The following is a 72,089-nucleotide window of genomic DNA, read 5'->3' on the forward strand; positions in this document are numbered from 1 at the left end:
CTCACTCTCTTATGCTATCTTGACGATCTTCTTGTATACGCTCCAAATGAAGAAGCGGCCATTGAGTGGCTTGAGCTGGTGTTTTCTAGGCTCAGTGCGCATGGACTGAAGTTGGCGCCAAAGAAGTGCCATTTTCTTCGAAGAAGTGTGAAATTTCTAGGGCATGTCATTGACGGCACTGGAGTGGCAACAGATCCAGACAAGGTTAGCGCCATCTCTGCCATATCTGTATCTGATCTGATGATGCCGGATGGAGTGACTCCTTCACAGAAGAAGATAAAGTCCTTTTTGGGTATGGTGTTATATTATCAAAACTTCATTCAGAACTGCTCCAGTATCGCAAAGCCACTGTTTGCTTTGACTGCTGCACCTAGAGGGAAGAAGACCCCTGTGAGAGGCATTGCATCATTCAAAAGACTGAACCCCGATGATTGGAAGCAAGAGCACAGTGTGGCATTCGAAAAGCTAAAGACAGCCCTGTTAGAATCTGTTGTGCTGGCTCACCCCGATTTCAGCCGACCATTCGTTCTATGTACTGATGCGTCTATGGATGGGTTAGGAGCTGTACTGTCACAGGTCCCGGAAGGAGAGATTAAGGCACGTCCCATCGCCTTCGCCAGTAAAGCTCTAACTCGTGCACAAGCCAAATACCCTGCTCATCGTCTAGAGTTTTTGGCTCTGAAGTGGTCCGTCTGTGACAAGTTTAGTCACTGGTTGAAGGGGCACGACTTTACTGTCTGGACGGACAACAATCCTTTAACATACATTATGACGAAGCCAAAGCTTGATGCATGCGAGCAGAGGTGGGTGTCCAAGCTGGCCCCTTATAGCTTTAGCATCCAATACATACCCGGCAGTAGAAATGTAGTCGCAGACGCCTTGAGTAGGCAGCCCTTCATCCGTGGGTGTGTCAGTAAGAGGCTGATGTCTGAGCCATACAGTGTGCTGTTGGAAAAAGCAGAGCAAGTCCGAGAGAACTCCATACAAGATGTTTTCAGGTTGAGTGCAAACACCTGTAATGTTAAACATTACCCCTGTGCAGATTCAGAATCATGTTCACTCACCAGTGTTGAAGTGTCGGCAGTCCTTGATGTTCACACAGAGTGGGAAGTAGGTGCGAGGGATAGAGCGGTCCAGTGGCTCACTCAGGATACCCACCAGTTGTTGTCTCCAGGTCCTAGTCCCCTGCCAGTTTTCTCATTGAGGGATTTACAGGAAAAGCAGCAGGACGATGCAACCCTGTCAAGAGTCTTGTTCTATGTAAGAAGAGGAAGAAAACCATCTAGACGTGAGAGAACTGGAGAAACTCACAAGGTAATTAAAACACTTAAACAGTGGGAGAAGTTCAAAATGCTTGACGGCACACTATACCGAGTGTGCAAGGATGTCCTGATGCGAAAAAGGAGATTGCAATATGTTGTTCCAAGTTCGCTGGTGAAGCAGATTCTTCAAGGCATTCATGATGAGGCTGGGCATCAAGGCCAGGGTAGGACTTTATCCCTTGCGAGACAGAGATTCTTCTGGGTCAGTTTGGAAAAGGATGTGCGTGAACATGTTAAATGTTGCAAGCGCTGTGTAATGAGTAAAACTCCCGAACCTGAAGGAAGAGCTCCTCTTGAAAGCATCAAAATATCTAGCCCCCTGGAATTGGTCTGCATAGATTTTTGGTCCGCGGAGAATTCCAGAGGTCGCAGTGTGGATGTCCTGGTCATAACAGACCACTTTTCTAAGATGGCCCACGCTTTCCCTTGTAAAGACCAGTCAGCGAAACAAGTTGCAAGGCTGTTGTGGGATAGGTACTTCTGCGTATATGGCTTCCCAGAAAGGATCCATTCGGATCAAGGTGCCAATTTCGAGAGCCAGCTGATCCATGACCTGCTGGAAGTAGCTGGAGTGAGGAAGTCAAGGACAACAGCGTACCACCCAATGGGCAATGGTCATGTTGAACGATTCAACAGAACACTAAGCAGCAGAAATGGCCACAGATGTTGCAGTCGTTGACCTTTGCTTATAATTGTACAGCCCATGAGTCGACTGGGTTTGCGCCCTTTTATTTGATGTTCGGCAGGGTTCCAAAACTTCCAGTGGATGTAATGTTCAGCAGTGTGGAGAGGAACGATGCCCTCATTGACTATGATGCATACGTGAGGAGATTGAGGGATGATTTGAAAGAGGCTTTGGCCCTTGCTCAGAAAAATGCTGAGGCCAGTCAGCGACGCCAGGCAGACCTATACAACAAGAGGACCAAAGGTTGCAGTATTGAAGTTGGGGATCAAGTCTTACTTGCTAACAAAGGCGAACGTGGTCGCAAGAAATTGGCGGATAAATGGGAAGCCACCCCATACACAGTTGTTGCCTTGAATCCTCAATGTCACACCTACCGTATACGCAACACCCACACTGGTCAAGAAAAGACTGTTCATAGGAACTTGCTCCTTCAGGCTAACTTTCTGCCAATTGAGGCTGAGGAAGATGAACCCTCATTCAGTGACGGCAGTGAACCAGCTGATGACTGTAGCGGAGTAGCTTTGAGTGATGCTGTAATGCCCATGTCTGAAAGCAGCAATGCAGATCGAACTGACAGCTGGGTAGCAGGGACTGTAGCTCCAGATGATAACCTGAGCAGTATATCCTCTAAGACAAAGAGCGTCCCTCCATTAACAGTGGATCCTGAGTCTGCACAATCTGTGTTTCCAGCAACGCAGGAGGAACTCTTGGAATGTGACAGCGTTTCTGATCATTCAAGTAAAGGAGGATTGACTTGTGATACAGTATCTGCATCTGTGGGAGGTTCAATTGATGTTCAGACCTCTTATCCTGTGGATTCACTCCCTAATCAAGTGGTGACCCAAGTCAGAACCAGATTTGGCAGGCTTGTGAAACCTATGAACAGGATGATTCAGAACATGACCCAAAACATGAAGACAAGCAGTTCAGTCAATGGGGTTACCAGGTCTTTATTGACATAAGATGATGAAACTGTTACATAGATTATATTAGTGTTTCTTTTGAGGTTACTTAATTTACATCAAGTTGAGAAGACCAACATTCAGAAAACCTTCAGCTTCATTTAAAAGTAGCTGTCACATTGAAATCATAGTAGTGGTGTTTGGGGCACCCTATTCACAAGTGTTCTCTTAGTAGGCCCTGCTTGGGTCACTTTCCCTGTAGGTTGGGAAGCATATGTTGCTGTGTTGAGTGTATTGTATGTCAGTTGAGTTTTTATTCTGTGTGTGGCTTCTTGATCAGCTATTTATCCGTACTGAACAAGTTTTGTGAAGTTCAGTGGGGAGAATGTAGCTGGTTCAAATATTACAATATATATGTATATATAAAGAATAATGTTAATGAACTTCATCAAAACTTGTGTTATTTTCTTATATTCAGAGTTATAATGAGGCATAACATGCATAATTAATTCGAGTAGGAACCATTAATCCAGAATATTTTATGGGGGACATAATGGTGACGCACACAATACCTCGTGCGATGTGTGAACAGCGCCATCTTTAGAAGCACATTTGCTATTGACAACGTTGGTGGTGCTTTCTCTCGCTCTTCAAACAAGAGTGCTGCTTTCTCCATGCTGTATGGACCACTGAAGGGGAGAGACGTGTATCCCAAAAAAATCGTCCCTTGAACTCAGTGGCTTCATCACCATTTCCAAATTTATGTCTCCGCAGAATATATTTCAGAGAGTCATAATCATGTTGTCTGTACCAGAGTAAAGTAGGGTTTGAGCTTGTAGTATTGTATTTACAATACAAAGTTACTGCGTCCTCCTCTTCATATGCTGACTGGAACCTTTTGGGCTGATCAACAGAGTCTTGTCCTCTGCATTCTGTGAGGAGAGTAAATTATTTCAGTAAATATATTTATACATTTAGATAAAACTGACAGATAGGAACAAATGCATGCATAAAAGATGGTATATTACCCATGCAAGTTGCAAACAGGATTAGAAGAGTTTCCACACAGCTTCTCATGGTAATCATGATACAAAAGAAACACAGAAGTAAACAATGTTCTCTTGGATTTAACTGGAACTTGCTGAGATGCTCAAACTTGTGAAGTCTTGACTGTATGAGTGAAGCAGCATATATTTGTTAAAACATCTCCCCCAAGTGGAGGAGAGCAGATATACACACATCTGTCTAATATGAGGTTTTCTATTGAAACTACTAGCACCACCACAACTGAACTGAATTGAATTGTACTGCAGTGACTATAAAATTTTATGCATTCTCAAGAATTCTAGCTGAAGAAATCAATTATTTAGTATAATGGGGAAAAAAAAAAAAAGACTAATCTACTTAGATCTCATTATCACTATTGTCACCCCCCCCCATCCCCCCATCCCCCACTTTCTTTTTCAGATTCTGGTCAAGCCATTATTCTAAAATAAATTACATGTATATAATAATAATAATAATAATAATAATAAATTTAAAGGTGCCTTTCAAAACACTCAAGGACATTGTACAGTAAAATGATATCATAAAACAAATGAGTCATAAAACAAATCGAGACACAATACAACAAAGCAACAGCTAACATACAATATTTAAAACTGATCAGAGAAAGCTAATTTAAATAGCTAAGTTTTAAGACGTGATTTAAAAGTAACCAGACAATCACTTTCTTGTAGAGATTGTGGTAGAGAATTCCAGAGATGAGGAGCAGCACAGCTGAACGCCCTGGACCCCAAAGTGACTAAACGAACAGAGGGTACAACAAGAGAGACAGAAGAGGAAGATCGTAGTGTCCGCTTTGGAGTGTAGATGTGAAGCAGTTCGGAGAGATATGAGGGTGCAAGATTGTGAAGAGCGTACACACAAGTGAGAAGTGGAATCTTGTACTCTACCCGATATTTAACAGGAAGCCAATGTAGATGATAGAGAACAGGAGAGATATGCTCAATGGAAGAGGTTCTAGTAATTATACAGGCAGCTGAGTTATATACTCTGTATTTGAATATTTCCAAGTACATGTAGTTGGGATAAGATGTACACATTCTTTTCACAATTCTTATGGACATTGGGCTCATTCTTGCCATTATTGTGCTGCATTGTAGTACTTTTTAGGATAGTAATTTACCCAACTCATTCACTTGACTTTTCTGCAACTCTCTGTATGATATCACCAAGGGAATACAGATGATTGAATGTTCAGTTATATTGGAAATTTACATCAGAATATTCTTGTACATGGAATTATGTCATTGTATCAGTGACTTAAAATACTGAAGTATGTGTTAACAGATGCTTTGAATCCTAAAAAAAAAAAGCATAATTGGCCTTGTCAATATTTAAATTGAATGAAATAAGAATGCAAATGTGTAAAAAGTTTAGATCTGTAATCCGATACCTTTCTAAGGTCATGACAAACAAATTTTGATCACAAAGAAGCATAGAGTTAGAATTATTATAATCTTTTTCTTTGAGTAAATCTGTTCTGTTTCTGTCTTTGCTGCTAGATATCACTCAGGTTTTTGTATGGAGTCAGGAGGTTTCCTTTCACTGTGGGCCGCACAGCACAGTAGTACAGAGCAGAATATGACACCGCAGCAGAGAAGATCTCCAGCTCCAGATGTTTGATGTCTTTTCTGTTGTTCATATTTATCCCAGGAACCGGAGGAGTAGCATTTATTTTGATTCCAGACGATTCCATTATGAGGAGCTGAGGTGCTGGACCAGGGAATTGACGGTACCAAAATAAATCATAAACCGTGCCGGAGTAGCTGCAAGATAGGATCACTTTTTCATCTGCTTTAGCAATTACTGTATCATTGTGGGGAGAATATGATGTCTTCAGCAGTAACACCTGAAAACAATTAGGAGAGCAATGAGCAATTGCTCATTTTACAATAAGAATTCTGCATTGCATACGGGGAAACCTCTTTAAAGTAATAATCATTTTAAAATCTTACCTCTAAATGTTACTAGGAGAGATTCTATTAACAGGACTACAGCAAATCTCATCATGATGCTTTACCAGTCAGGAGAAAAGCACAGGTTTGCTGAAACAAGCAGTTCCTGTCATCTAGAGCTGCTGTTCACTCCTCCTCCACTCTCATTACTCTCTGAGCACCATTGGGTCTCTCCAAATTCAGAGCTGCTGCTTGATCCAAATGTGTATCTCATCAGTATTTATTCAGGAAGACCATCAGAGTGCTGAATGTACCAGTAAAGGTGTGGAGTTATATTCACAGTTGAGTGATCTGCTGTCCTTCAAAGGCAGTTGTTTTCTTATTTGTTCTCACCAAAGGATCTTTGAAGGCTTAGGAACATAATGCATTTAAATGAATTGTTTATGAATGTTAAACTAGCCCATTTATTATAATGATTATTTATATAAATAGACATTTTATTTATTTTTTAAATTATGCTATTCAACTATGTTCAATCTCTATGTAGGGACTACATTACAGATGAGTGGTGGATGGTTTGAAGCTCTGTTTTTGTGTGAGTGTTGAGTGTGTTTGAGTCACAGTGGGCTTCAGAGCACAGTAATACGCAGCAGAGTCAGACACACGCAGGTCCTTGATCATCAGAGGAACTGATGTTGATTTGGAGTCCAATGTTGCATTAAATCTGTACTTAAAATCTTCATCCTCATCACTCGATCCAGCATATCTCTTCAACATATATTTTGGGAATTGATTTGTTTTATATTGGTACCAGTAAAGTGTTGGGAATCCGCTGGATTTGTATGTGCAGTCAATAGTCACAGTTTGACCTGCAGTAGCAGTTTGAACTTCTGTTGGCTGAGTAACACTATCCTCTGCTCTGCATTCTGAAAATCAATGCAAAATATTTGTAAAATTATTAAGTAGCCTAAAGCTAAGTCATGAAACATAGAGATGATGGAATATAGAACTAAATACATACCTAAAGAAAATGAAAAAAGAATGAGTGAAAATCTGATCCAAGTAGACATCCTGTAACAGTTAGCTATAATATTTATACTAGTCTCAGAAAAGCAAAGAAAAGTCTCAGGTTCTGTACAAAGTGACTTTGGCAGCTTTGAACAAAGATGAGCTCCACCCACTGAGGAGTATCTCACCGTGTTAAATCAAGTATCACATATCAGATGAGGATTGGATGTGTTGTGCTCTCTGTTTGCTTCATCTGCACATCTTCTGACTGAAACATCTCAATGGTTTCACTTAAAGTTAAATCTGCTCTGCATACATAAAGTAGACTGCTCAAAAAAATTAAAGGAACACTTTGAAAACACATCAGATCACAGTGGGGGAAAATATCATGCATATCATCTATACTGATGTGGACTGGGTAGTGTGTTAGGAATGAAAGGATCATTTCACAGGTCATTTTGTAGGGCTCTGGCAGTGCTCATCCTGTTCCTCCTTGCACAAAGCAGCAGATACCAGTCCTGCTGATGGGTTAAGGACCTTACGGCCCTGTCCATCTCTCCTAGAGTAACTGCCTGTCTCCTGGAATCTCCTCCAGGCTCTTGAGACTGTGCTGGGAGACACAGCAAACCTTCTGGCAATGGCACGTATTGATGTGCCATCCTGGAGGAGCTGGACTGCCTGTGCAACCTCTGTAGGGTCCAGATATCGCCTCATGCTACCAGCAGTGACACTGACCCTAGCCAAATGCAAAACTAGTGAAAAACAGTCAGAAAAGATGAGTAGGGAAAAAAATGTCAGTGGTCTCCACCTGTAAAATCATTCCTGTTTTGGTGGTCGTCTCATTGTTGCCCATCTAGTGCACATGTTGTTAATTTTATCAACACCAAAGCTGCAGAAACTGATTAACAACCCCCTCTGCTACTCAACTGACCAGATTAATATCCCAGAAATTTAACTGACTTGATGCTATTCTCAGATTAAAAAGTGTTCCTTTAATTTTTTTGAGAAGTGTACATGAAGTAGCCTATACACATAGGGTCATTTAGTACAAAATATACCAGTACAGATCCGTGGAGATTTTCGTTCATCTTCGGAACACAAATTAAGATATTTTTTATGAAATCTGAGAGGTATATGACTCATCCATAGACAGCAAACTGCCACTTTCAAGGTCCAGAAACGTACAAAAGACATTTTTAAAGGTACCCTAGAACTTATTTTTAAAAGATGTAATATAAGTTTAAGGTGTCCCCTGAATGTGTCTGTGAAGTTTCAGCTCAAAATACCCCATAGAGTTTTTTTTTATTCATTTTTTTTAACTGCCTATTTTGGGGCATCATTAACTATGCACCGATATATAGGTTGCGGCCCCTTTAATTCTCGTGCTCCCCCTCCCCCGGAGCTCGCGCTTGCCTTGAACAGCATAAACACAGTTTACACAGCTAATATAACCCTCAAAATGGATCTTTACAAGATGTCCGTCATGCATGCTGCTTGCAAACATCGGATCATGTAAGTATAGTATTTATTTGGATGTATTACATTGGATTCTGAATGAGTTTGATAGTATGCTCTGTGGCTAAAGCTAACATTACACACTGTTGGACAGATTTATAAAGAATGAAGTTGTGTTTATGCATTATACAGACTGCAAGTGTTTAAAAATGAAAATAGCGACCGCTCTCTTGTCTCCGTGAATACAGTAATAAACGATGGTAACTTTAACCACATTTAACAGTACATTAGCAACATGCTAACAAAACATTTAGAAAGACAATTCACAAATATCACTAAAAATATCATGTAATCATGGATCATGTCAGTTATTATTGCTCCATCTGCCATTTTTCGCTATTGTTCTTGCTTGCTTACCTAATCTGATGATTCAGCTGTGCACATCCAGACATTCTGCCCTTGTCTAATAATGGCTTGATCATGGGCTGGCATTGGGGGCGTACACCCCGACTGTTACGTAACAAATATGTTACGTAAAAATATTCTCGTCGCTTTATAATATTAATTTTGAACCACTGTACTCACATAAACTGAATTAAATATGTTTTCAGTACATTAATGGATCTTGAGAGAGGAAATGTCATTGCTGACTATGCAGACCTCACTGAGCCATCGGATTTCAACTAAAATATCTTAATTTGTGTTCTGAAGATGAAAGAAGGTCTTACGGGTGTGAAACGACATGAGGGTGAGTAATTAATGACAGAAATTTCGTTTTTGGGTGAACTATCCCTTTAATGTTTTAAATGAGATAATTAGCGAATGCAAGTATACACAGTGTTATAGTGATGAGTGACCAAATGATCTTGAGTGGATGAAGCAGTCACTAGAAAGAGCGTTGAAATACATGAAATAGAGAGGGGATTTTTGTCAAAAGAGGAGCTCAAAACTACTTCAAAATCAGTTAGAGTAACTGTTTGTCGCCCTCTTCTGCATTGCAAGAGTTATTACAAGGTGACAATAACATTTTAAAGTTAATGTTGTTAAGTGAAATAGTAACACCTGTTTAAGTTAATCATTATGCTGTAATTATTTTATTTATTTTATGTTAATAACTAATAGTGGAATTGAACACTATTACAATGTTAATAGAAATTAAAAAAAAAAAAAAACTTTGTATACAGCAAATATCATAAACCATCAGAAAGTGTAAGTCAACAGCATGAGAGTTTTTGTGTGAGTGTTGAGTGTGTTTGAGTCACAGTGGGCTTCAGAGCACAGTAATACACAGCAGAGTCAGACACACACACATCCTGGATTGTCAGAGGAACTGATCTTGAAGTTTTGGTGTAATTTGCAGTAAATCTCTTCCCAAAGTCTTTGTCATTCTGTACAATAGTAAATATTATCATCATGTTTTTGGGGATTCCATTCATCTTTTGCTGGTACCAGAAGAGATACGGGGATGGATCACTGGTTTCATATGTACAATTAATCGTTACTGATCCGCCTTCAAAAGCAGTTTGAACTCTTGTATTCTGGTCAACTCTCTCCTGAGAGTCACATACTGGAAAATAATTTAAAGCATGATCAATTAATATTCTGCATGATTTCATTTATTTATGTAAAGTTTAGAGACTCAAAAGGATCCTACTCACCCCAGAAATACATTATAAAGAAGATTAAATGTCTTTCCCAGTGAGCCATTCTAATAACTGTTAAATGACTGGAGTAAAGTGTGCAGTTGTTTCAGCCTGTCTTTGATAACCTGTTTTAAATGCTGTCACACATATATACGCTGGGAGGAGCTTGATCTGTTGAATCACCCATGTTGTTCTCTTTCCTTATACTTTTTTTCTTTTCATTTTAGTTTCTATTACTATATATATGTTTGAGTTGCTGTTTTTGTCTGTTTTGAGATCTCTGTGATGATCTCACACTGCTCTCTTCATCGTTTGCCATTATTTTCTTTACATTTTAGTAATCTGTTATCTTTAATAGCAAAGTGGGAGTTTATTTAAATACAGAGTTTATATTGCACTCCAGTTGAGTATGTATAAGAGAGGTCAAGAATTTATGAATGCAACCCTTGCCATCACCTTATGAAGAATCTAAATATTAAAGTATTAATGTGTTAAAATCTTTTCACTGCATAACATAACCACAGGATAACAATGACTTCAGTTCTGTTTGTTCAGCAGGTGTCGCCACTTTCTGTTATTTAAGTCTCTGTGGTTTTCAAAAATGGTTTGATTTACATAAGATTACTGACTTTCAAAGCAACATTTCTGTGTGTGAGTTTTTGTAAAGCCTCTCAGGCTCTTGTAACACTGGGCTGTATAGACGACTCTTCACAGCACAGTAATAAAGAGCTGAATCTGACAGAGCTCCTTCATCAACAGTGAGTGATGTGGACGATTGGGATGTAGTCGACTTAAACCGATCATCTGATATATCCTCCTTATTCCTCCATGATTGAGCACCTTTATACAGTAAATATTCTAGTTCTCTGTTTGGAAACTGTCTGAACCAGTAAAGCAAAACATAACTGCTGCTTGAATCATATGAGCAGCTCAGTGTCACAGACTCTCCTTCTCTTCTGATCACATTAGTGTCCTTTTTATTTGGTCCAATGCTGTCAGAAAACACACCTGCAAATAAATTTAAACATTAGTACTTGACAAAACATAATGCTGAATGTTTTGAACCAAAACATGTAAAATGTTGAAAGTGTGTGTTACCTGATACTGCTATGAGAGTCAGCAGCAGAAATCTTTTCATGTTGATCAAATGGCTTTAAATAGTTTTATGTTTACAGATGTATGAGTTTGCTTTAGGAGTTTTAGGAGTTTTTGCATGAATATTAACTTACTCTGTTATTTTGAATGTTGACTTGGATAAAGTAAAGCACTTAAGAGGGAGTTTGCAGATTATAATGTGGGTGTGGTTAGTGCCATCAAGGCCCCTCCTATATGAAGAGTTTTTATATTATTTATATATTATAGTTTTTTTTTTATAAATATTTTAAAATAATTTGACTTATTATTTTTTATTTATTTTTAGTTTGTTTTCCTTTTTTTCATTTTAATTTAAGTTTACACTTAAGTAACACTTTAAAATAAGGTTCATTAGTTAACATGAACTAACAATGAAAAATACATCTACAGCATTTTTAATCTTAGTTAATGTTAACCTCGGCATTTACTAATACCTTTTTAAAGGAGCCGTATGTAGGATTGTGGCCTAAACTGGTACTGCAATCACTATAAAAATACTGTAGAGCGGTGTATCCCCTCCCCCTACCCCCTGACTCGAGGTTGCCAGATGAGCTGCAGGATTCAGCAGAAACGTAGGCTGCTTCAATGAGCTTCCAATGGCAAGTGACGAACAGAAGTACACAGTAAGTTTTTTTTTCTGTTAATTCTGTTTATGCTTCATGAGAGATATTTTGATAAGTAATTATGTATTTAAAAAATGTACTAATTGTCATTAGTTAAATATAATCGTAAAGATTTATGCTCGTATGTGACAGTATAATCGTAAAGATGTATGCTCGTATGTGACAGTATAATCGTAAAGATGTATGCTCGTATGTGACAGTATATATCTTTTTTTTGAACATATAAATACAATTACAATAAAAAAAAAATCTGAGAAAAAAAAGGATAATAGTAAAACAAAACAAAAATAAACAACAAAATAAAAATTCCTTATTTTTCAATACGAAAAAAAAAAAATCGATTTACAAGTACTAAAGTTTTTGTCAGTAGGCTAACAAATAACCAAAACATTTGCCACAGCAATTATAACGTGGGACAAATTCAGTATCACCAATGGCTATCACAGGGTTGTTTTCAGTTCCATCAGAAAATATTGTTAGAGTAACTAAATTACATTAGCAATGGTCATACAGGTCACGTGAAGAACATATGACGAATCATTTTACTGAGGTAACATTAGGCTACTGTCTCAATTACGTTTCAAATTGCCATAATGGGCGTGCTAATGTTGTTTTCCTCAGCGTCTCAGCATAATGACAGAGCATACGTCCATGTGAGCTAACGTTATGTTACTTTGCACAAACATGCATAACTTTGTTCGACTGTCATGAATATGTGAAATGTCCATTGACATCAAGTACAAGTTAGCCAAGCATAGATGAATCTTACCTGTCCAGGAGAAAATTAGCAACGTTGGCGTCTGTGTTCAAATTCTTCTCCGTTTTCAGCCGTCTCCATCTTTCAAAAGCATCTCCAATACAAATTCTGGTTTTATTTCGGACTTTGTCACGACGAATTTCTGAATTATAACGAGGTCTTTTTGATTTAGTAACATTAGACATTTTTATCCGACTGGAGTTAGGGTAGGTTACAGCAAAGCTGGCAACACGGATCCCGAAACACTACTGACTTCATGATTGGTAGATAGGTGGAGGGAGGCGCGTCAGGCTAAAACACAAAATGACAACATCAACATCAGTTGAGGGCTGCAAGTCCACTTTTTAAATGACAATATCCTGGCCGGACTACTTTTGTCAGTGATATAAGTATTTGAAATGAACATGATTTCTTAATGTCTAGTGACACATCAGGGCCATTTTATGATTAATTGAAATAGATTTCTTACATACAGCTCCTTTAAGATTAAAAGTCTGTTAACATTAGTTAATGAATAAACATGAACATTGTAATTTTAGTTAGTTGCAACAGTTTTATGTTTAAAATTTAAGTTTTTCATCTAAGAACCTTTTCACAAAACCAGGATTAAAATAAGTGGAGGTGTGTGAAAATATAATGATAAATAATTGTAACAGAGTTCGTAGATTTTAGGAAGGAAGACGACAAGGGTCGGCTATGACTGCTGGCTGCTTTTATTTCAATAATAACAAAAAGGTGTGCAAACAGGCACCAAAACAATCATCAACATAAAGATGAATTCACTCCGTCCGCTCCAATCTGTCCTTGGGGAGTGTGGCAGCCAGCAGTCCTTCTCTCTCTCGCTCACTCCTGTTTCTCCTGGCGTTAAGTACTCTCTCCACGCCAATTACTGTAACAAGAGACAGGTGTTTGTTATTTGCGCTTAACCCGCTCATCCACCGCGCGTCTCCTGACGCTCTCCCCCGCTGCAGCGTTCGCTGAACCACGCCCCCCTTGCCACATACCCCCACCGCCCGACTCAGGCCGGGGAGCCATCCGGCCTGCAGCCCCCCCCCCCCATTTCTGGAGAGGAAATCGGCCACAGCCATCTGAACACCCGGCCTGTGGACCACCTTGAATTTAAAAGGCTGTAAAGCTAGATACCAACGAGTGATCCGCGCGTTGGTATCCTTCATGCGGTGGAGCCACTGCAGAGGGGCGTGGTCCGAACAAAGGGTGAATTCCCGTCCCAGGAGATAGTAGCGGAGGGTGAGGACAGCCCACCTGATGGCCAAACACTCCTTCTCCACGGTGCTGTACTTAGTCTCTCTCTTAGAGAGCTTACGACTAATGTACAGCACCGGCCGCTCCTCACCCTCTATCTCCTGAGACAGGACAGCACCCAACCCTCGGTCCGACGCGTCAGTCTGCAACAAAAATGGGAGAGAGAAATCAGGAGAGTGAAGCAACGGCCCGCCACACAGAGCAGCCTTTACTTGGGTAAAGGCCTGCTGGCACAGCTCCGTCCACTGGACCGTATCTGGTGCCTCCTTTTTAGTAAGATCAGTCAAGGGGCTGGTGAGGTCCGAATAATTAGGCACAAACCTTCTATAATATCCCGCCAGCCCCAAGAACTGTCTCACCTCCTTTTTGGTCTTAGGGCGCGGACAGGTCGCAACTGCTGCAGTCTTATCAATTTGGGGACGCACCTAATTATGCCCCAAGTGGAAACCCAGATACTTTACTTCCACGCGCCCAATTGCACACTTCTTCGGGTTGGCCGTGAGTCCAGCCCCCCTCAGCGACTTCAAGACCGCCCTCAAATGCTGCATATGCCGCTGCCAGTCATTACTGAATATGATGATATCATCCAGATAGGCAGCCGCATATGCAGCATGGGGCCGCAAAACCCTGTCCATCAGCCGCTGAAAGGTAGCCGGTGCCCCGAACAGCCCGAACGGAAGTGTAACAAATTGGTGTAATCCAAACGGCGTCGTGAAAGCTGTTTTTTCTCGGGATAACGGAGATAAGGGGATCTGCCAATAACCCTTTGTTAAGTCCAGTGTCGAATAAAAACGAGCCGTACCAAGCCGGTCAAGCAATTCGTCAACCCGTGGCATTGGATATGCGTCGAATTTCGACACAGCATTCACCTTGCGAAAATCCACACAGAACCGGACCGAGCCGTCCGTCTTAGGAACCAAAACTATCGGGCTCGCCCAGTTACTGTTGGATTCTTCTATTACTCCCATCTCAAGCATCGCACCTAATTCTTCCTGAACTACTTTTTTCTTGTGTTCAGGCAAGCGATACGGCCGGCTGCGAACCACCACGCCCGGCTCTGTCTCGATATGGTGCTGAATGAGGTTTGTACGGCCAGGTAGGGGAGAAAACACGTCAGCAAACTCTGCCTGTAATTTGGTTAGATCAATGAGCTGGGAGGGCGAGAGGTGATCTCCCCCTGGGGCCAGTGCGAGAGATTGTTTTTTTATATTCGCCTCTGGCCCGAGATCATCCTCTCCGCTAATCACCGTCGCCAGCATCACTGATTCCCCCTCATTCCATTTTTTCAGGAGATTGAGGTGATAAATTTGACGTGCTCCTCTCCTATCTGAGCGTATTACCTCATAATCGAGCTCTCCAACTTGCCGTGTGACCTCAAACGGCCCTTGCCACTTTGCAAGTAATTTTGAACTTGACGTTGGGAGTAATACAAGCACTTTATCTCCCGGTGTAAATTTACGCAGATTGGTCCCCCTGTTATACAGCCGGCTCTGTTTGTCCTGGGCCTGTAACAAATTCTCCATAGATAGCCGCCCCAAAGTGTGGAGTTTTGTTCTCAGGTCCAGCACATATTGAATTTCGTTTTTAGATTGAGAAGGTCCGTCCTCCCAAGCCTCCCTTATGACGTCTAACACCCCTCTGGGCTGACGACCATAGAGAAGTTCGAAGGGGGAAAACCCCGTGGAGGCTTGTGGGACCTCTCGCACAGCGAACAACAGGGGTTCCAACCATCTATCCCAATTTTTGGCGTCTTCCTGAACGAATTTACGAATCATTGTCTTAAGCGTGCGATTAAAACGTTCGACCAGCCCGTCCGTTTGTGGGTGAAAGACGCTGGTCCGAATCGATTTAATGCCCAATAATTCGTAAAGTTCGCGTAACGTCCGTGACATAAACGCCGTGCCCTGATCAGTGAGGATTTCCTTAGGAATCCCCACTCGGGAGATTAAAGAAAACAGTGCGTCAGCAACACTCTTAGCGGAAATGTTGCGGAGAGCCACTGCTTCTGGATATCGTGTTGCATAATCCACAATGACTAATGCAAAACGATGTCCTCGTGCTGATCGCTCTAATGGCCCGATGAGGTCCATGCCAATTCTTTCGAAGGGGACCTGCATTAATGGAAGGGGGCGCAAAGGCGCTTTTGGGGTGGCCGGTGGGTTTACCAATTGACATTCACGACAAGCCGCGCACCACCTGCGCACATTCTCGTGAATGCCCGGCCAAAAAAATCGGGTCATGAGGCGATTTAGTGTTGTCCCCTGTCCTAAATGACCAGCCATTGGATTAGAATGAGCCGCCTGAAAAAGCATTTCCCGGCGGCTTCTGGGAATTAATAACTGGGTTGTATCTTCTTTTGTCTGAGCGTCTTGGGTCACTCGATACAACCTATTTTTAATAATTGCAAAATATGGATAGGTAAGCGGTTGTCCAGGATGGAGAGGCTGGCCGTCGATGGTACTGACCTGGTCAAACGCACGTTTCAGCGTCTCATCCTGAGACTGCTCCAGAGGAAAATCATCGCGCTCCGAGAAAATCAGTCTCTCGATTTCGCTCTGTTCCCCTGAGACAGTACCCAGTGGTCCCGGTTCAGTCTCTCCCGCCTGCACACTCGCGCTCCCCTCCGCTGCATTTTTCTCCCAAGAAGCATCCGTACATAAAGCCCCCAATAATTCTGTGAATGCTGGCCAATTGGTCCCCAAAATTAACGGATGCCGGAGGTGCGGATTAACTGCCACCTCCACACTATGCTTTTGACCCCGAAATTGAATAATGACTGGCACAATAGGATATTCCACTATATCCCCGTGCACACACCGCACCTTAACCACGCGGCTATTATCCAATGCCCCAGATTGTATCAAGCTTTGATGGATCGAGGTCTGGTTACATCCTGAATCCACCAATGCCTGATAGGTACCCCCCTTAATACTCACAGGTATTTGGTACCACCCAGCCTGACCGGGGGCAGCCTGCGGGACGTCCGGGACCCGGACCATCGTCCCCACCTCCATCACAGGGCACCTGTCCACAAAATGCTCCGGGTCCCCGCAACGCCAGCAAGCCGGCCCAGACCTCCCCGCCGCTCCAGTGGCAGGGAGAGGGTTAAGCGGCTGACGTGGAGAGAGCGGAGAAACAGGAGCGGGGTCCAACCCGGCCGGTGGCAGTCCCGCCCCCCTGGGCGGGACTCGAGGTGCCGAGTACGTATGCTGGTTATTCCCGCCCCGCCCTCGGGGCGGGACTCGAGGAGGGCCGGGTGGACGGGACCTAGGTAGAGGGACAGGCCGAGAGAGAGAAGGAGGTGAAATAGAAGGGGAGAGAGAGACAGATGGGAGAGGTTCGCCGACCCCTGGGCACGCCACCATGTGGTCCTCTGCGAGATGGATGGCCGACTCCAGCGACGTGGGGCGGTGGCACTGGACCCACTCGGCTGTTCTTCTGGGAAGCCGAGTGATAAACTGCTCCAGTACCACACGATCGATAATGCTCTCCACGTCGCTTCCATCGGCCAGCAACCATTTGCGGCAGGAGTCCTGGAGCTGTTGGGCCATCACGAAGGGCCGGCCGGCCTCTGCCAGCTCCAAAGACCGGAAGCGCTGGCGATGTTGTTCGGGGCTCCGGCCGACCCGCTGGATGATGGCCCTTTTGAGATCGTCGAAATCCAGGAGGTTCTGCACCGGAAGCTGCTGCGCCGCTACCTGGGACTCCCCGGAGAGCAGTGGGACCAGGCGCATCGGCCACTGGCCCCGCGGCCAACCACAGATCCCGGCCGTCTTTTCAAAAAGATCCAGAAATGCCTCCGGGTCGTCCTCAGGCCCCATTTTGTTGAGAGGGAGGTGGGCGGGCGCAGCTTGTTGGACCGGGGCTTCCGGCCGAACCTCCCGGTCAATCCAGCTCCGGAACGTCTCGCGGTCCTCCTGCTGGACTCGGAGGACGGCCTGGAACCGCCTCTCTTGATCCTGACGCAAGTCCAGCAGGGCCTGATGTTGTTCTTGCTGCATGACCGCGAGAGATGTAATTAGCTCCGCAAATGGTGCAGTAGCAGAGGGCGTCTGCATGGCGGCGGCTTCCGTCTTCCTTCCCGGGTTTCGGCACCAGTGTAACAGAGTTCGTAGATTTTAGGAAGGAAGACGACAAGGGTCGGCTATGACTGCTGGCTGCTTTTATTTCAATAATAACAAAAAGGTGTGCAAACAGGCACCAAAACAATCATCAACATAAAGATGAATTCACTCCGTCCGCTCCAATCTGTCCTTGGGGAGTGTGGCAGCCAGCAGTCCTTCTCTCTCTCGCTCACTCCTGTTTCTCCTGGCGTTAAGTACTCTCTCCACGCCAATTACTGTAACAAGAGACAGGTGTTTGTTATTTGCGCTTAACCCGCTCATCCACCGCGCGTCTCCTGACGCTCTCCCCCGCTGCAGCGTTCGCTGAACCACGCCCCCCTTGCCACAATAATCTTATCATTATTTGGTCCTCTTTCACTCTAAGCAGGTGTTACTATATTGTGGTGTATATATTCTGTGTGGGTTATATGAGAGATAAATGTGGCTTTGTGCGCGAGTCTTTTGATTACTGTTGTTCAGTTTTGTGTGTGAGTTTTTGTAAAGCCTCTCAGGCATTTTGTATCACTGGGCTCCAACTCTTAGAGCACAATAATAGAGAGCTGAATCTGACAGAGTCACACTGTTAATAATGAGTTCAGTGGATGACTGGGATGTAGTCGACTTAAACCGTCGGTCTGGTATGTTCTCCTCACGGTTCCACGATCGAGCACCTTTCCACAGTAAATACTGAGGTTCTGTGTTTGGAAACTGTCTGAACCAGTAAAGCAAGATGTCACTGGCAATTGTACTGTATGAGCAGCTCAGAGTCACAGACTCTCCTTCTTTACTGATTATTGCGTCCTTGTCTTTTGGTCCAGTGCTGTCAGGAAATACACCTGAATATAAATTTAGACAACAAAACAGTCAATGTCATAAAGTCAATATTTGTAATTTCATAGTTTGAAGTAGTGTTTACCATTGCTTAAACACAGCTTTAAATTTTGAACCAATGCATATGACTTGTTAAGAGAGTATTCACCTGATGCTGTTATGACAATCAGTAGTAGATGTTTCTCCATGTTTATGCTTTTGATCAGATCTGTTCAGATTTATGTTTTGAGCTTTACTTGCTGAATTACTTGGAAAGGTGGTCTGTTGTTTATTAATAATGTGGGTGTGGCTAGTGACATCAGGTCCACCTCCACACCACCACACACACACACACACACACACACACACACACACACACACTCACTATACTGTAGCTGATGAAATGTACTACTGTAGGGGAGTTGTGACACTACGAATAAATGCATGGTACATTTTGTGCATTCATTTATTGTACATTAATCAAATACATTACATTAACATTTAGTCATTTAGCATATGTTTTTCTCCAAAGCGACTTACAAATGAGAATAGTAGAAGCAGTCAAATCAACATGAGTACAACAGTATGTAAGTGCCGTGTCAAGTCACAGTTTCATCAGTAAAGTTCTCGTAGCAAGGTTTATATATATATATATACAGTATATACACACAAATAGATGGAGAAAGAGAATATAAATCAAAAAAAGAAGAAAAGTAAAATATAAATTAAAGGTAAGTGCTAATATTATATTATACAAAATATGTGCTTAATTCAAAAATATGATTTTTTTTTTTTTTTAAATCACATTAAACTCGAGAATCTGCTGATTCAATGAAACTAGTTCCATCATTCATAAACATTGTCACAAATCAAATTATAAACCCGACATGACATTTTATTTTTTTATATCAGATTGTTTTTTGGTGAAATAGTGATGCAGCTCATTTTTAATTAATTAAATTGATACCTGTTTTAGTGTTATTGTTTCCCCTGTATACTGTAGGTTTGTTTCTTTTGTTTTTGTGTGAGAGAGAGACGTCCTGTGACACTGTGGGCCTCAGAGCGCAGTAGTACACAGCAGAGTCAGACACACACAGTCTCTGGATCGTCAAGGGGATGGATTTTGATGGTTTCACTTCAGAGTGAAATCTCTCCTGATACTCCGTTCCATTCACTCCTCCTCCATATGAATTCCTTTGTAACACAAGTTTAGGAGATTCATTTGTTCTCTGTATGTACCAGAAGAGATCTTGTGATGGTGAGCTTGTGGTATATTTGCAGTCCAATGTGATCAATTCTCCCTCAAATTCAGTAACATGTTTAAGTGGCTGATCAACTGAGTCTTCTGATTGACATCCTGGTAAAACACAAGAATAATTTTGTGACAATCATCATCATCATCATAAATACAGCCAAACATTCAAATATGAACATATTTCATTCACATACCTGGTATAACTGATAGAAGTAGTATTAATGTCTTCATCATCCATAATTTCATTGTTTGTTCTTCAAGATGATAGAGTGATGCCCAAAGAACAGACGAATCAATCAGCAAAAGCAGAGTAACTGAGAAAAGAGAGAGCGATTCGAAGCCATTATTACATGAGGAAGGGAGGAGCTCCACACACTGTGATCAGTATCAGTATAGACTGCATTTCTCCCTCTCCTGGTTTCTTTATGGAATTACAAATAGAAATTTCATTTATCTTTTCTGATGTTTCTTCACATTACATAACACAGCACTGAGACTGATATTTTATTTTTAATAGTTATTTTACAGTTTTTAGCTGTACAAACACTGTCTGTTATGCTGCTTGATATTGCACCGTTTATATTATTATTTTTATTTATTATCATAATCATAAACACACTGGTTTGTAGAGTAAATTATTTTACCATTTAAAGCATTTTTGTTATTCTTCCAGTGATTTATAGTGGCTAATGAATCAGAAGTTCACACACATTCACAGAAAATAACTTACTTGCAAAATAAGGTGGATAAACATCCCATACAACATGTTCTTCTAGTGTGATGTCATATCCTCTCTTCTCCTCTCTTCATTACTTCAGAATTGTTCAGGTGTTACCACATACAGTCACAGTGGTTTAGAAATGTAAATGTGGTGTGATAAACGTGATAACTGGCTTTTAAAGTTTTTGTAAAGCCTCTCAGGCACTTTGTATCACTGGGCTCTAACTCTTAGAGCACAATAATAGAGAGCTGAATCTGACAGAGTCACACTGTTAATAGTGAGTTCAGTGGATGATTGGGATGAAGTTGGCTGAAACCGCTGGTCTGTTTTATGCTCTCCTCTGTATTCTCGAGCACCTTGCCACAGTAAATATGTCGGTTCTGTATTTGGATACTGTCTGTACCAGTAAAGATAGACATAATTGCTGCTAGCATCATATGAGCATCTCAGTGTCACAGACTCTCCTTCTCTAATGATCATATTAGTATCCTTGTCATTTGGTCCAATGCTGTCAGCAAACACACCTGCAATAAAATGTAGCAATTGCACATTAAACATCAACATCAAAACATCATAAAACACCATTTTATCTTTAAAGCATAAAATATATTCACCTGAAATTGTGAGAATCAGTATCAGACAGACCTCCATATTAATACCTCAGTTTAAATAATGTTTTTAATTGGGTTTTGATCACAGCTTTAGGAAGTTTTGCTGTTTATCATTTTTGAGATTCATGCATATGCACAGCTATAAACTTTTGATACATTAAATCAATGATGTAGATGATGCATGGATTTATTCTGCAGTGGGAGGGGCTCTGCTGTTTATGAATAGTGTGGGTGTGGTCAGTGACATCACAGCCAATCCTCTATCCCTTTTTATTCATAATGTAAATATACAGAGGAGCAGTGTATATCAATTTAATTGATGTGAATTACTGTAAATGTAATCAACACTTATCAACCTTGTTATGATAAGATGACTTTTTATGTAATATTCTTACTGTGGCTCTTAATCTACAATGCAAATTATCTTTAGATTTTTAATAAACAATCATTGTTCTTCCTTACAGTTCATATTAAATTCATTTGAAACAGCTTCTAGTTTACGATTCCCCTTTCTTATTGAATATATTTTAGTTCACATGAGGTCAGTTAACAGTGTTAGTTTTGCATATCTATAGATTAAGATTTTTTTGCCTGATTATAATTTAAATTTACAACAAAAGTAAAGGTTTCAAATTTTTAAAAAATGTCAGTTTTATTAACTGTAAAACACATGTACAGCAACTTGTTCTAGTTCATGATCATATCACCCCTCTCTGCTCTGGCAGGTGTCATTCTGTTATTTACAGTCTCAGTGGTACATGTGGTATTATACACATTTGATTACTGACTTTTAAAGCAAGAATTGTGTGTGTGAGTTTTTGTAAAGCTTCTCAGGCACTTTGTATCACTGGGCTCCAACTCTCAAAGCACACTAATAGAGAGCTGAATCTGACAGAGTCACACTGTTCATAGTGAGTTCAGTGGATGATTGGGATGTAGTCGACTGAAACCGACGGTCTGGAATATTATCAAGTCTGCTGTATGATCGAGCACCTTTATACAGTAAATATGTTGGTTCAGTATTAGGATACTGTCTGTACCAGTAAAGCAAAATATTATTGCTGCTTGAATCATAAGAGCATCTCAGTGTCACAGACTCTCCTTCTCTCCTGGTTATATTCATATCTTCATCTTTTGGTCCAATGCTGTCAGAAAACACACCTGGAAGTAATATAAGACACTTCACAAATACAATCCTCTCAGTGAAACTAAAAAGGAGACATAAAAACACACACGCATATAACTGATGTAAAATTTTCTCTGTACTCAAACAGATATGATGCACTGCTTAACGTGTTTAAGAATTGATAAAAGTGTGATTTACCTGATATAATTATGATGATCAATAAATATCTCTCCATGATTTTATTTCAGATCTGTTTTAAAAATTGTACTATGTTGATTTGAATGATAAATTATGCCATAATTAATAGTGTACATAAATCATAGGTAAATGAATGCCCTAGAGAACTGATATGCTTTATATTAAGAATGTGGGTGTGGACTGTGATAAGACCGCCCCCTTTTCTCATTGCCATCAATTCTATTTTAATATTAATTATATTTGTGAATTGAAATGATCAATGCAATTATAAAAATTAAGCTTTTGTAAATATACATGTGTGACAAAGAATGAAGTAAAAATGAATGAATGTGTCAGAATGGGGATCAACACTGATGAAGGTTTCTGTCTGAGTGTTGAGTGTGTTTGAGTCACAGTGGGCCTCAGAGCACAGTAATACACAGCAGAGTCAGACACACGCACATCCTTGATCATCAGAGGAACTGATTCTGATGACACTTCAGAGTCAAATCTCTTCTCAAACTCAGTGTCCTGATCTCCTCCATATTTGTTTACTCAAGAATATTATTACAGTTTGACCTGTTGCCATGGCAACAATATTTCAAATATCAAAAATCCTGTCATAGGTCTACATCTGCTGTGTATTGACATTACACTGATGAAGTTTGAAGCAAATCAGGTAAAAATAAGAGGGTGATCTCAAAACATTTCAAAAAGTGATACACTTCCTGCTGCCAGTTGGTGGCGCTATAACTTTGACTCACAATAGTCACATCCATGTGATCAGACTCCTATAACGAACACACTCGTGAAGTTTCATAAAGATCAATATATGTATGCAGACGTTATAACACATTTCCTGTTTCCTTTTTCTCGCCATAAATTCGTTGCCTCGCCACGGCCAAACCGTTCGAGATATCAAAAATCCCCTGGCAATTTTTAATCATCAGTGTCTTGACTTCATGCTGACCGAGTTTGGTGGCGATCGGATTAATCGTCTAGGAGAGTATATCAAATTCCAGAGCATGCGTTTTCAAACAACCCTTAATAGCTGACTTCCTGTTGGCGTGGTGTTTAACTTAGAGCACGAAAGTTGTTCGGCCCGATGAGGTCTATATGTGTACTGAGTTTCATACTAATACGTGCAAGCGTGTTTAATATATGGACCAAATTTTCAGACTTTTTTCAAGGGGGCGCTGTCGAGCCCCCTGCCACGCCCGGGTACCAGCCTCTCCGGCGTCCTAATGGCCGCGGATTCCAATGTGTGTGCCAATTTTCAAGAGTTTTTGAGCATGTTAAGGCCCCAAAAAGCCCCGGAAGACGGAAAAAAAATAAAATAAAAAAAAAAAAAAAAATAAATATAGCTGCGAGCAGCGATGGCGGGCCCAAGCCCGGTGGCACGCCACCCCGGTGGCTTCAGGGCAACTGTGCACAGCGGGCAATAGGCACTTAAAACGGTTAAACATCAAAGGACTATGTCAAATTCACTCCACATTTACTGCACTACAAGGTGCCACTATAGAGCCCCTCCTCCCTGCCCATTTTCAAAGGATTACATGTGCCAAGTTTTAACATTATTCTGATGAATTTTGAAGCAAATCAGGTAAAAATAAGAGGGTGATCTCAATGTATGCTGAAAGTGACACATTTTCTGCTTCCAGTTGGTGGCGCTATTACTTTGAATCACAATAGTCACATCCATGTGATCAGCCTTGTACAACGAAGACTAAGCCGAAGTTTCATCAAAATCAATTAATGTATGCAGAAGTTATAACACTTTGTTTCCCTTTTCTTGCCATAAATTCGTTGCCTCGCCACGGCCAAACCGTTTGAGATATCCAAAATCCGTTTGCAATTAAACAACTTCAATGTGTTAGCAACAAGTTAAAAAAAGTTTGGTGTAAATTGGATAAACCCTGTAGGAGCAGTAGTATAAAATTCATAGCCTGTTTTTTCAAAAAATTAACATTCAAACCAAAATAGCTGACTTCCTGTTGGTCGGAGCTAATGAATGTAAATTAGAAAATTGTCCGGCTTGATGAGAACAATATGTGTACCGAGTTTGGTGATTGTAGGAAAAACTAACCCCCCCACTTTTGTCAAAAGGTGGCGCTACTGAGCCCCTCCACCACGCCCATTTCTATGGCTTTGTCCATGTCTACTGGTTGACAATATTGATGTGTGTGTCGAGTTTCATGCAATTTGAAGCATGTTAAGAGCCTCAAAAACACTCAAGAATATTATTACAGTTTGACCTGTTGCCATGGCAACAATATTTCAAATATCAAAAATCCTGTCATAGGTCTACATCTGCTGTGTATTGACATTACACTGATGAAGTTTGAAGCAAATCAGGTAAAAATAAGAGGGTGATCTCAAAACATTTCAAAAAGTGATACACTTCCTGCTGCCAGTTGGTGGCGCTATAACTTTGACTCACAATAGTCACATCCATGTGATCAGACTCCTATAACGAACACACTCGTGAAGTTTCATAAAGATCAATATATGTATGCAGACGTTATAACACATTTCCTGTTTCCTTTTTCTCGCCATAAATTCGTTGCCTCGCCACGGCCAAACCGTTCGAGATATCAAAAATCCCCTGGCAATTTTTAATCATCAGTGTCTTGACTTCATGCTGACCGAGTTTGGTGGCGATCGGATTAATCGTCTAGGAGGAGTATATCAAATTCCAGAGCATGCGTTTTTTCAAACAACCCTTAATAGCTGACTTCCTGTTGGCGTGGTGTTTAACTTAGAGCACGAAAGTTGTTCGGCCCGATGAGGTCTATATGTGTACTGAGTTTCATACTAATACGTGCAAGCGTGTTTAATATATGGACCAAATTTTCAGACTTTTTTCAAGGGGGCGCTGTCGAGCCCCCCTGCCACGCCCGGGTACCAGCCTCTCCGGCGTCCTAATGGCCGCGGATTCCAATGTGTGTGCCAATTTTCAAGAGTTTTTGAGCATGTTAAGGCCCCCAAAAAGCCCCGGAAGACGGAAAAAAAATAAAAAAAAAAAAAAAAAAAAAAAAATAATAATAATCCTTAGAAGAACAAGAGGGCCCTGCGCGAATTTTCGCTTGGGCCCTAATAATAATCCTTAGAAGAACAAGAGGGCCCTGCGCGAATTTTCGCTTGGGCCCTAACAAGAGGGCCCTGCGCGAATTTTCGCTTGGGCCCTAATAATAATCCTTAGAAAAACAAGAGGGCCCTGCGCGAATTTTCGCTTGGGCCCTAATAATCCTTAGAAGAACAAGAGGGCCCTGCGCGCTTAATTCGCTTGGGCCCTAATAATCCTTAGAAAAACAAGAGGGCCCTGCGCGAATTTTCGCTTGGGCCCTAATAATTTGACACTTTCATTATTTATTTATTTTTAATGTCTGTTTTTGTTTTTCCATGATCAGTTTTATTCTTCCTTAGTTTACAATTAAAATATATAACCATTAATGCAGCATAAAACACAGTGTTATATATACTGTAGGTAAATGTATACTGTAGATACTGAACGCCTTTTTGATGTTCAACAGGTGTTACCATATCCTCTCATTTATAGTCTCTGTGGTTTACAAAAAAGATGTCCGTGGTTTGATACTCATGTGATTGCTGTTGTTCAAAGCAGTAATAGTGTGTGTGAGTTTTTGTAAAGCTTCTCAGGCATTTTGTATCACTGGGCTGCTGCTGTTACTCTTAGAGCACAATAATAGAGAGCTGAATCTGACAGAGCTGCTGCTTTAATAATGAGTTCAGTGGATGACTGGGATGTTTTCGACTGAAACCGATTGTCTGGTATATCAGAATATGTATCAGAGCTGTATGATCGAGCACCTTTATACAGTAAATATTCTGGTTCTCTGTTTGGATACTGTCTGTACCAGTAAAGCAAAATATTATTGCTGCTAGCATCATATGAGCATCTCAGTGTCACAGACTCTCCTTCTCTAATGATCATATTAGTGTCCTTGTCAACTGGACCAATACTATCAGCAAATGCACCTGCAATACAATTTGAGAAATCACAATAGAGCATTAAATCATCAGTTTCTCTTGCCAAAAACACCAGGAGATTTTAAAAGTGTAAATTATATCCACCTGAAACTGTAATGGCAATCACTAGTAGATATCTGTCCATGCTGATTCCTCAGTTTAAACAGGTTTTGATAATGGTTTAAGGTTAGCTGTGTATCTTTCTTTAAGGTTTATACATGTGCACTAAACTAAATGTGATAAATGATAAAAAACATTGAATAGATAAACGACTGCAGTGGGAGGGGCTCTGAGGAGGAGTCTGACTGAACCACAGTTCCTCAATACTGAACGTCTCCTCCTCCTTAAGGATTCTGGATGTACTTTTAATACTTTTCAATGTTTTGATGTTTGTTTTATCAGTTTCTTCAAATACATTGATACAAGCACTGACCCCTTTTTTTATTTGATGAACTAAACTAATGCTAGAAGATCATTTGACATTATTGTACTTGGGGATATTATTAGAAGAATCATTAAAAAAAAATAAGAGACTTTTACCATTAAATGATTGTATATTTTATTTTGTTATTCTCAACTACTATATTATTTTATCATTATTTTATTCATTATAGTTATGCATTTTTCTCAATGTGAGAGAATAGTTTTTGTGTGAGTGTTGAGTGTGTTTGAGTCACAGTGGGGTTCAGAGCACAGTAATACACAGCAGAGTCAGACACACACACATCCTGGATCATCAGAGGAACTGTTCCTAATGTGGAATCCAGTTTGGCATGAAATCTCTTCTTATATTCAGGCTCTGTCGTTCCTTTCCCAATGGAAAATTCACTCAGAATGAATGCTGGTGATCTGTTTGGAAGCTGTTTGTACCAGAAGAGATAAGCATTTGCAGCGCTCATGAGGGTATAATTACACAATAAAGTCACTTGATTTCCCTCAGCAGAAGTCTCTTCTCTTGAAGGCTGATCAACACTGTCCTGTCCCCAGCACACTGGAAGAGATGGACATGAATTAACAATCATTTACAGATACTCAAATAAATAAAGTGTAAATGACGAAAGACTGTTCTTACCTAAATCATGTGCCGTGAAGAAAAGAGCAATAATCACCCATTTTGTCATTGTTGCTCTGAGTTGAAGAGAGTGAGAGAAAAACAACTAATGTGAGTCTCTCCTTATGGTGAATTTCTCTTTAGCTTCTCTTGATTATTTTCAGCAACTGCACAAGAATTTAAGGGATGCTTCCCCGTGCTGGTGAATTGAGTGTATTAACCACCTCGTTTTTGAAATTCATTTTTAATTTTTGAATATTTAATTATATAAACCATGGAGTGCAATGTCCTATGACTGGTTGTGTAAAATAATATAGGGTTCAGCCTTATATATAATATTTGAGGAATGATACATTCTTAATTAATAGATTTTCTGAGCATTAACATGACATATTGTCACGCTGCCAGCATCTAAATCATGTTTATTAATATATATTTATTATTTAACTTTCAAATATATCTGTTGTATTGTTTGTAATATATGTCCACATCTATTATGGTTAATGTTTTGCATATTAATAACAATCCACAAAATGCAACTTTATAATGTGATATAATTCACCAACAGTGTAAGTAAAGTCAGAATCGATTAATCAGATTAAATCAGAAGTAAAATGACATGTATTGGATTGATCAGACTCTTTCAGGCAGACTCAAGCAGAGGAGATATCAGATGATAATGTAATGTTTAATCACATTTATCAAACTGTGATGTACTAAAGCAGTGGTTCTCAAACCTGTCCTGGGGACCCCCCACCACTGCACATTTTGCATGTCTCCCTCATCTAACACACCCGATTCAACTCTTGCAGTCTCTACTAATTAGCTGATGACTTGAATCAGGTGTGTTAGATGAGGGTGACATGCAAAATGTGCAGTGGTGGGGGGTCCCCAGGACAGGTTTGAGAACCACTGTACTAAAGTCATGTGGGATGATCTTATTAGTCTGTTATTTTGATTCCTTCCATCTTTCTTTCAATTTCCCTTTATAACTTGAATTAAATGTAATTTGTAACCACACACAGGTGTTTCCACTGGTGTAATTATATTATGTGAATTATAGATTGTGGGTTTGATGTGGCTTGAGATCAAAGTGAAAAATGAATTTGAGTTTTTGTACAGCTTCACATAGACTTTGTATCACTGGGCTCCAACTCTCAGAGCACAATAATAGAGAGCTGAATCTGACAGAGTCACACTGTTAATAATGAGTTCAGTGGATGTTCGTGATGTAGTCGACTGAAAGCGAGGATCAGAGGGTTTCCCAGTATCACTCCATGAACGAGCCTCTTTCCACATTAAATACTGAGGCTCTCCATTAGGATACTGTCTGTACCAGTAAAGTCTGACATAATTGCTGTCTGTTTCATATGAGCAGCTGAGGGTCACAGTCTCGTCTTCCTTATTTATAACAGTTTCTTTATTTGCCCCAATCTTGTCTGCAGTCATCACACCTAAAACAAAGAAATAAGAAAATTACTGAGTCAAGTTACACACAATCATTTCTTACACTGTTTTTCTGCATCACTAGAATGAATAAAATGAATAATTTTGTACCTGAAGTCAGAATTAAAATCAGAAACAGGTGTTTTTCCATGTTTCTACAGATCTGTTCATGTTCTCTGTGCTCCGATGCTAATGCTTTAGTTCAGAGCTCACAGAAGAGGTGTGTCTTCAGTGTCTTCATCTTTGGTTCAGATGCAGGTGATTGGTTGGAAGTGACAGTTTTGAACAAAAGAAAAAGAGCCTTGAAAGAAAGACATCAGAGAGTGTGTGATGGAGACCTATATGTGCTGCTTAAAAACCAAATACACAAACACATTCTGGATCATATTGAACTGCACTCTGTTAAAACTGAAGAAATAAAAATAATGAAAACAATTTAAATACTGTAGATCTGCTCTGCTTGAGTCGAACTTCACAAAAAGCACATTATTTATTGTTTATTACTGATAGGATTCACACTTCATGAAATATGATTTTATAATATGTTTCTAATGGTCTAATTTTGCTTTGGCAAAGTTGGAGAGTTTTTATTTATTTTGCATGTTTTTGTGTGAGTGTTGAGTGTGTTTGAGTCACTGTGGGCTTCAGAGCACAGTAATACACAGCAGAGTCAGACACACACACATCCTGGATCATCAGAGGAACTGATCTTGATGTGGAGTTCAATGTTGCAGAAAATCTCTCTTTAAATTCATCCTCAGTATTTCCTTTCCCAAAGGATAATTCACTCAGAATCAGTGTTGGTGATTTGTTTAGTAGCTGTTTGTACCAGATGAGATACACATCTGCATTTGAAGCTGTGGTAGTGTAATTACACATTAAAGTTATTTGATCCTCTTCATTTGCAGTCATTTCTCTTGAAGGCTGTTCAACTCTGTCTTGCCCCCAGCACACTGAAAAATAGATTTAACTATTACTCATTTACATATATTAATTAACTCACATATAAACTAAAATAATTAAGTGTAAATTTTTACCAAAATTCTGTGCTGTGAGGAAAAGAGTACTAATCACCCATTTTTCCATTGCTGAGATAAAGATATTTTAACATGTATTCAGTCTCTCTGTCTCTAGATCTGACTGAAGCTCTGTTTCATCTGTGCTGCTCTTCTAGATATTTCAAGTCTTCAAGTCCTCACACGACTCGTGTCTCTTTGAGGAATGCTGCCTCCCTGTGGTGAATTTGGGTATTACTAACTTTTTACTAACAACCAAAGTGACAAATATGAAATCAAATCAGAAACAATAAACCAAAGCAGTAACACAATACACCTCTCATGCAGAACGTGATTTCACCAAGTGTAACATGTTCCTGGAACAACATTCCAATCAACCAATCAGATTTGAGGGTTTACAGTTTATGTCAAGTTTAAGCTTAGAAGGTTAGTTGCTTCTACATCAGTGTTATTCATCTTCATAACTTATGGGTAGGGTTAGGGATAGGGTTACATTTTCAGACAGGAATGATTTTCCAGGATCAACCAAATGTTGACCCAGGAACAAGTCTAACTCAGCACTATATATATATATATATATATATATATATATATATACAGTTATAGTTTTTGTGTGAGTGTTGAGTGTGTTTGAGTCACAGTGGGCTTCAGAGCACAGTAATACACAGCAGAGTCAGACACACACACATCCAGGAACTGATCTTGATGTGGAGTCCAATGTTGCAGAAAATCTGTCTTTAAATTCATCCTCAGTATTTCCTTTACCACTTGTAAATTCATTCAGAATGAATGTTGGTGATTTGTTTGGTAGTTGTTTGTACCAGTAGAGATATGCAGTTGTATATATGGTAGAATAATTGCACAGGAGAGTAACTTGATCTTGTTCATTTGCAGTCATTTCTCTGTAAGGCTGTTCAACTCTGTCTTGTCCCCAGCACACTGAAAAATATTTAACTATTTATAATTTACATATATTGAGTACTGTAACTAAAACAGATACTGAAGTGTAATACATTATCTTTCTTACCAAAGTCCCGTGTTGTGAGGAAAAGAGTAATAATAATCAGTTTTTGCATTGCTGCGATAAAGAGATAATTTTAACATATATTCAATGAATGTGTCTCTGTATCTTTACTGAAGCTCTCTGTTTCCTCTCTGATGCTCTTCTCTTGATATTTCCAGTCTTCAAGTCGCTCTAGGTCCTCACATGGCACACTGCTGATGACACTTTAAGTGCTGCTGCCCCCCAGTGGTGAAACTATATTTCTAACACGTGACCACATTATGTTTACATTTTGAAGCAGTGGACTTACAGATACACTTTTTGATATAAAGCCTCAGGACCAGATTTACTAAGAGCTTACACCAGTGCAAACCCTCTTTTGATGTGAAAAAACAACAACAAAAGAAAACTACTGTCAGGATTTACTAAAAGCAGTGAAAAATTAGTGATGAAAAGGCATGAACAGTTATTTTTGCGGCTGACCTCATTGCATTTGTAGGAGTTTTTCTTTTCAGACACAAAATTTAAGTGGGGAGAGTATTTAAATAAACTATGAAACACGATTTACTAAGGTTTGCAGTTGTCAATTTACTGGCATTTGTACTATTATTTAATGCTGAAAAAAACATGTATTAACCCATTTTGTGCTTGAATTGGCTGCGTCTGTGTTCTTTAGTTTGTGCGTTGTCAATAAATCACCCACAAAACCCATGAACGAGCATCTTTCCACATTAAATATTGAGGTTCACTATTAGGATACTGTCTGTACCAGTAAAGTGTAACATATTGGCTGTTCGTCTCATATGAGCAGCTCAGTGTCACAGACTCTCCTTCTGTATGGATGAAATCTGCACCCTTATTTGGCCCAATCTGGTCTGCAGCCATTATACCTGCAAACATGAACATAAACATGAAAATGTGCGCACATTTTAAAACTCATGTGGGTTTCAGTCACATTACACTTAATTATCTATTTTCCATAGCTCTGACATCAAATGATATTTTACCTGAAGTCATGATTAAAATCAGAACCAAGTGTCTGTCCATGTTCTCTAAGTCAGATCAGTTGTGTTGATGCTCTGAGTTTCTGCAGTTACTCAGGAGGAAGTGAGTCATAAAGTCACTGAGGAACTTCCTGCTCTCTGCTGAGATGAAGCTGTTGAGATGAAACAGTTTACAATTGAGTTAATAATTCAATTAATATAGAAACAAAACCTTCAAAAATATTTAAAGAGTAAAAACTCTTCAAAAATATTTGCAAATACTGAAAAAAACCAGACAGACTCATTTTTATTGTATAGACAAGTATACAAATTAACGAGCGAATGAACAAGAGCTGTAAATGAGATATCTGTTATTCTGTAAATAGAAAAGGAGGAGCTAATGATCCTGTAATGAGGCTTGATCATATGAAAATATGGTGAATATCGCCATCTTATGGTTATCAAAAAGCGTTATAAACTGAGAATCAAGATTAATTTTAGTAGTTTCCAAAAAAAGTTTCTGTTTCTTTTTTCCTTGTATATTTTAATGTTGTATTCTTTATAAATGCGTCTAGCAGTTACACTGTGAAATGCATCTTTCATTACAGCACATATAATACATTTAATGTTGGGTTTGTACAAAGTTATGATATCTCAGTATAAATGTTTCTTTTTGTTCCATCAGACTTTTGTTCTGTGTCTGATTTGGCAGTTTGGGAATGTGATTATTTCTATTGTTATGTGCTTCAGTCTGTTTAGTAAGGCATTCAGCTGTGTCAGGTTTTTGTACAGTGTTCTTGTGTTTCCTGTGACTGTGGGCCTCAGAGCACAGTAATACAGAGCAGAGTCTGACACACGCAGATCCTGGATTGTCAGTGGAAATGATTTTGTAGTTGTGTCGAGATCGCTGCTAAATCTATCCTTGAACCGCATGTCATTATTACCAAATCTGTTCAGCATATATTCTGGAAATCCATTCACTTTTTGCTGGTACCAGAACAGATTTGGTGAAACATCAGTGGATTCATATTGACAGTTGATTGTTACAGCTGCACCTTCAACAGCAGTTTGAACTCTCTGATTTTGTTCAACTCTGTCCAGAGAATCACATCCTGTAATGTATAACATCACTGATGAGGATCTCATATTCATATTAGAAGAATATTACAGCATGAATACTTACAAAATCTGACTTACCCCAGAAATATGTGATCAAGAAGACTACAATTCTTTGCCAGTTTGCCATCACAGAAATTGATAAATAATACTTTAGATAAAATGAACTTGTTGAAATCTATAGCAGACTCTTGTTTCAGCCTCTCTTTGATAAAGTTGTACTAACACTGTCACATATCAGAGACCTGCAGGAGGAGTCTGACTGAACCACAGTTCCTCAATACTGAACGTCTCCTCCTCCTCAAGGATTCTGGATGTACTTTAACAAAATTGCAGTGCTCTGATGTTTTATCATATGTTGGTTCAAACACTGACTGTTTATTTCAATTCGATGAACTAAACTAATTCTAGACAGAGCGCTTGACATTGTTATTGTACTTGAGTATATTATTAGAAGAAACTTCTAATACGTCTAATACACTTCATGTTATTCTCAATATTACATATACGTTACATATAATCATGCTGCCAGCATCTAACAGGTTTTTAAAATGTAATTTTTGTTTTTTTTAATTTTAAAATGTTTTATTGTTTGATATACAGTATATCTACATCTATTAGGATTGCATGCTTTGCATATTAATAGCAATCCACAAATAGTTATTTTGATCTCTTTTCACTTTTCTTTCAATTTCCCTTTATAACTTGAACTAAATGTCATTTGTAAGCACACACAGGTGTTTCCACTGGTGTAATAATATTATGTGAATTATAGATTGTGGGTTTGATGTGGCTTGAGATCAAAGTGGAAAATGAATGTGAGTTTTTGTACAGCTTCACATAGACTTTGTATCACTGGGCTCCATAGAGCACAATAATAGAGAGCTGAATCTGACAGAGTCACACCATTAATCTTGAGTTCAGTGGATGTTCGTGATGTAGTCGACTGAAAGCGAGGATCAGAGGGGTCCCCACTTACAGTAGCTGATCGGGCCGGTTTAAATATTAAATACTGAGGTTCACTATTAGGATACTGTCTGTACCAGTAAAGATGAACAGCACTGCCGTCTGTTTCATATGAGCAGCTGAGGGTCACAGTCTCGTCTTCCTTATTTATAACAGTTTCTTTATTTGGCCAAATCTTGTCTGCAGTCATCACACCTAAAACAAAGAAAATTTCAGAGAAAGAGTCAAGTTGCATAAAAAAATATTTCTTACACTGTTTTTCTGCATCACTAGAATGAATAAAGTGGATCATTTTGTACCTGAAGTCAGAAATAAAATCAGAAACAGGTGTTTTTCCATGTTTCTACAGTTCTGTTCATGTTCTCTGTGCTCCGATGCTAATGCTTTAGTTCAGAGCTCACAGAAGAGGTGTGTCTTCAGTGTCTTCATCTTTGGTTCAGATGCAGGTGATTGGTTGGAAATGACAGTTTTGAACACAAGAACAAGAGCCTTGAAATAAAGAAATCAGAGAGTGTGTGATGGGGACCTATATGTGCTGCTTAAAAACCAAATACACAAACACATTCTGGATCATATTGAACTGCAGTCTCTTAAAACTGAAGAAATAAAAATAATGAAAACAATTTAAATACTGTAGATCTGCTCTGCTTGAGTCGAACTGCACAAAAAGCACATTATTTATTGTTTATTACTGATAGGATTCTCACTTCATGAAATATGATTTTATAATATGTTTCTAATTTAGTGTTGCTTTGGCAAAGTTGGAGAGTTTTTATTTATTTTGCATGTTTTTGTGTGAGTGTTGAGTGTGTTTGAGTCACTGTGGGCTTCAGAGCACAGTAGTACACAGCAGAGTCAGACACACACACATCCTGGATCATCAGAGGAACTGATCTTGATGTGGAGTTCAATGTTGCAGAAAATCTCTTCTTAAATTCATCCTCAGTTATTCCTTCACTTAATGTATATTTATTTAGAATGAATGTTGGTGATTTGTTTGGTAGCTGTTTGTACCAGAAGAGATACGGACTTGTATCACTTGTAGTATAATTACACCTTAAAATAACTTGATCTCCTTCACTTGCAGTCATTTCTCTTGAAGACTGTTCAACTCTGTCCTGTCCCAAAGACACTAAGTGGATATAAAAGGGTAAATCATTAACATGAAGTATCAGGAACGTAAACTTAAATTAATAACCTAAATGTAAGTAAACCTTGTTCTGTTAAATGTACTGAAACAGAAAAAAAGAGCTTACCATCATAATGAGCTGCTGTGAGACACAGAGAAATCAAAGCCCATTTAAACATCGTTGTTCTGTGAGGTAAAAGAGCAGAAAGAGCTGAGCTCTCAAAAACCCTGTGCTTCTCTCACAGAGCTCTACTTTAAATGTTTTAATCACATGATATAATCACACATGAAGAGTGTGATGCTGACCCCTTGTGGATGAAATTTGAAATTAAAATTTTGACTCGTTTTAGGTTGTTTTTTTGTTCTGTTAAGGACAATTCCCAGGTGACAAAAGTACATTTCTATAATATATTTAAAGTGCTCTATTTTCATGCACTAATTTTGTACTTCATATACTAAAAATTCTTCTTTAGTACTTCTTAAGATCATCTTAAGAACATCTAAGTGTACTCAACTGTGCTATTTTGAGACAGCATGAAATATGAACTAAAATGTGCTTTTAATATACTATCTCTGTATTTAAAACATGTATTTAGATATCACTTATAGTAAATTCGAACCCATAGTGTACTACAAGTAGTATTTTTTAGTATATTAAGTACAAAATTAGTGCATGAAAATAAAGCACTTTTAGTACATTATAGAAGTGTCCTTTTTTTTCACCTGGGTTACAAAGTGTTCTGTTTTGAGAACAGTGAGTTTGGAGAAATGTCTAATCGACTGAGAAAAACTGTAATACAGTAACTGATGTTGCGCGCCACATGAAAAGGTGGGTAATTATTTCTGAAGGTGTGACTTGATTGTATTTATGACTTTTGTACATGCAAATAGGTGATTTGTGCCATGTTTTAGACAAACACTTTTAACTTATAATAATGTATTTCAAAAATGCTCAAAATTGTGGCATGTGGCTTATTTGAATCAACAAGATGCTACTTGGCATACTGGAGGGGATCTGAATATAATTCAAGATTCAAGAGTCTCGTTTCTCCCAAACTGTAGTAGACCATTGATTCCTCACTCTGAGCAGAAGCAGGTTTTTGTACAGTGATCTTGTGTTTCCTGTGACTGTGGGCGTCAGAGCACAGTAATACAGAGCAGAGTCTGATACTGCAGCAGAGGAGATGATCAGATCCACATGGTTTTCTTTTTCTTTTCTGATTTCAGTAGTGAATCTGGAATCTACATCAGACTCCTCAGGTTTTTTTGCACTGTCTGAGATGAGCACAAGGAATTGAGGAGCTGATCCGGGATACTGACGGTACCAGTGAAGATAATATGCAGATGAATAACTGCAGGATAATGTAACACTTGAACCCTCAACAGCAAACTCCTCTGTTTTAGTTGGTTTAATTTCATTTCCATATGTTGCATCTGCAAAAGTAGAACAGATCTTTACTGAACTGATTTAAATTAAATCATTTTAGATGTATCAGCATAACATACAGTGTACTGTACAATGTAAAGAAATAGACTTTTTATACTTTTAATTTTGAGCAGAAATTAGCAATTCTGGCTGCTCAGAATACACATGCAATACTCAAAAGACTTTAATACTTACATGTAAGTGCAGAAAGCAGAATAAAAGAATGGAGCATCATTGTGTTTGTTCCTTATGTTCTGTTGAACAGACTTCTCTTACAGACACTTATCAAGATCACATCAGATGTCAAAGCTTTAAACCCTCCCTCCTCCAGAGATCTAAATGAAAGAGCAGATCAGATCTGTTTCATAGTCCACAGTGTCATCACTATTCATATGCTGTAGCTCATAGCACCCTCTTGTGGTTACTTACTAACTTGTACAAGAAAAATGTTCAGAACTCAAACAGAATGTGATCTGGATTAATTCCTCAAACTTTGGTTGTTACAGTACTGTAGATCTCATAAACCTGTAATTATCGGCAGAGAGGCTTTGTTTAGATGTGAATACAGCATGAATAGAGATACAGTTTATGGTACTAGACACTTTACGGTCCTGTACAGTCGCCACAGCTCAGAAACAAAACAGCAAGTTAAATTGTATTTAAAACAACAATTAGTCAGAACATCATAAGAGCACAGTGTGTATGTATTGCATTAATAGCATTAAGTTCATTTTAAAACAAAATTCATAATCTATCATGCCACTGCTGATAGTTTTCACCCTCATTTAGTTATAGAGTAAAATCATAAGCTACCTTTAATTCAGATGGATTTATGGAAGGAAATTAGTTGTACACATTCAGCTGTATCAGGTTTTTGTACAGTGATCTTGTGTTTCCTGTGACTGTGGGCCTCAGAGCACAGTAATACAGAGCAGAGTCTGATACTGCAGCAGAGGAGATCTCCAGATCCACATGGTTTTGCTTTTCTTTGTTGTGTTTAGCAGTGAATCTCTTATTTACATCAGACTCCCTGTCTTCTTTTGTACCATATACGATAACTACAAGAAATTCAGGAGCTGATCTTGGATACTGACGGTACCAGAATAAAGTCTGTGCAGATGAATAACTGCAGGATAATGTGACACTTAAACCCTCAACTGCAAACTCTTCAGGTTTGGTTGGTTTGATTTCATCTCCACACGTAGCACCTGCAAAAAGTAAATCAGCTTTTAATCTTTTATGAATTTTTTTATTTAGAATGAATCAAGAAAGGAGTGATTTTTCGAATACTGCCTTAATTAAAATTCCTCACATTGTGGTTGTTTAGATCTAGTACAATAAAATGAAACACTTACATGCAAAGACAAAGAGCAGAATAACAGAGAGGAGCACCATTGTGTGTGTTCACTAATGCAGCTGAACTGAGCTCTGTAACAGACTCTGAAGAGCTCCACAGGATCACAGTAGAGCCACACCTCTACCAGTAGAAATATAACTCAGACTTTGAATGTCCTGAAAGGGGAAATAATTTTGATTGTAACGAGGATGTGTGTTTTACTAAAAAAAAAAAAAAAAAATTGAAGAAACTATTTCTTTAAATAAAATGGCCATGACAGCATATATTAGAGACTCTGTTCAGTGATACAGCAGAGTCAGACACATGAAGGTTTTGAAATGGAGTTTAAGATGTTTAGATGCATTACTGCTACTTTTCTTTCTTCATACCATCACTGTTTGAACTGATCTGTGATATTTTAAGTGTTTTGTGATGCACTGGCCCTTTTCTGAAACTTTAGTTTATGAGGAGATTTATTGTTGAGGATGTTTTTGTACAGTGAGGATGAGTTTCCTGTCACTGTGGGCGTCAGAGCACAGTAATACAGCGCAGAGTCTGATACTTCAGTAGAGGAGATCTCCAGATACACAAGATTGCTGTTTTTATCAACTTTAGGTAAAAGACGAGGAGGAAGAGGATCACTTGGGGTTCCTTGTGGATAAATGTATGCGAGGAACTCTGGTTTGGATCCCGGATACTGACGATACCAGTGCAGGTTAGTTACAGATCCATCATATTTACAGGACAGAGTGACTTCATCTCCTGCAGATTTAAGCACCTTGTTTTCCAGTGATGTTATTGACTGTGCAAATGTCTCCCCTGCAAGACAACCATTAAACTTTTGATCAAACTTACCCAAAGAAAGAATCGTGCTGATGCATTAGTCAGTTAAATCAGTTTCAAGCAATATAAAAAACAGAGATGAAACATCAAACATTGTACAAAACAAGAAAGCATGTGATTAAAGGTCTAGAATCAGGAAATGTCTCTTACTTTTCATGAACAATATCAGAAGCAGAACACAAAGGATCGTCATGTTTGCACTGTAGGAAGAAAAAGGGTTTAGTTTGCTCTATATCAGATCTCCACAGGCTCCTCCTATCTGTCAGTGTCAGAGGATGAGAACAGCATTAAAATGACATCAGTTCATGAACACTGAAAACATATGAAACCATAATATACCATAACCACACTATAATGCTGTGCTGTAAGACTGTCAGAGCTCATCTGATCATTAAGATTATTTTCTTCATTATGGTGGATGTTTTTGGCTTCCTGCTGGTTATTGTAATAAAGCCCTGTGATTGGGTTTCACCTGTACAGTACATTAGAGTCCTCATTCATTACAGCTGCAATTTAGTTTAATTTGATGAAATAATTAGAACTTTAATCAAACTCATAATAATTGAACTGCTTGAATAAAAATTAATATCATTAAATGTCAATGTTGAGTGTATATCGCCCTCTTCTGGTCTTTCATAGTTTTCTGCACATAATACATATTCACAAAATCTGGATTTTAATGGCAATAACCAGATTTATGGTGGTATATATTATTGTAATGGTATGAGCAATATGAAATCAATTGAAACCAACTGTAAGGGAAAACGGACAAATGTAAATATAACTAAAATAAATTAGATAATGTAAACTGTATATCTATCTATATATCTATGTATTGATAAAAAGGTTTTTAAAAATGAAATCAGAGATTAAGTGATTTATTCTAATACAAACTGAAAAAGCATAATGATGTAACTGATGCTGTTGCACTGTGAGAGTTTTTGTGTGAGTGTTGAGTGTGTTTGAGTCACAGTGGGCTTCAGAGCACAGTAATACACAGCAGAGTCAGACACACACAGGTTCTTGATTGTCAGAGGAACTGAAGTTTTGCTGAGATTTGTTTGAAATCTCTCCTTGAATTCATCCTCATTTTCTCCAGTGTTAGAGAATCTGTTCAACATGTACTTGGGGATCCCATTAACTTTCTGCTGGTACCAGAAGAGAGTCGGGGTTGTGTAAGACGCCTGATATGTACAGTTGATTGTTACATCATCACCTTCAAAAGCAGACTGAATCTTTGTGTGCTGATCAACTTTGTCTTGAGATTTACATCCTGAAATAGAATTGAAACAATATGAATAAAAATTTCACACATTGTCCACAAGAAATATACACATAGACAAAATAATCATTATTTGATAGCGCTACTCACCCCAGATATATAAAAATATGATCACAATGACACTTTTCCAGAGTGCCATAATATACAATTGAAATCCCCAAGGATATATGCAGAGATGTTGTGATCTCCTTCCTCTTTCTGTATCTGTTAAAGCAGCAGTAAATTCAAGTCATTTGGTCTGACTGCTGGGAGGAACCTGTGCTACAGTAAGAGCCAATGAAGACTGTAGTTTATAATATATAGTGCTGTATCACTTCATTTTGCTTATATGTATAATAATTAATCATAGGATGTATGTATCCATGTATTTGATTAGCTTATATCACTTTCTATTCACTGAAAAACACAGTATCTTATTACACTTTAGAATGCTTGATTCTGATTGGTCAATCATGGCATTCAGCAGCAGTCTGATATTTCCTGATATTTGCCATCATCCACAGAAACATTATATATCAGTCCTCTTATCTGAGTAACTCAAACCGGATCTACTTTCATGTCTCTCGTATCACAACTCTTGCTCTCTCGTTCCAAACAAACACAACTTGCATCTCAGACCCTGTTTTCTCCTGGTATTGTAAATCATCTTGCAAATGACCTCAGATGACTTCAGCATTAATATTAATATTATATTGTTATATTGTTGTGTTTGTCTTGTTGCTAGCCCAATTGTTCTGTATGCTGTTGTGGACTTTAAGGTAACATAGCTAGAGGTCAGATTAAAAACTAAATTTTTAAACTTGAACTGTAAAATCCATTTCATATCCACACACCCTCACAAAAAATAAGCATACTTCAAGTTCATTTTATTAAGTAAACAAAACAGTATATTTAACAGTTAAGTTGAATACCAAGAGCTGCAACCGTAATAATTCCTCAGACAGATTAACAGATTATAAGAGTCTAGTAAGTATTCAAGTGCTCAAATGTTTTCAGACTTTACATACAGTGTGATCTTAAATGAATATTTCCCACCAACATCACAGATTATGCCACACTGTGGCCAAATTACATCATTTTGTTAGATTAAAAAAAGTGTTTAAAGCCAAAGTCATAGCAGCTCCTGTTTGATTTTTAAGGTTTTTACCTTTTAAACTTTTGAACTGTACTAAAATATGTAAATATTTATTTATTTAAATATAGAAAAGAGTATATAATGGTATAATGGTCAGGAATAACCAAGAATAGAGATATTATGTAAACTAAATATAAACTAAAGGTTTTTTCAAAGTAACATCTTTAGTCATAATGATAATGATTGAAATGAAGTAATTAAAGAAGTAAAAATTAAGATGTGTATTTGTGCACTAAAGGAACCACATGGAACGTGATTTCTGAATATATTAATGTTTCTAAAGTTTTTATAACAGACCTAATTCAGCCTCACACAGGTGTTAACGCATATTTTATTACATTTGGGGCTGGATAGATTGTGGTTTTGATGGTTTTCACTAGATCGGTTCAAAGTGAAAAGAGCTTCAGGTTTTTGTACGACGTGTTTCATGTTTTCATGACGACGTGTTTCATGTTTTGTATCACTGGGCTCCAACTCTTAGAGCACAATAATAGAGAGCTGAATCTGACAGACGAACATCAGTAATAGTGAGTTCAGTGGATGTTTGTGATGCAGTCGACTGAAAGCGAGGATCAGAAGTGTGTTCACCACGTGCTGACCGTGCATTTTTGTATAATAAATAATTGTGGTTCTTTGTTTGGGATATTGTCTATACCAGTAAAGCCAAACATTTTGACCATTTGTACTATATGAGCAGCTCAACTTGACAGTTTCTGTTTCTTTGTGTTTTTTTCTCTCTCTTTATCTGGCCCAATGTTGTCTCCAGTCACCAAACCTGTGAACCATAAAAAGTGATATATATATATATATATATATATATATATAATCTTTTAAATACACATTTGTTTTCACTCCTTAAATACCGTACCTGTCCCCACAATGAGAATCAGTATGAAGCATGTGTCCATGTTGAATCAGATCAGATCAGTTCTCTGTTGAGGCTCTCAGTGCTTGAGCTGTAAGTCACTGCAGATCAGTCACAAACACACACAGGAACTTCCTCCTCGCTAAACTTCCTGCTGCTGTTCACTTTCATCCATATGCTATATTGTATATCATTTAATTGTGTTTGATAACAATAGGTTACTGTCATAACCCCGGTTCTCTGAAACACTTGAGTGGAGAGATCCACCTATGGGAAGGGCATCCGTACCTGATCCTCTGCAGAAGCATCCAATTGCATCCAAGTCTGGCTTAGACAGACAGAAGCGCGTAGCCAATGCCAGGTAAGGCCCCACCCCTTTACCTGAGAACATATAAGGCCCATACGCACAGCTATTCTCCAGTAAGCATATTCGCTTCTCATGTGGCAAACAGGGGCAAAGCTGGTGGATCTCTCCACTCGATGTTTCAGAGGACCAAGGTTACGACAGTAACCTATTGTTCTCTTTCATCATCTCATGTTCGAGATCCACCTACAGTATGGGAGAGACATGGACAGCTTCCCGACTGCCTAATACACTCACAGTGAAGTTCTGTAAGCCAGAGAAGGACGGTCAACCCAAGGGGTGGTGCCTGACACGTTCCCACAATCAATCACCTTACAACCCTGTCGCACACGTATGACTGCTGTGCACAGGCATGACATGAAATATGTATGTAAGCACACACATGTAAATAAACCCAGCAATACAAATATAAACACTCAGGCAGGAATGTTAAATGCATGCTTGGTGACATGAATGTGCGTGGCCTGCCGGCCCACACACCCCTTGTTCTTTTACAACAATGTGTAAATAGGAAAAGAGAAAAGAGGGTAACAAGGAGGGCTATGAAGACCCCACCCTTAAAACAGAATGTGTTACCGAGATTTTGGTAACATCCAGTCAGTAGTAACGCACAAATGTATGCGGAGAGGCCCAGCTGGCAGCAGAGCAGATGTCCTGCAGTCACACACCTCTAAACAAAGCCCAAGAGGCGGCTAAACCCCTCGTGGCATGAGCTCTGATGTTACCTGGGGGCTGTGCTCCCTTAGATTCATATGCCAAAGCAATAGCATTCACAAGCCAATCTGAGAGGCGTTGCTTAGATATGGGACTCCCTTTGCGAGGGGGCGCCCATGAAATGAAGAGCTGATCGCTCTTCTGGAAAGCACTGGTCCTGATAATATATGTCTGTAATGCATGTACGGAACACAGAACATTCAGCCTCTGATCCTCTGTGGAGGAAAAAGGTGGAGGGTGAAAAGCGGACAGCTCCAACACCTCCGAAGCACTTAGGCCTAAAACCCGGGTTAGGCTTAAGAAAAACCTCTACTAAGAGAGAATTTAGTGCACGAGGAATGAACAGAGAGTGCATGTAGCTCACTGACACGTTTAGCTGAAGCCAAGGCCAAGAGCAAAGCCATCCTTGAAGGACACTAACTTCAGGGAAATACTTCCCAGGGGCTCAAAAGGGTATTGAGACAGAGCCTCAGAAAGCTGAGGCCTTGAAGGAAGCCTGATGGATGGATGCAGAGAAGCTGTCCATTTTGCTAGAAAGAACAGGCTTGGGAGGGCGAGCAGCCCACCTTGAGAAAGATTGAGGTGTCTGGTGATAGAAGGCTCGATGGCGGGGGGGTCACGTCTTTCACCTCGAGACCCGCGAGACTGTGTTTGAAGTCGAGCGGGTCCCCCCAAATGTACTTCATATGCTTGGCACAAGCAGGAAGGACAGGGAGAAACTGTTTTCTCGGGCTGAGAAACGGACCCAGAAGTTTTCCATCATAGATGTCCCTCTCCTGGTCGGTGGCAACTTGTAAAGCTGGCCATTTGATATTGAGGCGAGCAGCCGCTAGCTCACAATATTCAAAGTGGACGGATTGGGGTAGAGCTGCAGGCGCATGAGCCTGAGGAGCTACAGAAGGCGGGATGTCCTCCTCATCATCAGAGCCTTCGAGAAGGCCTGCGTCATCCTCGTCACCAGAGCCGAGGAGAAAGGCGGACAGTCTAAAAAGAACTGCAGTGTGGGTGACTTGCAAAATGACACAGCTGTAATAGAGTGCGAGACGATCACGTCCGGCGGAGGCTGATCAGAGTGATTTGTCCTCCTGAAGACAAATGCAAATGTTCGCAAATAATCCAACAAGCTGTGAGAACATTAAACCAGAGGTCGTGAGAAGGGAATGACAACTGGAGAATAGCAGCACGTATGGGCCTTATGCTCTCAGGTAAGGGGGTGGGGCCTTACCTGGCATTGGCTACACGCTCCTGTCTGTCTAGCCAGACTTGGTGCAATTGGATGCTTCTGCAGAGGTCAGTGGATGCTCTTCCCATAGGTGGATCTCGAACTGGCTGATCAACTTTGTCCTCTGATCTACACTCTGTGAAGGTTTAAGAATATGTAATGTAAACCATTGATATGAAAAGCTGCTTTATTGTCACATGCAATGTTGAGTAACTACTGCCCTCTTTTGGTTAACTGCAAGTAATACATAACTGAAACAGCACCATCTAAGAATGACTGGCTTTATAATGTTGCTTTGTTTTATGTTTTATCATTTTTGCATTAGATTATGTAATTATTTGTATACTAGGTTTTTTTCTCACAATGTTTTTCTCTCTGTCTCTCTGTTTCTCTCATTGTAACAGGTTTTTGTACAGTGTTCTTGTGTTTCCTGTGACTGTGGGCCTCAGAGCACAGTAATACAGAGCAGAGTCTGATACTGCAGCAGAGGAGATGATCAGATACACATGACTTTGTTCCTTTTTTTCAACTTTAACAGAGAACCTTGGATCTACATCAGACGTCTTAGCTTCTTTTTTACTACTGTAGATGAGTACAAGAAATTCAGGTTTTGATCTTCCATACTGACGGTACCAGTGGAGATAATCTGAAGCTCCAGAGGCAGAAAAACTACAAGATAATGTAACACTTGAACCCTCCTCAGCAAAAACATCTGTTTTGTTTGGTTTGATGACATTTCCAAATACAGCAGCTGAAATAGAAAAGAGACATTTATACAGTTTTAGTGAGATGTTTTTAATAAAAACAAAATTTTAACAAAAATATTATGATAATTAACCAAATAACATACCAGCTGAAGCACAGAGCAGAATAAGTGAATGAAGATTCATTGTTCAAGTGTTCACTCTGAGAAGAGTCAGACTGAATCGTTTCATCCACAGTCTCTTTCAGACACGATTAGATCATGTCAGATCTGTGAACTCTGAGTCCCTCCTCTCTGAGAACATCATGTCTATATTTCACACTTGAGGAACTGAAGAAATTTCATTTTGAAATATGTTTTATATAGGAAATATATTCATGTCCTCTAAATTAGATTTCTGAAATTTGCCTTTCAGTTTCATCTGCATTTACAAGCAATGCTATGTTTGAAAAGTTTAAGAAATATTAATTTTCACTTTGTTTATTTAATTTTCCAACCCTAACATGATATTAGATATATTGTGCTTATTTTCTGTATTAAATCCAATTATATCAAGCAGCATTAGGCAGAATTCAGAATTTAAAAAACTGGCTCCCTTTCATGAATTTGAATTGAATTGGTCACATCCCACTGGAAACTGAATTTGAATTTGAATTAGAATATCAGGAAGTGGAATGACAATCCATACAATTAATGTTAATGTTACACTTTATTTTTTAGGTGTCCTTGTTACTGTGTAATTATACATTTAAGTACAGAGTAATAATAATTAACTAAATGTACTTAATATAGAGTAAGATTAGGGTTTGGTTTAGGCTAGTTGTGTGTAAATGTAATTATTCCTAATTTAGTGTAAAAAGGTAAAAAGGACACTAAAATAAAGTGTTGCCAAAGTTAATATATTCACTTTTAAGGAATTTTAAAAACTGCATTATGTCTAAGAAAGAGAGAAAGTGGTTTAACAAATTGATGTTTCTGCCAGAGAAACATTTAAGAAACATTATATTACTTTAAACTGCAAATGTTATGGCCATAAAAAGGTGGTTTGAACATGTGGAATATGATATCTGGTCATGTTGTTAATGCTTCTTTACTGAAATTTATAATTTCTTATAACAAAGACCTAATTCAGCCTCACACAGGTGTTAGCACATATTTTATTACATTTGGGGCTGGATAGATTGTGGTTTTGATTGTGGTTTTCACAAGATCGGTTCAAAGTGAAAAGAGCTTCAGGTTTTTGTACGACGTGTTTCATGTTTTGTATCACTGGGCTCCAACTCTTAGAGCACAATAATAGAGAGCTGAATCTGACAGACGAACATCAGTAATAGTGAGTTCAGTGGATGTTCGTGATGTAGTCGACTGAAACCGATCATCAGAGGTGTGTGTCACGGGTGCACAAGAACAAGATGTAACAGATCCAAGTGCAGCATAAGTATTTATTGGGGAGTCCAGAAACGTAATCCAAGGCAGGCAAGAGGTCAAAATCCAGGTAATCAGTCCACAAAACAACAAGCCAGAGATATAAACAGTGCACGTAACAAATACACAACGAACCACCACCAGGGACAGACACAACTGAGATTAAATAGACAAACACTAATTAACAAACACAAAACAGCTGGGTGCAATGATGAATGGTAATTAGTCCAGGGAGTGTATATGGGAAATGTAGTTCATGAAATGAGTGAAACAATGAGTCCGGGAAGGAGTGCCCTCTAGAGGCTGAAGGCACTCTCACAGGTGATCGTGACATTACCCCCCCTCAAAGGAGCGGCTACCAGACGCTCCACCAGACAAAAAACAAAAACACAAAAAAAAAAAAAACTCAGGAGGGAGGTGGACAGGAGGAGGATCAGGGGAGGGATGGTGGGCCAGATCCAGGGTCCCCAACTGATAGCCAGGGTGGTGCTGGAGGAACTGACCAGGCTGGTTCCAGCGGTTCTAGAGTCCTGGCTGGGTGCCAGGGTGGTGCTGGAGGAACTGACCAGGCTGGTGCCAGCGCCTCTGGAATCCTGGCTGAGTGCCAGGGCGGTGCTGGCGGAACTGACCAGGCGGGTTCCAACGGTTCCAACGGCCGGGGCAGTGGCAGCAGGGCAGGAAGCCTGGACGACGGTGGCAGGACAGACGGCTTGGTTGACGGCGGCAGGACAGAAGATCTGGGCGGTGGCGGCAGAGCAGAAGGCTTGGACGGCGGCAGGGCAGTAGGCCAAGGGTGCTTCATGGCCATATCAGAGAGAGCGGACAGCTCGGTGACGGCCTCCGTGGCCGTATCAGAGAGAGCGGACAGCTCGGTGACGGCCTCCGTGGCCGTATCAAGGGGAGCGGACAGCTCGGTAACGGTCTCCGTGGCCGTATCAGGGAGAGCGGAGGACTCAGGGACGGCAGCGGGCTCAGACTGGGGCTGCTCTGGGACGGCAGCGTGCCCAGGCTGGGGCTGCTCTGGGACGGCAGCGTGCTCTGTAGTAGACTCACTGGCTGGAGCGGGCTCTGTAGTAGACTCACTGGCTGGAGCGGGCTCTGTAGTAGACTCACTGGCTGGAGCGGGCTCTGGAGTGGACTCACTGGCTGGAGCGGGCTCTGTAGTGGACTCACTGGCTGGAGCGGGCTCAGTAGTAGAGCCACTGGCTGGAGCGGGCTCAGTAGTAGAGCCACTGGCTGGAGCGGGCTCAGTAGTAGAGCCACTGGCTGGAGCGGGCTCTGTAGCGGACTCACTGGCTGGAGCGGGCTCTGTAGCGGACTCACTGGCTGGAGCGGGCTCTGTAGCGGACTCACTGGCTGGAGCGGGCTCTGTAGCGGACTCACTGGCTGGAGCGGGCTCTGTAGCGGACTCACTGGCTGGAGCGGGCTCTGTAGCGGACTCACTGGCTGGAGCGGGCTCTGTAGCGGACTCACTGGCTGGAGCGGGCTCTGTAGCGGACTCACTGGCTGGAGCGGGCTCTGTAGCGGACTCACTGGCTGGCGCGGGCTCTGTAGCGGACTCACTGGCTGGAGCGGGCTCTGTAGCGGACTCACTGGCTGGAGCGGGCTCTGTAGCGGACTCACTGGCTGGAGCGGGCTCTGTAGCGGACTCACTGGCTGGAGCGGGCTCTGTAGCGGACTCACTGGCTGGAGCGGGCTCTGTAGCGGACTCACTGGCTGGAGCGGGCTCTGTAGCGGACTCACTGGCTGGAGCGGGCTCTGTAGCGGACTCACTGGCTGGAGCGGGCTCTGTAGCGGACTCACTGGCTGGAGCGGGCTCACTGGCTGGAGCGGGCTCACTGGCTGGAGTGGACTCACTGGCTGGAGTGGACTCACTGGCTGAAGCGGGCTCGGGAGTGGACTCACTGACTGGAGCGGGCTCTGGAGTGGACTCACTGACTGGAGCGGGCTCTGGAGTGGACTCACTGACTGGAGCGGGCTCACTGGCTGGAGCGGGCTCTGGAGTGGACTCACTGGCTGGAGCGGACTCACTGACTGAAGCGGGCTCTGGAATGGACTCACTGGCTGGAGTGGACTCACTGGCTGGAGTGGACTCACTGGCTGGAGTGGACTCACTGGCTGGAGTGGACTCACTGGCTGGAGTGGACTCACTGGCTGGAGTGGACTCACTGGCTGGAGTGGACTCACTGGCTGGAGTGGACTCACTGGCTGAAGTGGACTCACTGGCTGGAGTGGACTCACTGGCTGGAGTGGACTCACTGGCTGGAGTGGACTCACTGGCTGGAGTGGACTCACTGGCTGGAGTGGACTCACTGGCTGAAGCGGGCTCGGGCTGTTCTGAGTGCATCCTCCAGGCACGCAAGACAGCCAAAATATAAAAAGTGAAGACAGCCCTCCTGGCCATCACGGGACTGACAGGGAGAGCATGCGAGACTGGAGTGGACTCACTGGCTGGAGCGGGCTCTGGAGTGGACTCACTGGCTGGAGCGGGCTCTGGAGTGGACTCACTGGCTGGAGCGGGCTCTGGAGTGGACTCACTGGCTGGAGCGGGCTCTGGAGTGGACTCACTGGCTGGAGCGGGCTCTGGAGTGGACTCACTGGCTGGAGCGGGCTCTGGAGTGGACTCACTGGCTGGAGCGGGCTCTGGAGTGGACTCACTGGCTGGAGCGGGCTCTGGAGTGGACTCACTGGCTGGAGCGGGCTCTGGAGTGGACTCACTGGCTGGAGCGGGCTCTGGAGTGGACTCACTGGCTGGAGCGGGCTCTGGAGTGGACTCACTGGCTGGAGAGGACTCACTGACTGGAGCGGACTCTGAAGTGGGCTCACTGACTGGAGCGGCCTCCAGGCCTCGAAAGATGAAGGAAGCCTTCTTCCTTCTCCTCCTCCTCCCCTTACCAGGGTGAAGCTGAGGCTCAGTGCCCACTTCCCCTGTGCCTTCTGAAACGGACTCATGGGCTGGAACATTTACACTGGTGACGGCCTCCGTGCCCGAATGAGGATGACTCTGCGAAGCCCGTTCTCTCCGACGGCTGAGATAAGCGGCAAATCTCCAGAAGTCTACACTCCGTAGCCCCTCCATCTCACATTGGGGCAACGGCTCATCAAGGCAGCAATTAAAAAGGTCTTTCAAAGCCGCATCATTGTAACTCAGCCCCACCGCCATCGCCCAAAAGACCTTGGCAAAGCAGCCTACCTCCCATCCGTCTTGCCGTAGGGCCCTCAATGTCCGAAGTTGAGCCATCCGCTCCTTACCGTGGACCGGGAAAGGGATCCGGAACTCCATGCCGCTGGATCTATATTCGGGTGGTTCGTTCTGTCACGGGTGCACAAGAACAAGATGTAACAGATCCAAGTGCAGCATAAGTATTTATTGGGGAGTCCAGAAACGTAATCCAAGGCAGGCAAGAGGTCAAAATCCAGGTAATCAGTCCACAAAACAACAAGCCAGAGATATAAACAGTGCACGTAACAAATACACAACGAACCACCACCAGGGACAGACACAACTGAGATTAAATAGACAAACACTAATTAACAAACACAAAACAGCTGGGTGCAATGATGAATGGTAATTAGTCCAGGGAGTGTATATGGGAAATGTAGTTCATGAAATGAGTGAAACAATGAGTCCGGGAAGGAGTGCCCTCTAGAGGCTGAAGGCACTCTCACAGGTGATCGTGACAGTGTGTGCATAAGAAGCATCACTATATGATCGTGCACCTTTGCGTAATAAATACTGAGGTTCTTTGTTTGGATATTGTCTGTACCAGTAAAGATAAACATATTCACTATTTGTACTATATGAGCAGCTCATCTTGACAGTTTCTGTTTCTTTAGTGTTTATTTCTGTCTCTTTATCTGGCTCAATGTTGTCTCCAGTCACCAAACCTGTGAACAATAAAAAGTGATTTTTGATTTGTGTAAAAAAGGTTGACAAAATGATATTGCAAGAATAATTTACTTTAAAAAAATGCTGTTTGATGCTTTAAAATTGTAATTGTTTATGTAAAGAATTGTATTAATAACGCACCTGTCCCCACAATGAGAATCAGTATGAAGCATGTGTCCATGTTGAATCAGATCAGATCAGTTCTCTGTTGAGGCTCTCAGTGCTTGAGCTGTAAGTCACTGCAGATCAGTCACAAACACACACAGGAACTTCCTCCTCGCTCAACTTCCTGCTGCTGTTCACTTTCATATGCTGCTGTATACTGTATAATATATTGTATTTGTTTAACTGTGTTAGATACAGTTAATCGACTGAAGAGGAATAAATGCAGCACAATGTAAAATCTGAACCCTCCTTCTCAAAAAATAACTGCCTTGTCTAGTTTAATTACATTTAAGACAGCAGCTGAAAAATAAAAAGTACACATTTGTGACATTTAAATTTAATAAACACACCTGCTGAGACACAGAAGAGAAATACTGTACAAGTGTTCACTCTCCGTCAGACATTATTACACCACATGTGTCTAATGAGGGTCTAAATGTAAGTTTTAGTCAATATAAGTAAGTGTCAATCATCACACCAGCCGGCAGTCGTATAACTCTTTACCTTTATTTCAGCTAGATGGGCAAATGAACTCATGAACGCTGTTTACAGATTCTGATGAATAACTAAAAATCTTCGAGTGGGACACATGCATTTATTTATACCTTTTAGATCTTAATGAGTCAGAGGAAGTTTGTGTGGATTTTATAAGATCTCAGCACCCACATATCCACAAATGATACTGATCTCCCTCTACTGGCTCCCTACAGCTACTGCATGATGCCAATATATTTATATATGAAGGTTTTTGTGTGAGTGTTGAGTGTGTTTGAGTCACAGTGGGGTTCAGAGCACAGTAGTACACAGCAGAGTCAGACACACACAGGTCCTTGATTAACAGAGGAAATGATTTTGAAGATGTGTTGATATGTGCATTAAATCTGTCTTTGAACTCTTTGTCTTCATCTCCAGTTTGACCAACTGATCTAGTCTGTGATACAATGACTGTAAATACTGTACTGAGCAAGAGCACTTGATCTACACTAGTGTCTGCTTGACGAGGTTTCTTTGACTCCTCCCTCTCATTCAGCTCAAAGTTTGTTGTGGTGGATAATGTTTTTCTTCTCATGAACTCAAAATTAATTTTCTGCCTGCAATTTTAATATTTTCCCTCACTAAAATAATAATAATTTTCTAGAAAAATAATAATTATGAATAATTAATTTAAAATAATTAAAATGATATAATTATTTAATGTGTTTTGAGACTGTTTGTGCATAAAAGGAATTACATAGAACATAATTTCTGAAATTATTGTTAATGATTCTTTGAAGTTTTATAACATGTTCCATGTTCTTCATGTTACCATGTGTTTTTTTACACTGTTAAAAATAAATGTAATTTTACAGACAATGGTCTATCATTAAACTATGAAATACTTGTTGTTTTACAGATACTTGCTGTTATTTAAATAATCAGCAATATACTGTACAACACAATGCATTTTGGGTAATATCTGTTGTTTTCGAGAAAGTAGCCTACAGCATTATAACGTGAATTAGCAGTGCTCAAAGTCGACACTCAGAGGCTGTGTCCAAAATCACACCCAATACCCTCATTCACTATTCCCTACATTAGTTTACTAATAATGTTCACTTGAGATACACTGATGAACACCTGCTGTTAACAAGCAGAATCAGTGAAGGGAAGAGAAACACAAGAACTACAGCTGACTTCAGCACAGCCTCAACTGAATATGAAAGTATAAATGAAACGTTTCAAGATCTGATTTAACATCTCCACAAACAGCATTACCAGCTTCACTTATTACTAACCAGACTGACTTTATTTTTGTCAAACATCTACAGAAGTTCTCATTGAAAATTAAAAGAGGTTTAGATGTTGTTTTATTGTTTTATTTGATGTTACCATCGTGGTGGTCAGCATTTGCCTTGGTTAGGATCTTGACCCTTGACTTTTCAACCCCCGTTTTTTTTTTTTGTCTGCTGTAACTGTGTTTAAGGTACATGTATTATTGAAAAAAAGAAAGAAAGAAAAAAAAAACGTTTAATGGAATAGGTCATCTAATGGTCTGGTTCACTGTGTCACAGACACGTCAGGTTCCACCTCACTCCCTTACCCACGCACTCAATCACCAGCATACTGATCACCGCCACCTGTTACTCATCAGCACCACAATCAGCACCAGTATAAAGCCACCACACTCACACACACTCACTGTCCGGTCTCGTTTGCACTACTACACATGTATGCTTACCTTAAGGACTCCAAACACCATACTTACCTGCTCCAGTCGTCTCCTCCATCTCCTTCGTCTCCCGCTCTCCTTGTGTGCTTACCTGCCTGTGTGTGTGAGTGTCTCCGTCAGCTTCAACCATCTCATCTCTTCACCTGCATCTGCAAGACAAGAATCAGGACAGTATTATATTCCCTTCATCTCTCAAAAACTCCTTATCTGCTTACCATAATCCTGTGCTCTGCTTATTGTAAATAAACTCACCTGGATTGTTTTGTACCTCTGCCTCCGTGTCTCTGTTGTAACAGAAGACCGGACCATAACAACTTCACAGCATGAGCACCAACGACCCGTTTCAAGAGCTCGTGGACGCGCTGCGCCGAGCACTCACACCACAGCCATCCTCACCATCACCATCCACCGCTGCAGCTTCCGCACCCTCCGTCACCGCTCCTTCACCAGCATTCACCGCCAGTCCCATGGCCAAACCGGCGCCCTACTCAGGATCGGCGGAGGAATGCAGCGGATTCCTTCTTCAATGCGAACTGGTCCTGGAGATGCAGCCGCACCTCTACACTACCGACACGGCAAAAATAGCGTTCATCATTTCGCAACTGCAAGGTAAGGCCCTGCAATGGGCAGACTCCCTGTGGACTCAGAAAGGCCCTGTTGTCCAATCATATTCGGCGTTCGTCTCTCACTTCCGTGAGGTCTTCGGGAAACCTCTGAAGGATTCTTCCACTGGTGAGAAACTCTATAATCTAAAGCAAAGGAACCTCACTGTAAATGATTATGCCTTGCAGTTCCGAAACGCTAGCCGCCACCAGCGGATGGAATGAACAAGCCCTCATCACCTCTTTTCGTCAAGGGTTGGAACCCAACGTGCGGCTGCATCTCGCTGCATACGAGGACTCAATGGGACTTGAACGCTTCATCCAACTCGCCATCCGCGTGGGTTCTCGTATGCAGTCGTGTCTCCTCGAGCACCAGGGCCAGTCACCTGCCACCAACCTCCTCCGCCGGTCTGAACCCGTCAGCTCCCCAGAACCAGCCACCGAGCCAATGCAAATCGACCATTCACGTCTCACCTCCAATGAAAGACAAAGAAGGCTGACCCTGAACTTATGCTTATATTGTGGATCTCCGGGGCATGTTATCTCCACATGCCCAACCCGTCCTCCTCGGCCCGTGGTGAGTGCTATTTTCCCCTCCATTCAGAAAATGAAACCACTCACGACTATTGTAATCCTTACTGCTGCTAATACCTCTGTTCAGTGGTGGCGCTCCTCGACTCAGGGTCAGCAGGAAATTTCATCTCCGGTGCCCTCTGTCGACAACTCAAGCTCAAGATCTCCCCGTCTCCGGTTAACTATCAAATCCACTCCATCACGGGCAAACCCCTGAGCCGTAAGAACATCCGTCATTGTGCGGGACCACTTCAACTCTGCGTAGGCATTCTGCATGCGGAAAAGATACATCTGCTGGTTCTGGAGGAATCCACCGCTGACGTGGTTCTAGGGCGCCCGTGGCTGGAACAACACAACCCTACATCTCTTGGCGCACGGGCGAAGTCCTGAAGTGGGGCGACCACTGCTTTCCAGATTGCTTCCCAACGCTTCCTGTTCCAAAGTCTCCACTCTCCAAGTCTCTCTCCATGAATGCTACCTCTATCGAAAGCCCTGTCGAGAATCGCTCCGTGGATGTTCCCCCGGACTTCGCCCCCTTCAGTGACGTTTTCTGCCCGCAACGCGCCTCCAAGCTTCCTCCACACCGGCCATGGGACTGTGCCATCGATCTGCTACCGGGTGAACCAGTGCCCAGGGGACGCATCTACCCCCTGTCAATACCGGAGGAGAAGGCCATGGAGGAATACATCAAAGAGGCCCTCAACCAAGGTTACATCCGCCCGTCTACTTCCCCTGCTGCTTCAAGCTTCTTTTTTGTGGCGAAGAAGGACGGAGGCTTGAGGCCCTGCATTGATTACCGTGCCCTCAACAAAATAACAGTGAAATTCCGCTACCCGCTTCCCCTCGTCCCAGCGGCCCTGGAACATCTCCGTGGTGCCACTGTGTTCACTAAGCTGGACCTCCGCAGCGCGTACAACCTCATCCGGATACGCGAGGGGGACGAGTGGAAGACCGCCTTTGTCACGCCCACCGGACACTACGAGTATCTCGTCATGCCGTATGGCCTGGTCAACGCCCCTCCGTATTCCAGGATTTCATACACGAGGTGCTCCGGGAGTTTCTCCACAAGTTCGTTCTGGTGTATATTGACGACATACTCATCTACTCCCGGAGCTTGGCCGAACATCGCCACCACGTTGCGGAGGTCCTCCAACGCTTACGGCAATTCCACCTCTTCCTCAAAGCTGAAAAGTGCTCCTTTCACCAGCCCTCTGTCCAATTCCTGGGGTACGTAATAGATCACAGTGGCATCCGGATGGACGAGGGGAAGGTCTCCGCCATTCAGTCCTGGCCCACTCCATCTTCAATCAAAGAACTCCAACGTTTCCTAGGTTTCTCCAACTTCTACCGCCGGTTTATCAAGAATTACAGCACTATCGTCAGTCCATTAACCAACCTACTCCGTAATCAGCCCAAGTCTCTGTCCTGGTCCCAACAAGCCACCAACGCCTTCGAGACCCTTAAAAGAGCCTTCACCACCGCTCCCTCCTCGTCCACCCTAATCCAGAGCTCCCATTCGTCGTGGAAGTGGACGCCTCCACCACCGGAGTGGGAGCGGTCCTCTCACAGCAGCAGGGGACACCAAGTAGACTCCATCCATGCGCCTTCTTCTCCCGCAAGCTCAACCCGGCGGAGGTCAATTACGACATCGGTGACCGCGAACTCCTGGCCGTCAAGCTTGCCCTCGAGGAGTGGAGGCATTGGTTGGAGGGAGCTACTCATCCATTCCAAGTCCTCACTGATCATAAAAACCTTGAATATCTGAAGGCTGCCAAAAGACTCAACCCTCGCCAAGCTCGCTGGGCCATGTTTTTCTCAAGGTTCAATTTCTCTATCTCCTACCGCCCTGGTTCAAAAAAATACCAAAGCTGACGCTCTGTCTCGCCTCCATTCCCCTGAGGAAAAGCCTGAGGATCCTGAAACAATCCTGCCGGAGTCCATCTTCGTGAACCCCATCCAGTGGTCCGAAGAAACCATTCCCTCCTCCAATGCCTCCACACGCACTCCGCCGGGTTGCCCTCAAGACTTGCAATATGTCACACGGGCACGTCGCACCCCACTTCTGCACAATACCCACTCTTCACTTGGCACTGGTCACCTGGGGGTCAATGAGACCCTCTCGTTGCTCAAACAACGCTTCTGGTGGCCCAACATGGCCAACGATGTCAGAAGGTACGTGCAGGGCTGCAGGGAGTGCGCCATCTCCAAGAGCCCACGCCATCTTCCCATCGGCAAGCTCCTACCTCTGCCCGTTCCTGAGAGACCCTGGTCACACCTGGGAGTGGACTTCGTCACAGATCTCCCAGAGTCTGACGGTCACACGTGCATCCTGGTGGTGGTAGACCGCTTCTCAAAGTCCTGCCGCCTGATACCCCTGGAGGGTCTACCTACCGCCATGGCAACTGCTGAATTGATGTTTAATCATGTTTTTCGTCATTATGGAATACCTGAAGATATAGTCTCCGACAGAGGACCCCAGTTCGTCTCCCACGTCTGGAAAGCCTTCTTCTCCCTCCTGGGTGTGACCGTCAGCCTGTCATCTGGATACCATCCTCAGTCGAACGGGCAGACGGAACGCAAGATCCAGGAGATAGGCCGCTTCCTGCGTACCTTCTGTCACGGCCACCAGAACTCCTGGAACCAGTACCTGGGTTGGGCCGAGTACGCACAGAACTCCCTCCGCCAAGCCACAACTGGACTGACACCCTTCCAGTGCGTACTCGGCTACCAACCCCCACTGTTCCCCTGGGATGGGGAACCTTCCAACGTCCCCGCAGTCGACTACTGGTTCCGGGAAAGCGAGAGGGTTTGGGACTCAGCTCATCACCAACTGCAGAGAGCCCTGCGCAGACGCAAGACGACAGCCGACCTTCGGCGCTCCGAAGCTCCAGTATACCAACCGGGGCAGAAGGTCTGGCTGTCCACCAGGGACATCAGGATGCGTCTGCCCTGTAAGAAGCTGAGTCCCCGCTTCATTGGCCCGTTCACCATCATCCGGCAGATCAACCCCGTCACCTACCGTCTTCAACTCCCAGCACAGTACAGTAGGATCCACCCTACATTCCATGTATCACTGCTTAAACCTCACCACCCTTCTGTTGTTCCCTCCACAGAACCTGACGTGGCAGCCGCCGAGCCCCCCCTTCCACTCATCCTGGAGGACGGCACAGCTTACATGGTTCATGAAATCCTGGATTCCCGGCGCCGTGGTGGTCAGCTAGAGTACCTCGTCGACTGGGAAGGCTATGGCCCCGAAGAACGCTCATGGGTTCCCAAGAATGATATCCTTGATCCTATCCTGTTACAGACCTTCCACGCCAATCACCCAGACAGACCTGCCCCACGCCCTAGAGGAAGACCACCACGACGTCGGGGTCCGCGGCCCTCAGGAGCGGGCCGTGGGAGGGGGGGTACTGTCACAGACACGTCAGGTTCCACCTCACTCCCTTACCCACGCACTCAATCACCAGCATACTGATCACCGCCACCTGTTACTCATCAGCACCACAATCAGCACCAGTATAAAGCCACCACACTCACACACACTCACTGTCCGGTCTCGTTTGCACTACTACACATGTATGCTTACCTTAAGGACTCCAAACACCATACTTACCTGCTCCAGTCGTCTCCTCCATCTCCTTCGTCTCCCGCTCTCCTTGTGTGCTTACCTGCCTGTGTGTGTGAGTGTCTCCGTCAGCTTCAACCATCTCATCTCTTCACCTGCATCTGCAAGACAAGAATCAGGACAGTATTATATTCCCTTCATCTCTCAACAACTCCTTACCTGCTTACCATAACCCTGTGCTCTGCTTATTGTAAATAAACTCACCTGGATTGTTTTGTACCTCTGCCTCCGTGTCTCTGTTGTAACACACTGATGTCTTTCTAATCTATAATTTTATGGATGATATATTATATTTTTGAATATGATATCCCTGTGATTCTACAGCATGAAATACACAATCAGATAATATGAAGCATTTTAAAAACAGTTTGTACTCAAAGTTTTGAACGAATGCTTTGAACAAGAGCCCAACTAAAGAAAACACTGATCACCACAATGGGAACATCAAATGAACCAAAACATCTAAACCTCTGTTAATTTCCAATAAGATCTTCTGTAGACGTCTGACAGAGATCAGTCTGATTTGTAATAAGTGAATCTGGTAATTCTGTTTGTGGAGTTGCTTAATCATATCTTGACAGATTTAATGTCTGATTTTAAGGTTGTGACTGAAGTCAGTTGTACTTGTGTTTCTGTTTGTCTGTCTCTTTTTTTTGTTGTTGTTGTTTCTCTTTACTTCATTTTCAACACACTCAAATGTATATAAAATGATAAAACAGAGCTGTGTTACCCCCTTATATGCTTAGCATAATAGCATAATAAAAGTTCTGCTGCTCTCGAGCGTGTCGCGCTCATCTCTCATTAGAAATCGCTCCAGCGGCCTCGTTCAGCTCCCACAGCACTCGGCCCTGCTCTATTTCATACTACAATAATGTTAATAATCTCATCCATGAACATGATTTGACTTTAACAGTACATCAACATTACTTCAACGTTACATCACCATTATTTTAACATTACTCCTCTTAGGTTTTTGTACAGTGTGTTTGCTCTTCCTGTCACTGTGGGCTGCAGGGCGCAGTAGTACAGCGCTGAATCTGTGACAGCAGCAGAAGAGATCTGCAGATCTACCTGCTTCTCCACCTTATTCGCACTGGCATTCAGTCTTGGGAAAGGGGGATCTGCAGGTGTTACACTGCCTGACTCATAAACAAGAAGCAGAAATTCTGGTCTGGATCCAGGATATTGTCGATACCAATGTAAACTACGTGATTGGCTATCATCATATTTGCATGAGAGAATGACTGTCTCTCTCTCAGTGGCATGTTTTGTGGTCTGCAATGGTGTTATTGTCTGGCCAACAGATTTATCTGCAAACAGAGCAAACAAACATCAGGAAAAACAAACTAAATGTTCAGCCATTATCTGAGCAGTTACAAATTATTGCTTTTTTCAACATGTATTTACATTAATAAATAGCAATGTTTTTTTTATAAATATGCCAGAATTCAGATTAGATCAAATATAATATTAAAATAAAATAATATAAAAAAATGCAAAAGTGTCATAATCCTACTCACCCAGAATGGCTAATAGTACAAGTAAAAAAAGAGATCTCATATTTGCACTGCTGAAAAACAGACTGAAATCATATAAGAGATGAATGCCAACACAATCTCTTGAAGCTCCACCCACATATCTCAGTGTGATTATATTTGAAATAGTCTTAGAGCTAAACCATGACAAACCAGGGCCCAGATCAGGACGCAGACAAACTGGCTAAACCGACCGTCTGCTAGCCGCCTCACGTCACAGAACTCAAATAATTCACAGCACATAGAAACTCTTTCACCTAGATATTATCACATAGAGACTGTGTCTGTACCTCGAACTAGTAAATACAAAAAACTTCCGAAACCTTTTAAGGGTAAAAATTTAATTGATGTTCAAAAAATGAAAATCACAGATAAATCAGATAAACAAATGATAAAGCTTGGGTTACTGAATATTAGATCTATTTCTTCAAAAGCACTTATTGTAAATGAAATTATCACAGACAATAAACTAGACTTGCTGTGTTTGACAGAAACCTGGCTAAAACCAGACGATTACATTACTTTAAATGAATCTAGTCCTCAAGGTTATGATTATCGACATAATCCTCGACAGAAAGGCAAAGGGGAGGTGTTGCTGTAATTTATAGTAATATATTCAGAATCATTCAAAAGAATTTCAAATATAATTCCTTTGAAGTGATGGTGCTTTATGTAACATTATGTAAGTTGACATTTGTGCTGGCTACTGTATACAGGCCACCAGGGCACCATACTGACTTTATCAAAGAATTTGCTGATTTTCTATCAGAGTTAGTACTGGCTGCGGATAAAGTCCTTGTTGTTGGTGATTTTAATATCCATGTAGATAATAATAAAGACGCATTTGGATTGGCATTTGTAGACATTTTAAACTCTATTGGTGTTAGACAACACGTGTCAGGACCCACTCATTGTCGTAATCATACCCTAGATCTAATACTGTCGCATGGAATTGATATTGATGCTGTTGAAATTCTACAGCAGAGCGATGATATATCAGATCATTATTTAGTCTCGTGTATAATACAATTAGCCAAGGCTACAAAACCACCACCCAGCCATAAATATTGTAGAACCATCACGTCTACCACTAAAGATTGCTTTATAAATAATCTCCCCGAGCAGTTTCATCGCCTTAGTATACCTGACAACTTAGAAGACCTCGATGCTGCAACAGAAACTATTGGCTCTCTCTTTTCCAGCACATTAGATGCAGTCGCTCCTTTACGTCTAAAGAAGATTAAGGAAACTAATCCAACGCCGTGGTATGATGAGCACACTCGGGCTCTAAAACGAGCTGTTAGAAAAGCTGAACGTAGTTGGAAGAAAACAAAACTAGAAGTTTTTCGCCTTTCGTGGAAAGAAAAAATGATTGAGTACAGAACGGCTATAAGAAATGCTAGATCTACTTATTTTTCAAATCTCTTAATAGAAAACAAACATAATCCTAGATATTTATTTGACACAGTGGCTAAATTAACTAGAAACAGAGATTCAACTGCTGACGTTTCCATAGAGCACAGCAGTAATGACTTTATGAACTTCTTTACTTGCAAGATTGACAATATTAGAGAGAAAATTATAAACATGCAACCGTCTACAGTTTTGCTTCAGACAGTGCACTGTAGTGTCCCTGAGGTAAAACTAGAATCATTCGCCGCTATAGGAGAGGAAGAATTATCTAAACTTATCAAATCATCAAAATCAACGACATGTATGTTAGACCCAATGCCGACTAAACTACTGAAAGAAATGCTTCCAGAGGTCGTAGGTCCACTTCTTGATATAATTAATTCATCGTTAACACTAGGATACGTGCCAAAAACCTTTAAGCAGGCTATTATTAAACCTCTTATTAAAAAACCTCAACTAGATCCGAGAGATTTAGTAAATTACAGGCCAATCTCGAATCTACCTTTTCTGTCAAAGATACTAGAAAAGGCAGTTTCATCACAACTGTGCTCCTTTTTAGAAAGAAATGGAATCTGTGAGGATTTCCAGTCAGGATTTAGACCATACCATAGTACTGAGACTGCTCTCGTTAGAGTTACAAACGATCTACTCCTATCATCAGATCGTGGCTGTATTTCTCTATTAGTGTTATTAGATCTCAGTGCTGCTTTTGACACTATCGATCACAACATTCTTTTAAAAAGACTTGAAAACTATATTGGCATTAGTGGAATTGCGTTGGCATGGTTCAAATCGTACTTATCTGACCGTTATCAGTCTGTAGTAGTAAATGAAGAGATGTCGTATCGATCACAGGTTCAATATGGAGTACCACAAGGCTCAGTACTAGGACCGTTGCTTTTCACTCTGTACATGCTGCCCTTAGGAGAGATAATTAGGAAGCATGGTGTTAGTTTTCACTGCTACGCTGACGATACTCAGCTCTATATTTCCTCGCGCCCTGACGAAACCTACAAATTCACAAAACTAACAGAATGCATAGCTGACATTAAAAACTGGATGACAAGAAATTTCTTATTATTAAATTCAGAAAAAACTGATATCCTAATCTTTGGACCAAAAACTTCCTCACGAAAAAACCTTGAATACTCTCTAACACTTGACGGGTGCTCCATTAAATCTTCGTCCTCAGTTAGGAACCTGGGTGTGCTCTTTGATACCAATCTTTCATTTGAAAGTCATGTTTCTAGTATCTGTAAAACCGCCTTCTTCCATCTAAAAAATATATCTAAATTACGACATATGCTCTCAATGACAAATGCGGAACAGTTGGTTCATGCATTCATGACCTCAAGACTAGATTACTGTAACGCTCTACTGGGTGGTTGTTCTGCTCGGCTTTTAAACAGACTACAGTTGGTCCAAAATGCGGCAGCTAGAGTTCTTACTAGAACCAGAAAATATGACCATATTAGCCCAGTTCTGTCAACATTACATTGGCTCCCTATTAAACATCGTATAGATTTTAAAATCTTGCTACTTACTTATAAAGCTCTAAATGGTTTAGCTCCCCAGTACCTAAGTGAGCTCTTAATGCATTATAGTCCTTCACGTTTATTGCGATCTCAGAATTCAGGCCAGTTGATAATACCCAGAATATCAAAATCAACTGAAGGCGGCAGATCCTTTTCCTATTTAGCACCTAAACTCTGGAACAATCTTCCTAGCATTGTTCGGGAAGCAGACACACTCTGTCAGTTTAAATCTAGACTAAAAACACATCTCTTTGCTCTTGCATACACATAACACATTATCAATACATTAACATTTTTCAAATCCGTTAAAGGATTGTTACGCTGCAATAATTAGGTCGGCCGGAACCGAGAACATTTCCTATAACACTAGATATACCTGTACATCAGAATAAGAATGGCATCTACGCTAATATCTGTCTCTCTGCTTATCCCGAGGTTTGCCGGGTGCTGGATCCAGGCCGTATCCAGATCAGATGGAGAACCTGTGTCTGGACCTGACTACAACGCAGCCCAGGAGACAATGGGCCTACAGATCCAGTTCTGGCTGCATCTATAATTTAGATTTTTAATCCCCGTATCCGCTTACATATATTTATATATAATCTATTTTTAATCTCTATAATAAAAATGTATAATTCAGATTTTGATCTCCATATCCATTTACATATATTATATATATCTTCCAAGGGGTTTTTTCCCTCCTAGGACTTTTTCCCACGCTGGGTTTTCTCCTAGGGGGTTTTTTCCACCCCTGGGAGTCAGCCGACATTGGCTTAATGTAGCACCACCTTGTATATGTTACATATTACCACGCTTGCTTGTACAGCTTATTTTTAACCACTTCCCTTTTTTCTGTGCTTCTAATATGTAAAGCTGCTTTGAAACAATTACCAATTGTAAAAGCGCTATATAAATAAATTTGACTTGACTTGACTTGATTATGATTACATAAAACATGTCATACATGGAAGACTGTGAAATCCATTTTGCTTATTAATATGTAGTTTTTCATGAGTCTTCTCAAGAGATTTCTGATGTCAAATGTGACAATGATATAAAAATGGCAACTCTTTGACAACAAACCTGAGTATGTAAAGTACACGTAATTAGACCATAGATCAGCTTTAATAATTAATAATGCAGATATATCAATATTTTGGTATTTATACTCCAGGATATCTCTGGAGTATAAAATTAGGCAAAATTAGCACTAAAATGTCTGAAGACTCTACTGGTCTGTGAGGGTGGTTTACTAAAAACATTTCTTAAAATTATGGTTGTATGTATTTTATAGTGACAGAGAAATATTCATTTTTACACTAAACATGGATTTCAGTTTCCATTCTGAATGTGTCTGATTTTTGTACAGTGGGTGTGTGTTTCCTGTCACTGTGGGCTGCAGGGCGCAGTAATACAGAGCAGAATCAGTTAATGCAGTGCCATTGATCTCCAGATCCACACGATTCTTCTCCTCATTTAATCTAGCAGATATTCCAGGAATTGGAGGCTCAGCTGGTTGCTTAAATTTAGCTTCATTAACCAGAAACAGGAAGTCTGGTCTGGATCTCGGGTACTGACGATACCAGTGGAGAGCATCTGTACCAGCAGATCCATTGTAACTGCAGGACAGGGTGATTGCTTTACCTTCTGAGACTAATTTATTAGGAGAGACTGGTGCTATTCCCTCACTAGAGGCATCACCTGAGAGAAAGGCAGGGAGAAAGATGGAAATAATGAATGGAGATGAACAGACAAGTAAAATACTTGTACTATTCTCAGTAATTGACTAATTGCATATGACTAATTGCATTTATACCTGTTAAGAGGAAGATAAGACACGGACAAAATAGGAATATCATTTCTGACAGGGAAAAAATGAACAGCTATGTTGAACTATCTCTAAAACTTCTGCATGCCTGAAGTAATCAGAGTACCTTGTATCTCCTCCTCTCATGTGCGCTTTGAAGAACTGGTTCAGTTTATTCATTTTTGGGTGAAGAGCGCCCTCTTTTGAATAATTTCCAGACATCACAAGTTTCTATGTGCCTACTGTAGAAATTTCACACTGGCCTGTGGAAAACACATTTTAATAAAATAGTCAATCAAATCCAGTAAGGATAATTGTGAATATTTGAACTTTCTCATTTTGATGCTTTTAAGGAACCAGAAAATTAGCTGACTCCAGTTAGTACCACATATTACATCAAATTACAGTGCAAACCACATTGTATGTCACAGAGTAAACACTCACACAAAAGGAACATGTGCCACCTCGTGGTGATTATTGGTTTATTTTAAGCTTATTTATTGTTTTGTTTATTTTCTGTATAATTCAATTCACTTTGCTGTTCTCATACTAATACACATTTGTTTTTTCAACTGCATGTAACTTAAATGTTTAATCTCATTTAGCTAGTAATAATTTTTATTTTAGGTAAGGCAAACCATTGTATAATATATTTTACAGTAAGGATATAATCAATTATAGTATAATTCATTTAATTTTTTTTTTATTTTGTTTTTTTATTTTTTGGAGCTTATGTTGTTTTATAACTAATACCAAGTTCTATATATCATGAAACTCCATGACGCAGGCTGATGGGTTCTTAGCACAAGCTGCTGACAATCACATTGTTAACTACAAGGCTCAAGCTGATTGGTTCCTGTTTCATCTGTAGCCAAGATTCCAAAACAAAATCACCTAGCAACCATACCTTAAAATCCCTGTGAATAACACCTAATTTGGCACACACCTAGTCAAAGCCAAATATCTATATGAATATATATATATATATATATATATATATATATAAAATTTTAAAATTAAAAAGTTGAATATATATATATATATATATATATATATATATATATTTAATATATATATATATATATATATATATATATATATATATATATATATATATATATATGTATATATATATATAACCTCAAATTCGACCAAAATAGACATTTTGATTTGTTTTGCCTGAAGACTCATTTTGCCAGAATGGGTCATATATGTTATTTGTGCAACATGTACTGTATGTTTTGGCAGTAGCAGGTCTCTGTATTTTGCTCGGCAGCAGCAACAATAATCAACAGTATAGCAGATCTATTCTGCCAAGACCATTAACATTGTCATATCCATTAACATGCTAAATTCTTCTGAGAGTTGTCATGATAGAAATGATTTTATGATCACAGCTGTGCATTTCTGAGTTCCTGCACTAAAACAATAATCTGTAGAGTATAGGCAATTAATTATAGCATAAAAGGGCCATGCCAGTTACTCAGAAGATAATTATTTGAAATAGTGATTTAATTTCAACACCACTTGTTTATTGCATATGGAGTGTGGTTGGAGGTTTTTGTACAGTGTTGTTGAGTTTTCTGTCACTGTGGGCCTCATGGCACAGAAGTACAGAGCAGAGTCTGTCACTTCAGCAGAGGAGATCTCCAGATACACCGTCTTATTTTTCAGGGTCATTTTGCCATCTAGTCTAGGAATAGGAGGATCTGCATTTACTACAGTCTTCTTGTCTGACTCAATGACAAGGAGCAGAAATTCCAGGCCTGATCCAGGATATTGTCGATACCAAAGTAAACTCTGTGCAGTAACATCATATTTGCATGACAGAATGACTGTCTCCCCCTCAGTAACTTGTGTTTGGCCCTGCAGTGGTGTTATTGTGTCTGCAAAACATTCATCTGCAAAATGTGTGTAGAACATGTTGATCAAAAAGAATGATAATTCTAAAGTAATGAAAGTCATGGAAACTAGTGAATTATCACAAAATCAGACATTTGACACAGGTGCATTATAGTTGTAGTTATAAATATATTAATATTTAAACTGGTCTCTTACATACCCTGTGTTATTATCAGCAGCAGCAGAGAGCACAGGAACATCATGACTGCACTGTAAAACACAAATGAATCTTGTGATTGAGAATGAAAGTCTCTCATTAATCTTTCTCAAAGCTCCACCCACATCTCATCATCTGAGGGCTTAATATTCGAATGAAATTGGCCCAGAGAAATGAATGTGTTAATGCATTAAATAATTATTTTATCTGGGTGTGATCAGACATTGCAAATGAATGAATAATAAATTTGAAAGTTATAAATGTTTTTTTTTTTTTAAACCTCAGATTCTTCTTAAAAATGTTCCGTAGAGAGCTGTAACACTGTAAATTCAGCAGTTACTTTAAAAATGTATTTAAAATGCCAAACCACAAACATTCTGATTTACATATACTGTAAGAACAGCTTGTTTAGTGTTTCATTCATTTTGTTCTGAGATTAAAGTAAAACTAAAGTGGACATTTAAAGAACAAAACTAGTTTATTGTCTAGTTTTATTTTCCCTGCATGGTTACTTTATGTTGTGGTAATTGTAGGCCTATTGTTTTTTATGACCCTTATACACCATCAGTGTTTTTTATACAAACATTTATTAATTAATATCTTATTATAATATGCTATAGATCGTACATCGTAGCCGATTATCTGCAAATTCCTTTCTTATACTTTTAAACATGTTAATGACACATTGTTACTGCATTTCTAACCACTTTATCTAAAGTGTTTTTCCCCTTTTGCAAATAGATTGGATGTATAGCTTTAACGTACATGTCTATTTTAGTTTCAGACACCTGCAGGTGTTTCCACACACTCATTATGTCCTAATTTGTCTGTAACCTATATGAGGTTTGGTGAATCATCTGCGCTTCAAATATAGACAGAGATGGATATCAGTTCAATCTAGAACTGTGCTAAAATAGGTTATTCTTGAACAAGAAGCAGCAGAGTGACAACTGGCAATCAATAAATAAAAAAATAAAATGCACAAATTATTGATTCAATATACAGTATATGCAGTACAAGAAATCATGTTATATAAAATAATAAGAGTTGTTTTCAGAGAAATAAGAATATATTTTTCACAATATAGAGCCTAGCGCTCCACTTGTTAAATACATTTGTCTCTGTTTCATGTTTTTGTACAGTGTTCTTGTGTTTCCTGTGACTGTGGGCCTCAGAGCACAGTAATACAGAGCAGAGTCTGATACTGCAGCAGAGGAGATGATCAGATCCACATGTTTTGTATTTTTATTAATTATTGGCATTAAGCGCTGTGGTATGTTTTCACTCATCATCCCAGTTTCATAGATGTAGTGGAGGAACTTTGGTGCAGATCCGGGATATTCAGAGTACCACTGGAGAATATCAGGCACTCCACTGTAGTTACATGTGAGAATTACACTTTCACCCTCCAAAACTTGTTTTTGTGAGTCATGAGAAGTTATCATGTTTGTCAGGATGTTACCTACGAGAAACAGTAAAATAAAATGAAACAAACAAGACTTAAAATAAAAAGTATATTTACTGATCAATCTACATTAAAAGCAATTTTGATCAATATAATCCTTGTTTAATTGAAGTCATTAATTCTGAGAAATTAATCAAAACTCACCTATATGAAGAATCAAAATTACAAAGACAGTAAGATACATGTTGGTTGATGTTCTTACAAAGAGTGACTGTGAAGTGATTCCATTCATCAACAGAAAACAAGTCAAATTCAAGCCAAGACAAACTAATCAAAGAGCGCCACCTCTTGACACAACGATGTACATACTGGGAACCATTGATGCTCAAATGATCCTAATGTTGCAGTTCAACAAAATGAACTCATTGGTGGATAAATCCTGCAGTGAGGGCACAGATATAATTTGCATGCATGAAATATTTTAAAAAGTGTTCTGGTCTGTGTGAAATTAACATCTCTGCTTGTGTTTCTGAATTTCATTGTCAGATTTATTACTTACCCTGTTCACAAAGTGAGAAATGAACAGAGAAACAATTGAGGTAATAAATTTTGACCTCTCTTAAAAATACACAAACACCCAAACAGATGGTCTTTGGTAATGATTCTCTACCTCATTTTAATCTAACACAATACTGGCAATTAATTAACTTTGGTCAGTCGATTTTCATCGCTAAATAATGAATGGATTTAAAACATTTTAAAAAGGTAACACTTTACAATAAGATCCCATTAGTCAGCATTAGTTAATGCATTAACTAACATAAAAAAGAGCAATCCATTTGTTGTTAACTTGAACAAAAATACAACTATTCATTGTAGTTCATGTTAGCTCAGATCCATTAAATAATATTGACAGATTCAAATTTAGTTTTTTAATAATGTTTTGGTAAATGCTGAAATTAATATTAACTAAGATTAATGCTTTAGAATTACTTTTCATTGTTAGTTTATGTAAAAAAAAAAAAAAAAAAGTAGTTACATTAATAACCCTCCACCTTCCCCAGCTCCACTTGTATAGATCTGCTACAGGTAATTCATATATGTTATATTGTACAGCAGCAGCATATCTTACTTGCTCACTGCAGCAGCAGAGCAAGATTTTGGTTAATATTTAGATATTATATAGCAATATCTGGATACACGTTCTGCATTTCATCACTGTTGTGTTCACAATATAGATGCTGCTTCATTAAATCTATTAATCTCGGTTTTGGCTACTGTATCAGTTGCAGGTGTTCCCACATACAGTAATGGTTATGGCAGATAATTTGTCTGGGTTTGGTTTATACTTTGACGTTTTTGAGTTCAAAGTATGCATGTTTTTGTACAGCTTCTCAGTAATTTTGTATCACTGTGTCTTTCCAAAGAGCACAGTAATAGAGAGCTGAATCTTTCAGAGCAGCTGCTTTGATAATCAGTTTAGTGGACGTTCTGGTTGTAGATGATTCAAAATGAGGATCTGGTATATTACTCTCACCATCTCTTGATCGAGCACCTTTCCACAGTAAATACTATGGCTCACTGTTAGGAAACTGTCTATACCAATAAAGATAAACATATTCACTGTTTGTTTCATATGAGCAACTTAATGTGACCCGGTCAGTTTCATTTCTAATAATAACAGCCTCATCTGGTCCAATGCAATCACCAAGAACAACTGAAAAAGAAATAAAAAGTGTTATGTAAAAGCTTTAATAAATATAAATTAAGTCTTATTAAAGGTGGTAAAGAGGATGTTTTGTTTTATACATTTTTGCAGTATTACTTGAAACTGTCTTTACTAAGTGATAAAAGACTATTTATTAGGTGCACTGAAAGGAATATTATTAATATACATCATCTGTGCACGAGGTAGGGCCTTAAAAACTTCAGCCAATCGTTTACGCGATCATCGCGTAAACGATTGGCCCTCTGGCTTGTCAATCACTGCCATTGTGAGAGACGTGCGCGGATTGGCCCTCTGGCTTGTCAATCACTGCCATGACGTTCCTTGTGAGAGACGCGCAGCTGCGCGCTCTAGTAACTTTCCACACTACATGCGCCGCATGCAATGTTTTTGTCAGGAGACAGGAGTAACAACTGCAGATTATGAGGTGAGTCCGACATAATGAATCCACTAAGTGTGTGCGCGGCTTAACGATTGTAAGGCCGATTATGAATGTAAATTGATACTTATGACTGATCGCGCTCAAACGCGTCCAGTCAGAGCCAGTTGCGTTCAGTCTGCGATTACAGTCGGTGTTCAAATTCCATGTGAAAGTATATAAATCTGCTTCAGGAGCAGGAAACTATCGCTGTATGTTGAGCACAGTCAGAATGTTTTAGCTAGTCGTAAAATGTGTATCATTTCAAACGATCATTTCAAAAACTCACTCGACGAAAACATCCTCTATACCACCTTTAAGCTTTGAAATTATACATTCATATGAAATATTTATATACATTTTATATTAAATACCTGATGTAGCGATGAAAATTAGTACTAGTGATCTCCTCATCCTGCTTCTGTTCACAATCCCTTGATGATTTGTTTCTGTGTAGTCTAAAGTGTTTGACAGTGCAACATTTCAACTTTATGCACACGCCCTCTAGTGGTGTGTGTGCAGACTCTCTGGTCTCATGGTTTCTAACATCTAAGCCGTTTAGCTTTGAGCAGGTTTTTGTATGGTGTACATGGTGTTTCCTGCCACTGTGGGCTGCAGTGCACAGTAATACAAGGCAGAATCCTTCACATCTGCAGGGAACATTTCCAGATTCACCATCTTGCTTTCTTTATGAACTGAGGCTGTGAGCCGAGGGTGAGGAGGTGTAGCGTTCTGCTTTTGTCCCGACTCCATGATTAGAATCAGGAATTCCGGCTCAGAGTTTGGGTATTGTCGATACCACTGGAGATTATTCATTGACAAAGTGTACTGGTATTTACAAGAAATGGTCACTTTTTCATTGACCTTTGCATGGGCAGCAGGAGATGTTGGAGTAATGCTGTCTTGTGTACTGGTGCCTGAGAAGAATGTTGAATTAGTCATTTAAAGCAAGTCACATCAACAGTGTTACTGAATCAATTATGAATTTAATTTCAGCTGTAAAGCATTATTCAGCTCAGTTTAGTTCAGTGTTGATTCAATTCAGTTCATTAACTGTTGCAAAGCAACTAAAGTTAGCATCAAATTTGCACTGCTAACATGGAAAGTAAATGCATATAGGTAAAGAAAAGAAATCTTACCGATGAAGGCCATTAAAATTAGTAACAAATAGAAAGACATTGTTTCGAATGATGGTTTCCTCACTGAGCTTTGCAGAACTGCCATAACAGCCTCCTTCAGACAACTGAAGCTCCCAGCCAGTGCTTTCAACACCCAATCACAGTGCAGTGACGTCTCTGGCAGGTGTCACCAGATGCTATAGACTCGACATAGGGCTGTTACAAACTCAAAGGTTGATGTTCTTGTGATCTCCAAGGGTCTAAAGTAATGTAGCTGACATACACTGATCAGGCATAACATTATGAGCACTGACACTGAAGTGAATATGATTATCTCTTCATCTCGGCACCTGTTAGTGTGTGGGATATATTAGGCAGCAAATGAACATTTTGTCCTCAAAGTTGATGTGTTAGAAGCAGGAAAATGGACAAGCGTAAGGATTTGAGTGAGTTTGACAAGGGCCAAATTGTGATGGCTAGATGACTGGGTCAGAGCATCTCCAAAACTGCAGCTCTTGTGGGGTGTTCCCGGTCTACAGTGGTCAGTATCTATCAAAAGTGGACCAAGGAAGGAACAGTGGTGAACCGGCGACAGGGTCATGGGCGGCCGAGGCTCATTGATCCACATGGGGAGCGAAGGCTGGTCCGTGTGATCTGATCCAACAGACGAGCTACTGGAGCTCAAATTGCTCAAGAAGTTAAAGCTGATTTTGATGGAAAGGTGTCAGAATACACAGTGCATCACAGTTTGTTGCGTATGGAGCCGCAGACCAGTCAGGGTGCCCATGCTGACCCCTGTCCACCGCCAGAAGAGCCAACAGTGGACACGTGAGCATCAGATCTGGACCACGGAGCAATGGAAGAAAGTGGCCTGGTCTGATCATTCACGTTTTCTTTTAAATCATGTGGATAGCCGGGTGCATGTGCGTCACTTACATGGGAAACACATGGCACCAGGATGCACAATGGGAAGAAGCCAAGCCAACAGAGGCAGTGTGATGCTTTGAGCAATGTTCTGCTGGGAAACCTTGGGTCCTGCCAACCATGTGGATGTTACTTTGACACGTAACAGCAAACCTTTATTTTTAAGTCAGTAAGTCATTTATTTATTTATAAAGCACATAAAAAAGCTGTTGGCCAAAGTACTGTACAAAGTTTAAACAAATACCCTTATAATTAAACACAAAACTACGGTGGCCGAGAGAGCTCAACGCGCTGCAAATGAAGAAAACACATGCAAATAGAAAAAACACCAGCAAATAAAGAAACATCTTCATCAGTTTGACAACACATGCGCTGCAAACTCCACAACACTTGCAAAAAGACAAACGCGCTGCAAACTCCACAACACTTACAAATAGACAAAGATGTCTTTGCATGATGCAAAAAGCATCTCTCCATGTTGAGAAGATTTACTGGATTTATAAACTGAAGCTG

General features: G+C 40.6%; 1 long non-coding RNA gene and 6 gene segments (V, D, J or C); all 7 read right to left on the reverse strand.

The window, feature by feature from the left end:
• Positions 1-18,269: 18,269 nt before the first annotated feature.
• LOC125261299 lies at positions 18,270-18,874 on the reverse strand. The segment is given in 2 exon segments: positions 18,270-18,691; positions 18,835-18,874. Coding segments are annotated over 2 exon segments (354 nt in total).
• Positions 18,875-27,159: 8,285 nt separating this feature from the next.
• LOC125261273 lies at positions 27,160-27,730 on the reverse strand. The segment is given in 2 exon segments: positions 27,160-27,536; positions 27,618-27,730. Coding segments are annotated over 2 exon segments (426 nt in total).
• Positions 27,731-28,736: 1,006 nt separating this feature from the next.
• Positions 28,737-29,193, reverse strand: LOC125261274. The segment is given in 2 exon segments: positions 28,737-29,050; positions 29,154-29,193. Coding segments are annotated over 2 exon segments (354 nt in total).
• Positions 29,194-32,569: 3,376 nt separating this feature from the next.
• Positions 32,570-33,594, reverse strand: LOC125261306. The segment is given in 2 exon segments: positions 32,570-33,156; positions 33,242-33,594. Coding segments are annotated over 2 exon segments (480 nt in total).
• Positions 33,595-34,462: 868 nt separating this feature from the next.
• LOC125261304 lies at positions 34,463-35,615 on the reverse strand. The gene is made up of 3 exons (XR_007183263.1): positions 35,383-35,615; positions 35,183-35,258; positions 34,463-34,615 (listed from the first exon to the last, which is right to left on the reverse strand). It is a non-coding gene; the product is annotated as an uncharacterized LOC125261304 (long non-coding RNA).
• Positions 35,616-36,076: 461 nt separating this feature from the next.
• Positions 36,077-37,315, reverse strand: LOC125261303. The segment is given in 3 exon segments: positions 36,077-36,689; positions 36,877-37,016; positions 37,111-37,315. Coding segments are annotated over 2 exon segments (441 nt in total).
• A 32,777-nt stretch (positions 37,316-70,092) lies between these two features.
• Positions 70,093-70,476, reverse strand: LOC125261275. The segment is given in 1 exon segment: positions 70,093-70,476. A coding segment is annotated over 1 exon segment (384 nt).
• Between the last annotated feature and the right edge of the window lie 1,613 nt (positions 70,477-72,089).

This window comes from Megalobrama amblycephala, unplaced genomic scaffold (genome assembly GCF_018812025.1).
Source record: "Megalobrama amblycephala isolate DHTTF-2021 unplaced genomic scaffold, ASM1881202v1 scaffold385, whole genome shotgun sequence".
In the NCBI taxonomy this organism is placed as follows: Eukaryota; Metazoa; Chordata; class Actinopteri; order Cypriniformes; family Xenocyprididae; genus Megalobrama; species Megalobrama amblycephala.